Source organism: Rana temporaria, chromosome 6 (assembly GCF_905171775.1).
Source record: "Rana temporaria chromosome 6, aRanTem1.1, whole genome shotgun sequence".
Lineage (NCBI taxonomy): Eukaryota > Metazoa > Chordata > Amphibia > Anura > Ranidae > Rana > Rana temporaria.
In genome coordinates, this window is record NC_053494.1 from 139423111 (window position 1) to 139485485 (window position 62375).

At 43.6% G+C, this 62375-nt stretch overlaps 2 protein-coding genes across 2 annotated transcripts; one reads left to right on the forward strand and one right to left on the reverse strand.

Moving 5' to 3' along the window:
• Window positions 1–3258: 3258 nt before the first annotated feature.
• LOC120943861 (bromodomain adjacent to zinc finger domain protein 2B-like) lies at window positions 3259–7993 on the forward strand. Its single transcript, XM_040357457.1, has 5 exons — window positions 3259–4403; window positions 6335–6397; window positions 6519–6663; window positions 6868–7065; window positions 7549–7993. The coding sequence occupies exons 3-5, from the start codon at window positions 6573–6575 to the stop codon at window positions 7707–7709; spliced, it is 450 nt and encodes a 149-aa protein (XP_040213391.1). The 5' UTR covers window positions 3259–4403; window positions 6335–6397; window positions 6519–6572; the 3' UTR covers window positions 7710–7993.
• Window positions 7994–11805: 3812 nt separating this feature from the next.
• LOC120943858 (KAT8 regulatory NSL complex subunit 1-like protein) lies at window positions 11806–60453 on the reverse strand (the record flags this gene model as incomplete). The annotated part of the gene is given in 11 exon segments (XM_040357452.1): window positions 11806–16904; window positions 20843–21042; window positions 23733–23895; window positions 33331–33440; window positions 34576–34624; window positions 38482–38630; window positions 45426–45518; window positions 50029–50117; window positions 54373–54465; window positions 57031–57117; window positions 60288–60453. Coding segments are annotated over 10 exon segments (1152 nt in total), but the record flags the coding sequence as incomplete, so codon positions are not given.
• Window positions 60454–62375: the final 1922 nt, after the last annotated feature.

A 62375-nucleotide genomic window follows, 5' to 3' on the forward strand; every position in this document is an offset into this window, starting at 1 on the left:
ATTCTCCTCCGACTCCACAGCACTGGTTTGATCTCTTATAATTTAGAGATCTATTCCCTCTGGTAAGAGTCAGTGTGTTATTGTGGTGGAGGTGTTCTGTCATCACTATTTCCGGACTGTTTGTGGATCAATTCCTCACTGGGGACAATACTTAATGTCAACACTCGATTCTGTTTGACTCTTTCCCTATATCATTGTGGTCTCCCACAACTGTATTACTCATTTAATTTATTTTGTTGATCACAGCTATTGCAATTGATTAGTGGTCTGTTTATGTGTGTTTCCACTTATTCTAATATCAACCACTATAGCGCGACTCCCCATTTTATGTTTGTTGCTGTTTATGTTGTATAACATTTTTGAGTCGCAGCTTTCACTTTATTTTATTTTTAGAGTATGCGCAGTATTTTTTCTATTTCTGTTTTGTAGGGTAGCATCATAGATTTCTCAATAATGTTGGTTTCATTTGCTGTTCTATTTCTTTTATTGTATTTTCTATAGTTTTGCTGCTTGGCACTCTTTACTGTTTTTTTTACCTAATTTAGTATTATGCTGCATTGATCTGTTCAGTTGACATTTTTATTGTCTGCTCACATCCTATTTTTATAATACTTTACAGCCTACTGTACAGCCTCTACCTTTAATGTGCATTTTGGACTTTTCTACAGAAGTGCTATTACCGTATTTATCGGCGTATACCGCACACTTTTTTGCCCTAAAAAAAACCAGGGCAAAATCGTGGGTGCACGATATACGCCGATACCCGCTTTCCCGCGCCGAGTTTGAATACTGCGCCGGCATATACCGAGCGCAGTACACTCGTGTATAGTCAGGCAGTCTCCGCTCCTCTCGCGCTCACGTCCTGGACGTACAGGACGTGAGTGCGAGAGTAGCCGAGCCTGCCCGACTATACACGAGTGTACTGCGCTCGGTATATGCCGGCGCAGTATTCAAACTCGGCGTTGGAAAGCGGGAAACGAGCGGGGAGGTCGCTGCAGAAGGACGCCGGACCCGACAAAGAGGACACCTGAAGCCGCAGACGGACCCGACGAGGCCGTCGATGGACGCGCTATACGCCGGAGCGCGCAATACCCCGATAAATACAGTATTTTTTTTTTTCTAGGAGTAGGTATGATGGACAATTACGTTCTGGGGTAGATAGCTGTAAATAAAAACCTACATTTTGTATCCCTGTCTTTAAAGTATTTATGAACCCTTACTTTGTAAAACAAATTTAGGGCTGTTACTGATTAAAATTTTCGTGTTCGATTAATCGATTTTTTTAAAACGATTATTCGACTAATTTTGATTAATTCTAACACACATACATTTTTCGGATCACCACCATATATATATAGTCCCCACTGTAATATCCACAGACATCTCCCCCACTGTAAAATCCACAGACATCTTCACAGACATCTCCCCCACTGTAATATTAACAGACATCTCCCCCACTGTAATATTCACAGACATCTCCCCCACTGTAATATCCACAGACATCTCCCCCACTGTAATATCCACAGACATCTCCCCCACTGTAATATTCAGACACAGGGATGGACTGGCCATTGGGACTAAAGGGAGTTTCCCGTTTCCCGGCGGGCCGATGGCTCAGTGGGCCGGCTTCAGTGACAGCGGACCGCCACCCCCCCCCTCCGCTCCTCTGTCTCTCCCTCCCCGCAGCGCTCATCTGGGGGGAACAAAGGAGCAGGGGGGATAGCAGAGGAGCATGGGGGAGGGGACAGACTGCTAACTCAACAGCTATGGCCTGGGAGTTTCTCACTTCTGCCTAATCTTGTCCTATAAGGGGGAGCACCGAACTGATTCTTTGCCCCGGGTGAAATAATGTCTAACTTCCCCACTGGTATTGCCTATAAGAGTACCAGTGCTAGCCGTTCTACTCTAATAAAGTAGAACGGCTAGTGAAGGGGGAAAGGGGGCTTGGGTGGCTGGGGGGGTGGGGTGGTAGTTGTCCGGCCGCCATGGGAGAGACCTGTCAAAGTGGGCCAGTCTGGATGAAGTCCAGGGCCAAATCTTTGTCCCAGTCCAGCCCTGCACAGACATCTCCTCCACTGTAATATTCACAGACATCTCCCCCACTGTAATATGGTCTACATCTCCCCCACTGTATAGGAAGATTAGTGCTTGCTTAGTCTTACCAGAGAAGCCGGGCAAACATGAGCAGTTGAGGCCGGGTAATGATGTCAGCGCGCCGCTCTAGGCTCACCTAGGCTGCAGCCGGGTGGACCAAGATGGCCGCCACTCCGGGAGCTAGGTAGAAGCCGCGGCCTTTCCTATGGCCGAGGCAGCAGCGGAACTCTGTGGATCACATAGTGTGCCGATCCGCATATGGTGACCCGTTTGGATCACGGATCATTTACGATCTGTTGAACCACTAATACTGATCAAAAGAATTGTGATCGATTTTGTTTTGCTCGATTTATAAGATTGAGATGCCTATGTTCTTCTCACACTGACCCGATATCATCCCTAAATTTGGTAATATCTGATATGTTGGGGGTGATTGTGGGCCTTTAAGACTGTATTCTTAGTTGTCCATTTTTGTAAGTGATAACACAAAAGGTGTTTATTAGATGATATTTAAAGTGCCTTGAATTTAGATTGAATTGACATAAAATGTAATCAAAGTCACTTAGTTGGTTGGATATGTAAACGAGTCTCCTGAATGGTGACGCATTTGTAGAGATTTGTATAGCACGTAAAGATTACCATCTTGTATATTACCGACTGTTGAAGAAACATTTTGCTTGTCTGTTATCAGATTTTTAACCCTGATATTGTGTATTTTCTGCTGCTTTTATCCATATAAGCCGTTTGTACATCTTTATTTGTACCTATTTGTCATATGGTAATTATAAAACTTTTATTAAACATATTGAAACAAAAAAAATTACGATTAATCGAGGAATTAATCTTTAATTTCCACAGCCCTAAAAACAATCCATTCAGTTTAAAATAAAAATGATAGGCAAAACATTTGGGTAAATATATAAACATATTTAACCACTTAAGGACCGCCTCCTGCACATATACGTCGGCAGAATGGCACGGCTGGGCACAAGCACGTACCTGTATGTCCTCTTCAAGTGCCCAGCCGTGGGTCGCGGGCGCGGACCCGCGACCCATTCCGAAGCTCCGTGACCACGGGACCCGATCGCCGCTGGAGTCCCGCGATCGGTCCCCGGAGCTGAAGAATGAGGAGAGCTGTGTGTAAACCTTAAGGGACCTGGTGGCAAGGAATATACCAGATCCTCCAACTAAATCCAATACGTTAACTTTTTATCAGGGAAAAGGCTTTTTTCTATGCAGGCGTTGTTTAGCTTGCAGGAAAACAAACTTTGGAGGACAAAAATTTTCAAAATTTGTCTCCAATGTTATACATAAGGAATACGAAATTAAAGACCTAATTACCTGTAGAACCGAAGGAGTAGTTTATGCCCTTCAGTGTTCATGTTCCTTTCAATATATTGGACGTAACGAAGAGACCGATGGAAACGTACAAAATATCGAAAAAGGCTTCCCCAAACATAATGTATCGCGACATTTCGCTCTATGTCACCAAAAGAACCCCAATGAATTAAAGTTTTGGGCTATTGCCAAATATACACCTCATTGGAGGTGTAGCCATAAGGTGAGGGAATTGAGTAAAAACGAATCGAGATGGATACACGAAATGAGATCTTTATCGCCTAATGGCTTGAACATTGAATTTGATCTTAATTGCTTCATCTCAGATTATTAATCAGGGTTTTTTTTCTCAGTTTTAACCAATTAATCTATTAGTACATATTTCTAGTATACATTTATTTTGTAATATAGATATTGTATTTATATTGATTCTGATTAATTTTTAAAAATTTTAAGGACATAATATCATAATATTGCAAGTAGTTGCTATTTTTAGGATGCAGATCATAATAAGTCATATTTATATCTATGAAGAATTTATTTTGGTTCTAGTAGTGGCTTGTCCCGTTATATAAACTTTGGCCACTGGGGGCTGCTATGCTGTTTGCATATCCTTAAAAGTGTCCGGTTTATACGTTTGTATTTAAGTTCTATTGATTTTTATCTTATTGTATTAAAAATTATTGTTTAATGTGGTTCTTTGTATATGCCATTTATAAACATTCTCAATAGCCAGCAATGATGTAAGGTGTTCAACTTCTTGTGCTGCATTCCCCGTTGGTCTGGTCATCTCACTGGCTATAAATAACGTCAGCTGAGATGTGACCTGCAGTTACCCATGACTAAGTCACGTGTTCAGTGACGTAACGCGTGGTGGAGGAGCTACGAACGGGAATGACGGATTGCACATCCGAATGAAGAGAACATCCATCCTGAGCAGCTTGTTTTTGCCTGTTGTGTCCGGGTGATTCGTAAGTGTGCCCATATCAGAAGCCTGTCATATATTTGCCAATGGTGGTTACTGTATTGCGCAATAAGGTTTTTCTGCTTGCTTTGCATGAGCTGTGTCAGCGTGGATGATCTTATACCTGCCAGTGAGACAGCTAACTGAAAACAGGGAGGCGCATCCCACTCAAGTCATTACAATCAGCCTTTTTTCCCTACATAGGGAGTGTAGTGGTTTTTGCACTTACCTAATCACTATTGGGACTGTTGTTTATGGTTTTGTTTCATTTTCACTGCAATACCATTGTACTGTTGTTTAAGGTTCACACCAACAGAGTTAATTTTCTGCGCATTAATTATTCACGTAACGTGTGTAAACACAGCTTCCCCGTTCTTCACTGTGGCGCTGTCATTGATCGTGTGTTCCCTGATATAGGGAAGCACGATCAATGACGTCACACGTCCAGCCCCGCCCCCCTATAGTTAGAAACACATATGAGGTCACACTTAACCCCTTCAGTGCCCCCTAGTGGTTAACTCCTAAACTGCAATTGTCATTTTCACGGTAAACAATGTATTTTTATAGCATTTTTTTGCTGTGAAAATTACAATTGTCCCAAAAAAAATTCAAAATTGTCCGATGTGTCCACCATAATGTCGTGGTCACGAAAAAAATCGCCGCCATTAGTAGTAAAAAAAATTATTAATAAAAATGCAATAAAACTATCCCCTATTTTGTAAACACTATAAATTTTGCGCAAACCAATCGATAAACGCTTATTTTTTACCAAAAATAGGTAGAAGAATACGTATCGACCTAAACTGAGGGAAAAAAAAAGTTTTTTTTTTATATATTTTTGGGGGATATTTATTATAGCAAAAAGGAAAAAATATTGAATTTTTTTTCAAAATTGTCGCTCTATTTTTGTTTATAGCGCAAAAAATAAAAACCGCAGAGGTGATCAAATACCACCAAAAGAAAGCTCTATTTGTGGGAAAAAAAGGACGCTAATTTTGTTTAGGAGCCACGTCGCACGACCGAGCAATTGGCTTTTGGGATCCGCGCTGTAGCCGCCAATTGACGGCAGGCGGATCCCAAGTGGTTAAGTGGTTAAAAAGCAAAACTTTATAAATACAATTCACGTAATTTTCGCTTTTTTTTTTAAGAAGTGATTGCATAATCTCTGCTGTCATCTGCATAAGGGGTTTAGAGAGGTCAGGGTGGAGAAACAACAGTACACTGTCCCAGTGAAAGGTTGTGCAGGGTGACAAGTCAACACAAGACTTGACTATTGGAGGACAGGCAGGCTGTTCTCCCAGCACAGCTATAAAACTGACCATGCTGATATGGATATGCTTTTCTTACCTAGTGTGGTCAGTTTGAAAAAGGAGAGCAGGGGAACTGGCAGAATCACCAGGTATCTCACACAAAGGAAGCAAATGTGTACCAAAGTTATTATTTTAAGATACAGATGTTCCTTGCATTCTCCTGTGACGTAGTAGATTTTGAAACAGACATATTGGTGTAGTTGACAGTAAACCTTGGAATACACTAATCAATGCTCAGTTACAGGAACAGTGTTGGAAGCATGAGGGTACGAACATTGAGGGCTTGCCTCAAATCCTTGCACAAAACATGAGGCCTCCATCACTCTGCTGACTACATAGAACATAGAAAAGTGTCAGCAGAAAAAGACTGAGTAGTCCATCGAGTCTGCCAATTTTTTTTTTTTTCCTAGGGTTTCGTTTTTTTCCCCCATGTTTTCTGTGAATTTTTATGAAAGCCTCTTAGTATAAAGAATAAGCATAGAATTATAGTACCATCATCCTGAAGATCAATTTTAGATAGAAGGGTCTTTTTGGGCCTTGGGGTCCCATTAACCTTTATTCTATTTAAAAATGTTTTCTGTGAAGTTAAAAGCCCATAAAATGTACATATTGCTTATCTTGCCCATAGGATGATGAAGACCAGACTGCTACAGTGGAGGAATTGGAGAAGCCGATCGAAGAGCTAGCGAAGGTAATTTGTCCATTTTCTTGTTATTTTATATACAACATTATGTGTATTAACATTTTGCCGAAAGCCATTGAATGTACCGTTGCTGTAGATGTCTATACTATTAAAGATATTCTTTCCACAGCAACACAACCAATACAGGAAGAAGCTGTTAGAATCCTCCCATTCCTTGCGGTCCATGATGTTTGGGCAGAATCAGTATCGGAGGCGGTACTGGATTCTTCCACAGTGTGGCGGCATATTTGTGGAAGGAATGGAGAGCGGTGAAGGTAAGTCATGTAAAACAAGTCTTGTTTTCAATTCCTTGACGTCAGAAACATATAAACTGTAATAATACTATTTGCTTGGTTCCCTAGCAGATATTAGCAATAGCAGACTTGAGGAGAATTATTATATACCATGCCTAGAGTTCATCTTTAAATACTCAAAAAATTATTTATTATGTGTAAATTGCTGTATTTATTGTTATGTAGGACCAGAGGAAATGGCAAAAGAAAGAGAAAGACATCGACAGGCTGAAAATGTTGAGATAAAAGAAGAGAAGCTTGTTGGTCTTGATGAGAAGCCAAACTGCCTGAGTCCCGGGGAGCAGAAATGTCTGAAGGATAAAGACAGCACCAACTTGTTCGTCCAAGAACCTGGATCCTTCTCCAAACTGAGCAAACTGTTAGGCCCCATACACACGAGAGGATTTATCCGCGGATACGGTCCAGCGGACCGTTTCCGCGGATAAATCCTCTCGAGGATTTCCATGCGATGGAGTGTACTCACCATCGCATTGAAATCCGCGCCGAAATCCTCTGGCGATGACGTGTCGCGCCGTCGCCGCGATTATGACGCGGCGACGTGCGCGACGCTGTCATATAAGGAATTCCACGCATGCGTCGAATCATTACGACGCATGCGGGGGATCCCTTCGGACGGATGGATCCGGTGAGTCTATACAGACCAGCGGATCCATCCGTTGGGATGGATTCCAGCGGATAGATTTGTTTAGCATGTCAGCAAATATTTATCTGCTGGAATCCATCCCAGGGGATAAATATCCGCGGAAAAAGATCCGCTGGAGTGTACACACCATAGGATCTATCCACTGAAACCCATTCGCTGGGATTTTTCAGCGGATGGATTCTATCGTGTGTATGGGGCCTTAGAAGTAGAGAAAATTCCCCCAGAAATGGACTTTGTGCCCCCAAAGCCAAGTATTTCAACAAATGGCTGTTCTATCCCTTTTCAAAATAAAACCCAGAGCACTCCCATCTCTTTGCAGGCCAGCACATCCCAATGCAATCCTGAAAAGACAGACTTTTCCTAGCAGCAACAGTGTAGAACCATGAAAAAAGTTATTTGATGCAGTAAAACCTGTACATTATCAAGGGGAGTGCCAGTCTCTTAACTGAGGATTTTAGGGACGGTTTTCCATTACCAGTTTTCTCTGGCTTTGGCTGCCAGCCCGTGAAGAATTTAAAGTCGGTGGATAGTCACATGCATTGCTGAGGTGCAATTATGGCCCATTCTTCTATACATACAGGAGGTGTCCCGAAGCTGTCATTACCAACAAAGTGTATGAATTATAAAATGTTCAGTTGGCGTGTTTAATACGTTTTCCCTGTGTCATTCCATTTTATTACACATAACCTTATTTCTGAGCTTATTTGTTTTGTTTTGTATGTGTGGATAGCATGGGTTGTTACCGACATGTGGTGACAATTTCACGTCAATAGCATCTTTAGAAATATATTTACCTAGAAAAATGGCGCTATGTTCAATACTTTTTTCTCCCCGCTTTATATATTTCCATGGGTATGTTAGCTTTTAGACACACCATAACTGTTGATGCATTTTGATTGCACTACAATGTGACTAAAGCTGGCTATAAATGGCTGTTGTTTTTTTTTTTTTTTCGTTCAGCCAGTGGGTTGAACAAAATAAACAAATTAACCCATCCACACATTCAATGTAGTTTTGGCTGTGTCATTGTATTCTGACAATGGAGGACTACTTTGAACTCCTGCTTTCAGAATATACTGATCAACACTGATTAAACTAAAGTTTTCCAGCACATCCGTTTGAGCAGGCAATCCAGTAGAACAGGACTGACTATAGATGGATTAAAATTTGTCCAGTCCCTGCCGAACCAGCTGAATTTTGATCCATCTATGGCCAGATTAAATCTTCCTGTGAAGCTTGGGTTTAATGAGGCACATGCCCTTCAATAAAATGGCAGCAGTGAACAAGTCTTCTATTAAACCTGTCTGCATGGCAGCTATTCTGTTACTGGAAAGGCTCCCATCCAGGGCTGGAGGCAACCACTTTCTAACTCTGAAAGGGGTGCCAGTTTTGAGGAATTTAGCATGATGTAACTTCGTCCCATCTGCAGCAGAACTTGGACAGTTGTTTTAACTACTAGCCGACCAGCCACCGCCATTATACGGCGGCAGGTCGGCTCTTCTGGGCGAGAGCCCGTAGCTATACGTCCGCTCCTCGAGCGGCCACTAGGGGCGCGTGCGCGCCGCCCGCGCGCCCCCGGCTCCCGTGCGTGTGCCCGGCGGGCTCGATCGCCGCCGGGCACCCGCGATTGCTCGTTACAGAGCGGGAACCGGGAGCTGTGTGTGTAAACACACAGCTCTCGGTCCTGTTAGCAGGGGAAATGCTGATCTTCTGTTCATACAATGTATGAACAGAGGATCAGTGTTTCCCCTAGTGAGGCCACTCCCCCCCCCACAGTAAGAACACACCCAGGCATACTTAACCCCTTCCCCGCCCCCTAGTGTTAACCCCTTCACTGCCAGTGGCATTTTTATAGTAATCCAATGCATTTTTATAGCACTGATCGCTATAAAAATGCCAATGGTCCCAAAAATGTGTCAAAAGTGTCCGAAGTGTCCGCCATAATGTCGCAGTACCGAAAAAAATTGCTGATCGCCGCCATTACTAGTAAAAAAAATATATTAATAAAAATGCCATAAAAATACCCCCTATTTTGTAACTGCTATAACTTTTGCGCAAACCAATCAATAAACGCTTATTGCGATTTTTTTTTACGAAAAATAGGTAGAAGAATACGTATCGGCCTAAACTGAGGGAAAAAAATGTTTTTTTATATATTTTTGGGGGATATTTATTACAGCAAAAAGTAAAAAATATTATTTTTTTTCAAAATTGTCGCTCTATTTTTGTTTATAGCGCAAAAAAAACAAAACGCAGAGGTGATAAAATACCACCAAAAGAAAGCTCTATTTGTGGGAAAAAAAGGACGCCAATTTTGTTTGGGAGCCACGTCGCACGACCGCGCAATTGTCAGTTAAAGCGGCGCAGTCCCGAATCGCAAAAAGTGCTCTGGTCTTTGACCAGCAATATGGTCCGGGGGTTAAGAGACTCAAGGGTCCTGACAGGTGCCCTTTTATTATTGTCTGTAAATCGCATTTGCATTGCCATCTACCTTTATGGAAATTATTACATCTATGCTGGCGTGATTTCCTTTCCAAAACAATGGGCTTTAGTTCTATTTAAGTGATTATGCTGTAAATGTTTAGGGCTCGTAAAACCTATTTTTCCATGCAGAGCTGTAATATTTATACCATGTACACTCTACAAGAATCCAAATGAAGCTCTTGTGGGAAAGGAAGAAAGTGATGGTGTGGGTTTGTGTATTTTCTGATAACATCACCAGAAACGGATTGTGAACTCAAGATAACTTTCTGCTCAAAAATTGGAAGTGTGTTGTGATGAGTTCAGCCCACGCTCTAACTACAAAGGGAACTTTAATGCAGAAGAGAATCAATGAAAAAGTCTTGTTAATGGTCTGGGTAAGTTACAACAGTCCCGTCAACATCTGTTTCACTGTTTAAGTGCTGGAACAGATTTATGACCAATAGCTGCTGTGTGCCATAATACAAGTCCGATCATGCTTTTTTTGCCAATTTAATTAAACTCTGTATTTTACTGTAATACAGTCAAGCTGCATATACAGTAATAAATACACTTATATATATATATATATATGTTTTTTTTTAATAGCTCTCAAGGTGTATCTAAAACCAAAAGCAAAACATTTAACACACTGCAGCCTACCAGTGATTAAATGTGGTGGTGGGTGCATTTTCCCCCCCTTTATTTTCACCTGGTGATCAGGCCATTGACTTGTTTCTTTCAACCTATTTTAAAGCAGAACTACACCCTCCTTTTCACCCTTTTCTTCCCTCCTTCTTCCCCCCCCCCTTCCCAATCCACCTTTCTTTCCTCCCCCCCCCCCCCTCTCATACCCCCCTTTTTTTCCTCCTTCCCCTCCCCTTCCTTTTTTCCCCTTCTTTCCCCCCCCTTTCCTCTCCCCTTCCCGTCTCTTCCCTGTACCCCCTTTCCCACCCCCTTTTTTTCCCTGTCCCCCCCCCTTTCCTTCCCCCCCCTTCCATTTTAGTGTTACTTCCTTACCCTTCCCTGCGTCTTTGTCCTTCTTCTCACCCATTATCCCCCTTTCCCCTTTCTTTTTCCTCTCCTTCCCTCTAATTCTTTCTCTCCCCCCCCCCTCCTCCTCACTCTCCTCCCTTGTTTCCTCCTTTTCCCCCTCCCCCCTTCCCTACCTTGCCAGGATATGATGCTCTGGGGTCTTACATGTATAGCCTTATTGGCATGACTATACATATACATTCTTCTTTACATCTAGAATTCCACGATTTATTATCCCCCTGTTCGCCGCGGGGGGAACCCCCCTGAACCGTTCGGTTCCGTGCACTTACAATTGACCAATTGGGTAAGCCTATATTATTTATTATGTTGATTTGTACTTTTCTTGCTGATGTTTATTACATGTTTTTTACTGTACTATTCATTGTATAGATTGGCTGTCCAGACGAAGCGGCATCCCCGCGAAACTAGTCGACCTTGACCAATCATGGATTTGTACAATTGTTTTGTTTTACATTTTTATATTTCAATAAATCTTTTACATTTATGTTTATTGTATTTTATGAGTACCGAGATTGCCCACTCAATTGGTTTTGAGGGGACTATGTTGGGTTTAGCTTCAGCTACTATTCCCTTGTTCCCACTCTCCCCTCTTCTCTACACCCTCCTTTTCTTTACAGCCAATGAAACTGCTATTCTAACCTCTGCTTGATCAGCAGTTGCAATGGTGCTGCACAACTGATCAGTTATGGCACCAGCCATTTGATGGCTTGACAGCTGAGTTGAGAGCATAAAGCCACTGTGCATTCATGGCATGCCTTGGCTGTAACTGTTTTGGTAAACAGGTAAAATTGATGGATTTAGTTCCACGTTACGATCCAGCTGTCCATCAAAAGTAGCACCTAAAGGGTTAAGATTAACCATTGGCAGGAGAGCTTACAATTATTGCCTTTTATTCATGTAAAACCCTTATCCTAAAAAGGAGAAAAACACTTGCTGTAAAGATGTGCCTGGGGTTCTGCTTTAATTTGTTAGAAGTTCATCTAAATTTCCTAACACTATCCTCTCCACAGATTGAAAATGTTGCTGTCCAAGGCTGGCTCTATTGCTCCTCCACAGGGTGGAGGAGCAACTAAAGCACAGTGTTTATTTAAATAAAATGATTTAGCTTCATCCTTTGTTGCATCTTGGTGCTGATGATCTCCTGCACCCACTTCCCTACCTGTACTTCAGTGATTGTTGTATATTTTCATTTATCAGCTAGAGATTCCTGACGGTCATACGCTGCCTTGTGGTTTCTGTTGGAAGCACGTGTTGTAGCATAACAACGCATTAGCTGAATCGGGAAAGAGGAACCAAATGTCATGCTGTAAAATGTAGTGCCTGAACAAGGACCTTTATGGAAGGATCGCCAGGTATTTTGGAGAAAGGTGCATATTTTAAGTACTGAAAATTACTTTTGAAATTACATTATTAGCATGTTAAAGCTTACATGAGATTTTAGTTTTTGGGTATACACATATTCTAACTTTGACCTACCACTAAAATTCCCTGAGCCCTTTGCATCATTAGGATGATTATCTAGTTTGTTACACTGTTTTAAAGAAGCTGTTTAAATCGCAGTAGACAATGCTGTTTGGAATATTTTCATAAGCATGACATCATGCCAGGACTTAGTTTGGTGTGAATGTAAGTAGTATACTCCTGGAAGGCCTTGCGAAAACACATTTAGTGTACGCTTTGGTGTCAAAAGATGAGCAATGAGGTTCTGCTAGATAAAGCTTTATTTGATTTATTTATTTATTTTTTATTAAAAACAAGTTTCTCCTCGGGGGAGTTGTGCTTTGAAATGAGAAGCTGCAATTCCATGGCGATTCATTACAGAATTGTATTTGTAAGCTGGAGCCTTCTAGTTTGTGAGATTTAATGAACCTTACTGTCTGCTATCTTTCAAGATCTATAATTTAGTTTGTTTCCACAATCTAACTCTTCTCAGTAGCTTAATTAACAGCTGGAAGAAGGTTTTTTATTTTCTCAATTAAAATAGAAACAAATTTTAAACCCAAAATGTTTGCAGTATTTTATTTCCAATAAAATGCTGCAAAATAACACAACGTGACTGTCAGAGCTTGTGCATGTATATTTGGTATAAACTTTTCAGGTTTGATTTTCATCTAGAGCAGATGATTATTTTGGACATTATATATTACTATTTAAAGGTTACAACCACGTTAAATATTTTAGTTATGAATGATGCTTGGGCAATAAATCGGCCAACAGCTGCAGGCTATGCCCCCAAGTCCACAGAATTCTTTGCCATGTAACGAAAAAATAAACACTGAACCGCTTAGCTGCAGATGGGATCCTAGGTTTACAAATTGTCACTGACAATGCCCGAAGCTTACAGTTACATGGGAGATTTAGAGTAACTTAGTCATGCTAGGATAGCCAGTAATTGTTATGAGTAGTGCTATAACCCTAAACATCTGGAGCAAATTACTTTCATGATGTAAGTTACATAAGTAGCATATACTAGTGCTTAATTTCGTATGAATACAGGTTCCAGTTATGGGTAGTTGACCACTACTACATGCTACTAGTGATCTACTGCACCTGTTTAGCAATCAATCAATATTGGCAGTAATTATTTTCTGGCTATCTTAGTGCTTTTGAGCTAGTAAAAATATAAGCAGTACCAACAGTATGATCATAAACACTGAGGGGTAGGGACCTGTGTACATCAATGATCTCGGAAAAAAAGGATTTTAAAGTGAGTACAAAAACCCTACAGTAATTCTTTCCTGTCCATTGAGACAAAGTCATATACTGTTGGGATGGCCAGTACACCTGAGTGGTGGGTAAACCGCAACAACTGCTAACAGGCTGAACAAAAAACAGAAATTGAGACTCCCTGCAGCCAAAAAGCCACCTGAAAGAACAATACCCTAACCTGACAATAAGGCAAAACACTGCCTGATAGGGCAACCTGCCAACATGACCAGAGGGAGGAAAAGCTGAAGCTCAGTTATCCTGATGCCCAAACGCTAAGGAAAAAAGGTTCACCAATCAGAAAGCATTTTATCAAATGGAAAGGATCACCAAACCAAGGACCAGGAACATAAACCTCAACACTTGATATAAACACGAAATGGGATCAAGCCTCGATTAGGTACTAGACAAGGAACATAGAAGAAATGTCCTTGTGAAAAGAAGACCCACAGGTCTAAGTAGGAACACCCTAAGCCTCTACTCGCCTGACTCAATATAAGGGTCACAGAGTGAGAAAATACGTCGAGAGATTTATGGAACAGATCACAACCTCACCAAGCAATATGTTTAAGGGAGGAACTTTGCGTTTGACCAGAAACAACCTCTGAAGGATGTGAAGGTGCCACTTGAGAACCCAGGATTCAATCCCACAAAATCAGCATGACTGAAGGGGTGCATTGATTTCAACCCTGAAAAAGCTATGGATGAAGCTAGGGTACATTCATCATTGCACTGTAGGCACTTCTAGGACAAGTTCCCTAACAGGCATCCTGCCCTAACTTTCAAGAAGCAAAGGGTTTTTGACTCCCCAGGGCCATCAAAGCTGCAACAAATGTGGAACAAAAGACAGGAGACTTATCAATAAAGGAAAGATGGGCAATCTGCATGAGTCTGTGAAACTGTCAAGGAAAAGGGACCTAACCCCAAGTGGATGGGTCCTCTGAAGTCTACAAGGCATTCCTTTTCCCTGTCAGAGGATACCTGCAACAGAAGACTATTTTTTGTTTTTGCCTGCAGACAGGCCAGGGAGACCCTGGGGCCTCCTCAGGTGTCCTTCATGTGCATTGTAGAGTCTAAGACAAACCGCAGGTGCTAACAGTTAAGGAACTAGACCAGCAGTGGGGTAAGGAGTTAGTAAAATGAAAAAAGAAAGGAGAAAGGTCCCTCAACACCTAACGCTTATGCAAAATATGAACTGGTAACTCTGCCTGATGGTGAGGGGATTGAGGGCAAACATGCTGGCTGACATCACCTCCAGCTGGATCTTGCAGGTGTTTTTCCCCTTGAGGAGATGACTGTGTCTTGACAGTAGGACATTGAAGTTTCCCACAATGGAGGAGGACAGAGGAGCCAGGGCTCTAGCCATCTGTTCCACATGCTCTGACAGGAAGAGGTCTGCATTTAATCCATTCTGCCACAGATTGTCAGACAGAATGGGGTGAAGGGCTTGCCAAGAAATACTGGATGAAGGATTCCAACTTCTGGCATGTCCCCTACTGACATGGTTATTTACCTGTTAAGGTGAATCACCATGGGTATAGACCACCATCTAACCAATTCATTCCCAAAGGAGAACAGTACAATTTCAACCCCCTCAGGTGGGACCCAGGCTCCTTTTTCAGTGTTATTTTTTTTCCAGATGCACTGGGCTTTGTATATACAAGGGCGCTGAAGGACATAAGGCCAGAGATGGCAGGCTATTCCTCTAAAGGCTCTTGTACATCTGAGGTTGTGGCAAGAGACACTGTATCCTCTATCATGAGCGAGGAATTGTGGGAAGTCTGAGATGGTCATTGTGACCTGGTCTCTTCTAAGGCTGCACAAAGACAAAAAACTGACTCTACAGGGGAAGACGTGGGATTGTGCTTGGACCCTTTGTAATGAGCACCCACGAGAATTTTGGTGAATTTGGCCTTAAAGTCTTGTGTGACTGCAGTAAAGGCCACTGACAAAAAAAGCAGAGAATTTGGCCAACCTGAAGGAGCTAAGCGGTGACTCTAATCAGCCAGGAACTTTAACCATTAGGTAGCTGAATAACAGACATCAGGCACACAGTAGAGGCCACTGGAATCATTAGGGGCGTTTGAACTGAGGTTACTGGTTGCTGTAGGACCGCCCCTCTTTATCTAGCTACAGACTTGTTGTGGTGATGCAGTTAAACTCAGGGTACATTGTAAAGCATCAGTTACAAACCCAGGCTGGGGGTAACCAAGATCACTGTAGAAAGGCAGTAGTAACATGCCTGAGATTCACATGGCCCTTGTGCAAACCAGGGGCAGCAATGGGGCAATGCTGAATGGCAGGAAATGCGCACAAGACATTCCACCCAGTGAATGTTGTCAGAGCCCAGTATCTCATCATTAAATCCTTCCTGTAGTAAAACCAGTGGTGTAAATGAGGTAGCTCCTGGTGGTCAGCCCTCTACTCACTGATTGTCTCTTTGGAGTCAGGGCAGGGACTGATAAATTGCTGATTGCACTGGACATACTGTATTAAGCACTTTGCAGCTATTTTGTTACCAGAACAGTGGAAAGCAAAGGCCTTTAAGGGATAAAGTCACCTTGCTCATGCAGGGCAAAGTGAACCCGTGTGTCTTCAAGCCCCCCCTATACGTATCTTGCCATATCTCTCTGCTGCTTTCTTCTTTGCAGCTGGCCCTGAAATAAAGGTGTCCTTGACTCTGAAGAGCAGCGGTATTACTCTTTCAGTCAGGTGACAGTGCTTGTCATGTTTTTCTATACCCTGAAGTGCAGGGTGTAATGTGGACTGCAGCAGAGAAGGAAGGAACAGCAAATAATCACTAGTAAGATGATTATGATGAGATTGGGGCAGAGACATTGTTACTTTGCCCCGCACACTAATAAGTAATGTTATACAATAAACCATAGCAACCAACAAGAAAGATACATAGTAATCTGACTACAGCAAGCTAGGGAATTGCATGGTCTGGCTTCCCAGAGGTTACTGTATTTTAGTTCTCTAAGCATCATGCTGTGAGACTCAGGGTTGTTCCTAAAGTAACTATTTATGTAGTTATAAAAAGCAGGAGGGCCTAAAAACATCAACATTTACAACAATGTATGACCCACTTGAAACAGCAAATGTATACAGGTACATTAAATAAATACGGTAAGTAGCCTCATATCTGGGCGTCTCCACCTGAGCACCCATTAACACAGCTTAAGTGCTTGAGTTGTCAGTCTTTGAATGCTTTTCTGGACCGCATTGAAAGTCCTTGTTTCTAGTGTAAGACAAACCATGGCAGCAGAAACAGGTCTAGACTGGCCACTTGGTCCTTTGCAGGTTTTCACCTTTTGTTATTCATCTTCAGCTGCACCTGTAGAAAGAGATGCAAAGGACCTAAGTGCAACTCCACTTTGAGTACAAACATACTATTTAAAGATAGTTAATTACGTTATAAAATATCCTCTGGGTCAAGTTTCCTGCCAGCTGAAAAAGTAACTTTAAAAAGGAAAAGTAATGCCCCCCATAGATGGCTCTACCTTTGGTCAAGTTCTGCTGAAGCAGCCAAACTCTGAGCTGTGGGTAGCCCTAAAAAGCACCACCTGCCTTGTCAACTGTCAAAATACTATACTATAAATATATATAAAAATACACACAGTTGTTGATTTACCAAAGGGAAATCCACTTTGCACTACAAGTGCACTTTGAAGTGCAGTCACTGTAGATCTGAGGGGGACATGCAAGGAAAATAAAAAACAGCATTTTAGCTTGCACATGATTGGATGATAAAATCAGCAGAGCTTCCCCTCAGATCTACAGCGACTGCATTTACAGTGCACTTGTAGTGCAGAGTGGATTTCCCTTTGGTAAATCAACCCCACAGTGTCTCACAAAAGTGAGTACACCCCTCACATTTTTGTAAATAATTTATTATATCTTTTCATGTGACAACACTGAAGAAATTACACTTTTCTACAATGCAAATTAGTGAGTGTACAGCTTGTATAGCAGGGTACATTTGCTGTCCCCTCAAAATAACTCAACACACAGCCATTAATGTCTAAACCACTGGCAACAAAAGTGAGTACACCCTATAAGTGAAAATGTCCAAATTGGACCCAAAGTGTCAATATTTTGCGTGGCCATCATTATTTTCCAATACTGCCTTAACCCTCTTGGGCATGGAGTTCACCAGAGCTTCACAGGTTGCCACTTGAGTCCTCTTCCACTCCTCCATGATGACATCAAGGAGCTGGTGGATGTTGGAGACCTTGCACTCCTCCACCTTCTGTTTGATGATGCCCCACAGACACACAATAGGGTTTAGGTCTGGAGACATGCTTGGCCAGTCCATCACCTTCACCCTCAGCTTCTTTAGCAAGGCAGTGGTCATCTTGGAGGTATTTTCGGGGTCGTTATGTTGGAATACTGCCCTGCGTCCAGGTCTCTGAAGGGAGGGGATCATGCTCTGCTTCAGTATATTACAGTACATGTTGGCATTCATGGTTCCCTCAATCAACTGTAGCTCCCCAGTGGCGGCATCACTTGCACAACCCCAGACCATGACACTCCCACCACCATGCTTGACTGTAGGCAAGACACATTTGTCTTTGTACTCCTCACCTGGTTGCCGCCACACACACTTGACATCATCTGAACCAAATAAGTTTATCTTGGTCTCATCATACAGGACCTGGTTCCAGTAACCAATGTCCTTAGTACACTTGTCTTCAGCAAACTGTTTGCAGGCTTTCTTGTGCATCATCTTTAGAATAGGCTTCCTTCTGGTACAACAGCCATGCAGACCAATTTGATGCAGCGTGCGGCATTTGGTCTAAGCACGGACAGGCTGGGACATCAATTTTGTTTGAGTACAGTGTCGCACAACCGGTCAATTGTCATTTAAAGCGACGCAGTGCCGTATCGCAAAAAAAATGGCCTGGTCATTGAGCAGCCAAATATTCCAAGTGGTTAAAGTGTCACTAAACCCATATCATAAAAAAAAAAATATCAATAAATGTTGTATTACATGCTTCTCATACTCAATCTGTCACTGAAAAATTTGTTTCCTGTATTCTGCAAAGAAAAACTGGTTGATCCTGCTGCTCTCTATCCCCATCATCTATGTCCCCAGTTCAGCTTGAGATTTTGAAAGTGTGGTGGCAACTCTGCACATGCTTTGTTTTCAGTGAGTGTCTATGCTGAGTACTTCCTCTCTACCATATCTGAGCAGCCCCTGTGACTATAGAGTCACACATGTGGGTGTATACACAGTGGTAAATGACAGCCCACTCATCCCTCCTCCTTCATGCCCACTGACACAAGGGCAAAATATTACATGTAGATTGCAGGAGGCTTCACCTCCCACTTATTCTAAGACACAGGCTGGAGGGGCATGACACACCCTGTGACTGGCAGAAATCCACCCACACCATGTTATTGACTCAAAATAATAAAGGTTTAATTTAAAATATATATATTTATATGACAATTTAAAACAGGTTATTGATATTTATTTATTTTTACTCAGTATTCCAAAAGGCATTTTTTTCATTTATTTTGAACATGTGACCAGCAGCAGAGCACTAGAAGCTCCACCTGCATATGTTTCTCTGCAGACAGGCTGGGAAAGAGCTGGGTCACGTGACAGCTGTATATCGAATAGGAAAAAGGTACTTACATTTTTTTTGTTAATTAAAATGATTACAGTGTCACCATCCACATAGTGGGACAATGTAAATTAAACTGTACGTATTTAGTATCACTTTATGAGAGGAGAGCTGCTGAGTCCCTCCCACAGCTCTACAATCTGCACAGTCTAGGTGGAGCACAGTGATGATGTCACTGCTATGTTCACAAGGTAATAACTGTGTTTTCAAAGGCATTTTGTGCACACACAGCTGATTTATATTTATTAGTTTTTGTGACTGGAGTTCAGCTTTAATTAAAATGAATTATTTCTCTCATGTACTTTTAGTGAGATAGCAAAATCTTCCATTTACAGAACACTGTTGGATTGTGTGCAATTATATACTGTAGATCAGTGGTCCCCAACCTTTTTGGCACCAAGGACTGGTTTGTGGAAGAATATTTTTCCAAGGCCCGGTAGGAGGAATCGCGATGTGTTGCGTTAGCGGTTAGTGCGGGGACCCTGCAAATTCATTGCGGGTTCCCGCATCACATGATTTGCGGCAGTTCACATTGCCCTATGCGAACTGCTGGGAGTGTCATTTAAAAGTTAACAACACCCCCAAATCAGTTCGCATATCGCAGTGCGATCTGCAAACTCGGACAGGAATCGGATCGCATGGGTGTGAATACCCATGCGATCCGTTTCTGCTACGAAAAAAAAGGGTCCTGTGCGAGTTTGATGTGAATTCAGCCATACAATTTTTATGGCTGAAATCGCATCGCACAGAGATCGCATGTGATGTGCACTGCAGTGTGGTGCAAATCACATGCGAACTCTGACATTGGTGCAGTGTGAACCGGCCCTAAAGGTCCCAGTGTAAAAATATTATTAAATGTCCCAGTATAAAAAAAGATTAAATGTCCCAGTATAAAAAAAAAGATTAAATGTCCCAGTATAAAAAAATTATTTCATCGTTTTTTTTTATACTGGGACATTTTAATAATTTTTTTTATACTGGAACATTTAATGTCCCATAATAAAAAAATTATTAAATGTCCCAGTATAAAAAAAAATTAATAAATGTCCCAGTATAAAACAATATGCATGTCCCTCCGCAGTGCCCACTGTACTTAGTCTCAGGGCGGGAATGTGAGGGGAGCCGTTCGCTTGCGGGAATGCATAGAGGGGGAGGGCGGAGAGATGACGTAATTCTCTCTCTGCTCTCATCGGGCGGCTGCGACGCTGTGTAGCGTAGCCTTGCAGCCCTGTATGTTAGGGCGGGATAGCGGCGCGCCTCTGCGTAGCGCAGAGAGATGACGCCAGCTTGTATTATGTCCGATCCCTGATTGGCCAGGAGGATCAGTGTAACAATAGAGAATTTTAATTCGCTATTGTCACACAATGGGCGGGCTTGGGAGGGCAATGCTCTGCGCCTCGGCCGCCACAGTGAAATTATTTAAAGTTCCTCATGCGGCCCGGTACCATTTGATCCACGGACCGGTACCGGTCCGCGGCCTGGGGGTTGGGGAACACTGCTGTAGATTACTACTGAGCTGTGAGACACCATTGCTACATGAAGGAATCCAGAGCAGACTATACATTTTCATTTAAACTCACATTTTACAGGACAGTCATCTGACAAATGCAAACATTTGTGAGGGGGGGGGGTTGGGGTGTACCTTAATCAAGCTATGGATTGGTTCCATGATTGTAAGTGATGACTGCATCATGACTGGTTGTTCACGCTGGTCTGAGAATGTTGCCGCTCATTTTCCACATGCGTTAGTTGACTAGTGTGCAGCACCGATCTGTGCATATTCACCAAGGCCAGAGAAGCCACCTCTGGTAAAGGAAATACTCTTTGCTCCCACTGCTCAACCTGCCAGATTAATACATTTAATGCACATTAAGCTCTTCAACCATTAAACAACCCTAAACAAAAAATAAACCATTTGACTTTTAAAGTGTCATTAAGGCCCCTGCGACTTGGGACTGCAAAGTCGGCATGACAAGTCGTACCCCATAATTTCCAATAAGTACCATTCATATCTGGGCGACTTCAAAGTAATCCCTGCACTACTTTGGTCCAACTTTGATGCGAATTGAGGTCCATAGACCTCAACATTACACAGGCATTGCTTCAAGTCGTGTCAGTCGTGGCAAATTTGCGCAACTTTCAGGTCACACAAATGTGAAATTGGCCTTAACCCAAATCATCAAAAACTGTCAATACATGCTATATTACATTGTGTTTTTATTAATACAGTAGCACATTTATTTTCTGTAGAATGCAAAAATCCTGGTTGATCCACATTCTCTCCCTCGTCTGTGTCCCTGCTGTAGCCTGAGATTGTGTAGACCAGCCGGACCATCTACGGAGCATGCTGCAGTTTCATTTCCTTCCTAATCTGTTCATTTGCTCAATTTTAAAGAGTCATACATGTGGGGGGTATACACAGTGGTAAAGGACAGTTCCCTCCTTTCACCTCCTACATATCCTCACATTGCTAAACACTATGAGGGTATGATATAAAGTGATTGATGGAGGCTTCACCTCCCTGTTAGTCCCAGCACATACAACATCATAGCCACAGGTTGAAGGGGTGTGTCTCAGCTTGTAATTGGCCTAGAAGGAGGACACCATCCTGCCCAGAAGACTCATACAGCGCCAAATGGAGGGTTGCCTGCTGCCCCTTACCCTACGGATCTGATACCTTTGCCTGGACTGTATCCAGGGTCAGACCTAGATATTTGAGACTCTGAGCTGGCCTCAAGGCCGACTTTTCTGTATTTTTGACCCAGTCTAGGTTTTCTAAATACTGCACTGTGCAGGCTACACTGTGTTCCAGGGCCTGTAGTGAGTGATCTCTGAGCGGCCCGATACAGTGATCAGTCATCAGCTGTTTCCCCCTGGACTAAACCTGTGACAGATTGCGCCGCAATCCGGGAGGACATCATATATCGTCCATCTGAATCAACCTTGTTATGGTTTCTGAGATATCTAATAAACAAGTAAATGGCTGATCACTGACTAATATGTCAACTACTGTACAGTATGTAGCCCTCAAAATTTCTAATCACCTGTTCGCATTAGGTGAGTGGAAGTAAGCTGAGGGCGAGTGTGAGAGGTCCCCAAAGGGGAGCATCTCACTACTGTTGCTTGTGTGGGCAGGATCTGTGTAATGCTCCAATTCATGGGATGAATAGGAAAGTCGGGCCGAGAGGGATCGGAGCAGAACACATCCGTCCACACAAGCAGCAGTTGTAAGATCATGGCCAGATATAGGGGGCTGGACACCCTCAGATGTCAGTTGCACCTCTCAAAGCCCTCCACCACCCCTGACACTGCACCGGCAGTCTCCCATACCTGCACAGTACACAGCTGAGCTTGAGCACAGGCACTGAGAGCTTCTCCACCCCCATCCGACAGCTACGATATTCACAGTGTATAGCAGGCTACTGCAAATTGAGATGATGTTCCGAGTACAACTAGGGAATTGCACAGGTAAGAATTGTAACATAGTAGTAGCCAGCTATACATGTTGGACATCCTGTCTGTATGAGGGAATCGCACAGCCAGGGCACTATTAGGAATTTACCAATAAATTTGGCCATTTGGTAATGAAGCCTGCTGCATGTGCGTGCAAGCATTTCTTGACACCTACATTTTTATATCCACTGATTTTTTTATTCCCCCCACCCAACACTGGAGCCCATATGTTTCCTTTTAGTTTTCGTCTGAGTAAGGAATTGTTAGAAACCTGTCTTAATCGCTGTCCCCCCTCAGGAGATTTACCCTCTCTATTTGTCCTGGGAACCATTTTCACTGGAAAAGAAAATATTGAAAAATGCTAAATGTTATAGTTGTTAATAGAACATGAAGTGGGAGGAAATCTTGCAGTGAGGACAACTATTCCAGCGACACCTGTCTAAGAGGATTTTTCCCCACTTTGGAGAAATGTACTCCCTGTTGTGTCTCTAGGACAGGCAGGGCAATTCCTTCACGAGGAAAGCTGTTAAAAAGTTTGAGGTTTGCCCATGTCTTTTTGCCCAGGTTCACAATGGGCTGCGGGAATGAAGCCATGCGAGTTCAGCTGAACTTGCATGATTTCACTCCCGCTTGTCAGTCCCGATTTCGGCCGCAATTACAGAGACATCAGTGCAGTTTCTGCACAGAAGTCAATGTAAATCGTGGGCCGAAATCACAAAAAGTAGTACAGAAACTTTTTAAAATTGGTGTAGCGCCACAAATGCTGCGTCACACCAATTAGGACGGTGCATTGGCCGGCAAAAGCCGCCGAATTGACATGTCAAATCGTATGTCAAATGACACCAGTGTGAACCAGGGCTTTGGAGCCTGATTTAACAAATCAAACATCACCAGCAGATCTCTAGTCCAAATCATTATCTTTTGTATTGTCACGGAAGTGAAAATCTGTTATATTCTGGGATCAAATGTCCACTAGCACTTGATGCCTTAATAAAGGGGTGTGATACAAGTCACACCGAGCAGCAGAAAATGCAATATGTGTGGTCAATTTAAAGGGTAATTACTTGTGATGACATTACCTTCTCATGCTGCAGTTTATCTGATGGCTGTTGGTTTGGAGGTTCCTTGGTATAAGGAGACAGCGTGTGGAAAGAAACCGGTGACATAGAACCTGGACTGTAAATCTCTCCATTACATGGAAACACCTGTCCTGACCATACAGCAAAACCATGACTTGAATATCTAGAAATACAAAAAAAAAAAAAACATTCACGAATATGCCCAGTGAGAAGACGGTTCTTCCGAGTTTATAAAGGGAATGGGATGGGATGTGGAGCAGTGTATTAAGTGGACATTTGGCTCTGGATATATATTTTTTTTTATCTGTTATTGTCGTGTATTGTATTTGATGTCTATTTATCCACTGTTCCAGTCCATCTCTCTATCTGTCCATTTACCTGATAGCTTATATATTCATCCAAGTATTATTCTGGGTTATGCATTGCTTTGCATTACATTGGCTTACCTTTGGCACTAATTAAATTTAATTGAATAGGTCCCCGGCCATTCACATATTTGCATGTATACCAACTTGATTTGGTTGTGTGTGTCTTATAACGGTTATTACACGTAGACATATACACGTTACCTTATGATTCTGTATTTTAATAATTTACAGACTTTTGGTTTGTTGCTGGGGTCTCCACTCGCTCTATCTGCATATCGTCTGACCAAGTGGATCTGACTACCACTGGTCAGTGCCTTGGCATTTTTGCTCCCCTCGCTATTGGGGCTCCTTGGGCTGCGTTCTGGCACATATAACTCAGTTATTAGCAGAATTGGTGAGCACACAGTAATTTTTTCTTTACTGATATGAATTTGTAATGTGCTATATTATATCATTTGATGTGTATTAATGGCGCATTTTTTATGTCACACACAGAGCAAAAAAAAAAAAAAAAAAGAAAGGCCCTGACGAAGCACCGTTATGCAAAACTTGTTGGCTACCTGCATACTGTCATTTATCCTGCTTTCGTAACTACTGTGGTCCATATTAATCCTTGGAATTGTTTTTAATAAGTATTATTACATTTTTATACATTTTCATCAAATCATCTGTATTTAGCGTGCTTGCCTTTTTTTTTTTTTTTTTTTTCTTTTTTTCCCTTCTTCTATCTTTTCTTCCAATTTTCCTTTATTTGATTTTAAACAGCAAGGCAAGAAATTTTACAATAACCTAAGAGGCATTCCTCTGGTTTCATCCCTTCAGTTCATATATAACAAACTGATTATCATTCTATCATTCCAACAAAAAAGAAAAGAAAAACAGAAAAAAGAAAACACAACAAGAAAAGAAAAGGAGGAAAAAAAAAGAAAGGGAGAGAGCAAGACCTTTTCTCATCATATCCTTCCCCGTATATGACCGGAAGAGGACATTACAACCAAAATATGATTCAATTATTCTATATTGTTCTGTCTTATCCCTCTTCCTTTACCCTCTCTTGATCCCCCAAGATCCGCTCAATTAACTAATGTCATCCTTGCCTCAATGCCACTTTTATCCCCAACCCGCCGGGAACACATGTCCCGCCGTAGTTGGGGCATTTAATCTAGCTCCGCTTTGCCTCCCCTAAACCCCCCCCCTCCATAACTTAACCCCCAAAAAAAAAAAAAAAAAAAAAAAAAAAACATATCTCCCCCCGGGGCCCACCACGTTCCCCCTTCCTCAATCTACATCTATCAGGGCCTTTCCCTCCTCCGAATATTTAAATACGTTCCACTCCGCCCACGTTTCTAAATATACCTTCCGTTTCTGCCTTGAGGTCCATACCAAGTCTTCCATTCTGTTTAGATCTTCCACTCTATTAAGCCACATCCCTATGGTTGGGGGCCGTGTCTGCTTCCAGTTCCCCGGGATACATGCCCGGGCCGCATTTAAAAGATGACACACTACTGTTTTCCTGTATCGCCTCACTGACATCTCCATATCCTGCAATATATAGAAAGACCACTCGTCTGGGAGTGGCTCCCCACTGAATCTTTGTATTATTTCCCGGACCTTGCCCCAATAGCCCAAGATCTTGGGGCAAGTCCAGAAAATATGCATTAAGGATCCTCCTCTCTTCCCGCACCTCCAGCATCTGTCTATCATATCCGGATAGCACTTACTCAGTACCTCCGGGGTCCGATACCACTGAGACAGAATTTTATAATTCATCTCTTGTGTATTTACACACATGGATGATTCAAAAATATTCCGGATTATTTTGTTCTTTTGCTCATCTGTAAAAGGTCTTCCTAATTCGCGCTCCCACTTATGAAAAAAGGGTAACTGAGACGTCTCTCCTGGACTATTCAATAGTTCACTAATCCTCGATAGGGAGTGTCGTAGACTCCCCCCCTCACTACAGAACCTCTCGAACCTAGTCAGTCTTCGACCGTATTTATCTGGTGAACTCAAAGTATCCAAAAAATGTCGCAATTGTGTAGATCGCCAGCTATCCAGTTGATAGGGCGACTCTCCCCTTGCCATCTCTTGCCTAGTTATCCAGGAACCCTCCTTCAAGAAATGCGATGCCTGGAACCGCCCCTGTTCTACTAGTTTACTAAATGGTCCTTTCGTCCATTCTATTTTAAACTGCGGGTTTCCCAAGATTGGAAAGAGCGGTGAGTCCTCTGTTGACAGTCTACCCCTAACAAATAACTTATGTGCAACCAGAAGTGTAGGGCCTATCAACGGATGCTTCTTAACATTTTTTGGGAGCCCCCGATAGCACCATGCCGCCCGCTGCAGCATACTACCGCATTGATCTTGTTCTAGTCCTATCCACATCTTTTCTTCGGAGTGTCTGCTCCAGTCAATCAGTCGACACAATAACGTCGCTTGATAATATCTGTAGATGTCTGGAGCTGACATTCCTCCGTCCCGCTTGGCCAGAGATATTATACTAGCCTTGATTCTTGGACGTTTGTTTGCCCAAATGAACCTATTAATAAGAGATTGTGCTTGCCTAAAAAAGAATTTCGGTATTGAGATCGGTAGGGTCTGGAAGAGGTAGAGAAATTTAGGTAGTATACTCATTTTAATGATGCTGGATCTCCCAAACCACGAATGGAACCCCTTCTGCCATCCGTCCAGGAGGGCCCGTGTTTTAGATAGTAAGGGTAGGAAATTTAGTTTAAAGACTTGTGTTAAATCCGACGGGATGGAGGTGCCCAGATACGTAAGAGAGGTATCTGTCCATCTAAATCCAAACCTGGATTTCAATATCCTCAGTTCTCTTCCCGGGATCGCCACTCCCATCGCCTCCGATTTGTCATAGTTAATCTTAAAATTTGACAGTTCTCCATACACCATTAATTCTTGTATCAAATTAGGAAGGGATTCCATCGGGCTGGTCAAGCTAAACATCATGTCATCTGCATAGGCAGATATTTTATATTCTGCCCCTCCCAGAGACACTCCCTTAACACCGGGATTCAACCGTATCCTGCTCAGCAGGGGTTCCACAGTCAGAGCAAACAAAAGCGGTGACAGCGGGCATCCCTGCCTTGTCCCATTAGAAAGTTTAAAAGGGGGTGAGAGTATTCCATTTACTCTGACCTGAGCCACTGGGTGGGTGTAATTACTTGCAATCCATTGCAACATCCTCCTACCGAACCCCATGTGTCTCAGAGCTGCAAACATAAATTGCCAGTTTATCCGGTCAAATGCTTTCTCTGCATCCGTCCCTAAGAAGACACATGGGGTTCGGGAGGTACGCACCAGGTGGATCAAGTTCATAGTCTTAACCGTGTTGTCTCGGGCCTCCCGCATCTGCACAAATCCCACCTGATCTTTATGAACAAGCCTTGGTATGTGCTGTTGTATCCGCCCTGACACAATCTTAGCAAAGAGCTTCAGATCTTCGTTCAGCAGCGAGATTGGTCTGTAGCTCCCGCATTGGGAGGGGTCCTTTCCTTCTTTGGGGATAACCGTTATCACCGCCTTTAGTGAATCCCTATGAAATGTACCTGAATCCCCTAGTCCATTGAACATTTTTACCATAAATACGCCAAGCTCTGGCAAGAAAGTTTTGTAGTATTGGGTAGTATATCCATCCGGCCCAGGAGCTTTCCCCGCTTTCCCCTTCTTCACTGCATCCTGTAGTTCTTTTATCGTGATAGGTTTTTCCATCTCCTGACTTATTTCTGGTGTAAGACTCGGGGTGCCCGAGGCTATTATATAATTCTCCATTTCCACCTGGTCCTGCGGGCTTGTTTGTAAATTATATAAAGAGTCGTAAAAGTCTCCAAATCTCCCTGCTATCTCTCTGGGTAGCACAATTTTCCCGCCGTCCGTACCCTGAATCATTGGGATATAAGTCTTAGTCTGCTGTTCCTTTAACAAGCCAGCTAGTTGTTTCCCACTTTTATTCCCAAATTCATAGTTCTGCCTTCTACCATTCTGGATTGCTCTTTTTGCTTTATATAATAGAATTTCTGTGATCTGTCTACGAGCCGCCCGTAGGTCCCGTTCTATCTCTGGGTTAGGGTTCTGTTTATGTCTTGCTTCCAGACTTGCGATCTCGGTCGTTAAATTTGTTACCTTTAACTCCCTTTCCCTTTTTATCCTTGCCCCGTGCTTCATCAGAACCCCCCTTATCACCGCCTTGTGAGCCTCCCAAACCACTCCTACGTCACAATCTGGGGTCTCGTTTGTCTCAAAATACCACTTTAATTCCCTCCGCACCTCCTCCACTACCCTCTCCTCCTGTAGTAAGCTTTCATTCAGTCTCCATAGCCCGGACCCCGGGGGCCGGGAGTCTCCCAATGCATATCTCAGAAAAATTGGAGCGTGATCTGTCCATGTAATCTCTCCTATTCCGACCTCTTTTACAGAATGTAGCTGATTATGTGGGATAAAGTAATAATCTATCCGGGAATAGCTCTTGTGCGGGATGGAATAAAAGGAGTAATCTCGTTCCCCAGGATGCATCAGCCTCCATACATCTATTAGCCTCGCTTGCTGTAACATATGCTGAGTTCTCCTCCGGGTACCCCCCAAGACTGAGGATCCCCCAGTCGATGTATCTACCTGTGGATCCAGTGGCATGTTCAGGTCCCCTCCCATTATTAGCTGGCCCTCCTGGAAATCTGCAAGTTTATCCAGAAACTTCCTTAGAAATTGATCTTGTTGTGTATTGGGGGAGTAGAAGGTGGCCACTGTTATTGTCGTGCCAGCTATAGTCCCTTTCAACGCTAAGAACTGTCCCCCTGGGTCCACTAGTGATTCTGAAAATGACCATGGGGTGTTATTTGAAATTAAAATTGAAACTCCTCCCTTTTTGGCCTCTGGGTTCGTCGCGTGGTACACCCACGGGAACAGTCTACTTGTAAGAAAGGGCGGTCCCCCCGTCCTAAAGTGGGTCTCCTGTATCAGGGCAATGTTACTCCCCCTCTTCTTCAGGTCCTGTGATAAAACCCTCCTTTTCCCTGGTATATTTAGACCCTTAGCATTGATTGATATCACCACTAGAGGGTCCATCACCAAGCTGCTGTGAAGCCCTAGATAGTGTATCTCGTTATCCTTAACCAATGAGTCGGGTGGGTCCGCGAGGGGAAGAAAAAAAAAAAAAAAAAAAAAAAAAAAACCCCACAACCACCCCCCGCCCAAAAAAAAACCCCACAACCACCCCCCGCCCAAAAAAATAAAAAAAAATAAAAAAATAAATAAAAAGGTAAATATATAAACCCCCCCCCCCTAGTCTAACCAGATATCAATGTCCGGTGGGGAGGCAACGTAGGCCCCCTCCCCTCCTTCCAAAGATATCACTAAGCAATTGCTTTGACACTCTTAACCCCTATGAGTGTTGGCCTAACAGGGGGAGTTTTACCTGCGCATCCCCCAGCGAGAGTACCTCCTCGTCCCCCTCCCCAGCTCCTTCCATCCCCCATTCATAATACTTTAGAATACTTAGGAAATTAATCCCATCCTACAAGCATAATCTTCCCGTAGAACCCCTAGGCCTAAAAAAAAAAAAAAAAGAGAAAAGGAAAAAAACAATAAAAAAAAAATTGTTCCTCCTCTTCTCTCTCTTCCCTCCCCTCTCCCCTCTCCCTTCCTTTCCTATCTTCTCCACTGACTCTCCGCCGACTCTATAATACTCTATATTCATATCTTATGCCCCTTTCCCCCTTTTTACTTTCCTAAAAAAAAAAAAAAAAAAATTCTTTCTCATCCCCCCCTCCTCCCTCCCTCCCCCCTGAGGGAAGAGGGAAGAGAGAGAAGTAGAGAAAGAAAAAAAAAAAAAAAAAACAACACCCCTTTCGTGTCAGATCACCTTCCAGTATTTAAGGTGATAATAGTTGAAAATAGTTAAAAACATCTAGAATCTCCCCCTTCCAAAAAAAATAAAAAATTACCAAAACATAAGCATGCTCTCTTCCAGCAGTAAAATTGACATATTGACATTACATCTCATAGCATAACATTGTTAACATTATTAACTTATCAAGCAATATTAGGAGGGGGGTTAGGGGAGTTAAAGCAAAATACCTTCTAACAGTCTAATATGTCTCTCCCCTTCCCTCCTTCCCTCTTCCTTAACTACTCGTCCTTAACCCCCCGGTCGTTCTCATTCTCCTGGAACCCACCCATATCCCTCCCCTTTATCTACCCCCCCCCCATATATACCTGTGCCCTTCTTGTGTACTTCCTGGTGACCCGTTCAATCACTTGAACTGGAAAATCGGTATCTGAGAAAAAGAAACAAAAAACCCACAACCCAAAAAAAAAAAAAAAAAAAAAAAACCCCCCCCTACCCCCAAAAAAATAAAGGGGGGAAGGAAAGAGCCATAGAGCCTCCCTCTCTTCCCCCTATATACCCCTATACTAAATCTAACCCCTCAGGTGCCCTCCTCCTCCCTGTTGACTGGGTGGGTAACTTCACTATGATACCCCCCTCCCCCCCCCTTCCCTTCCCCTTTCTGTGTCCACCGTGATATCTCTGGAAAAAAAAAAAACAAACAACCCTCCCTCCCCCCCCTTCCTGGGTCCAGGACCTAAGTACAATTAACCTAAACAAAAAAAAAAAAAAACCCCCATGGGGTGCAAAAGAAAACCAGTATCCTACATCATACATCATATGTCATACTTCATGCAATATAAAAAAAAAAAAAAAGGGGGATATAGCATTCTTCAAAAAAAAAGAACTATCTTCTATTAACATTTGTTAGCATGTGCTATATATTAGATCTAGAGCCATTTCATATTCTACCCCTAGTGCCCCCCCCCCCAAACCCCCCCCCCCTCCCTCCCAATACCCCCCAAAAAAAAAAGAATAATAATAAAAAAAAAAAAAAAAAAAAAAAAAAAACACTTTGCTTTATAACCTCAAATGTAAACCCCCCCTCCCCAGACCCAAATTTTTACCCCACACTTTTAGGGTATAAACTCAAACCCCCCCCCCAAAGGGCCCTCTCCCAAAGAAAAAAAAAAAAAAAAAAAAAAGGGGGAACCGAAAAACTTTCCTGTATAATTCAATCCGGGCCAAATTCACACAGACTATTTATACGGATTGTCTAGTCCCAGTCCCTTTTCCATCTAACTACAATCAAGCTTAAATTTACTTATATTTACCCCTCCCCATCCCCCCGAGGGGGGGGGGGAGCGGACCACATTATCCAGAAATATTCAAAAAAAAAAAAAAAAATCCGGCAGGGAAAAAAAAAATAAGAAAAGAGAAGGGGTCCCGGAAAAGAGAGAAAGCCTTCCCTAGACTATTATGGTCCAATCCTGGATTCCTAGTCTCTTTGAAGGGCTGCTGTTCTGGGGTTCAGCTGCAGCCAGTCAGGTACCACAAATGGATCTGATTCCAAAAATATGAAGAGGGCCGGGAGATCATTTCTTGAACGTAGCCAGAACGATAACTGCCCTTTCCTAATTAGCACTGATATGGGGAATCTCCACCTATATGACCCCCCCCAGGCTTTCACTCGATCCAATATTGGGCGCAATAACCCTCTTCGATGTAGGGTAGCATTGGATAAATCCGGTAAAATTTTCACCGCCGCCCCCTGAAAGTCAACTGAGCCAACCTCCCACGCCTGTCGTAGGATCGCCTCTCTATGTGTAAAATAGTGCAATCGACAGATAATGTCTCTAGGGCGACTATTATCTTTTGATTTGGGGCCCAGTGCTCTGTGCATTCTGTCCATCTCGTATTTTAGTGGAGAAGGCTCTTTCATTAAATTCTGTAAAATTTGTTCAACCATGTCCTGCAATACCTCCTGGTCTACCGGTTCTGGAACCCCCCGTATTCGAATATTGTTACGGCGATTCCTGTCCTGGAGCTCTTCTAATTGTAATTGCAGGGAGACTGAGATATCCCTCTGTATACTCTTTTCATTTTCTAGTAGCCCTACACGTTCTTCCAGGTCCTTCAACCCACTCTCCCCTATTGATGCCCGGGCCTCCAGACTTTGTAATTCATTCCGGACCCCCTCAAAGTCCCTGGCATGTGCTTCCTCTACCTTTGAGATCAAATCGGTAATATCAGCCCTGGTAGGGAGAGCTTGAATTAAAGTTTTCAAAATATCCATCTCATTTTTCAGCTCTCCAGTCTGCTGCAGAGGGGGGGATATTGTAGCCTCAGACATGGCAGGCAATGCTGTGGATCTACGGGAACCTTGCGGTGCAATTTGTAAGACCTCTACGTCTGTTCTAGCAGTCATTGCATGTTGGGGTACAGTCATCTTAAGGCCACCACTAGCCTGCACCTTCCCGGTCTGCGTTTCACTCTTACCTTCGGAGAGGCGACCCCCCCCCCGTTTTATAGGGAAATACCGCTGGATCTCCTGTTGTTCCGTGGGTCTGGATATGTTGGTTGATGTATATATCTGCGCTGCAGAGGCTGCGTTGCGAGATGTCCGGCTCTCCCGCTGTTTACCAGAGTGCATCCCTTGCTTGTCTCGTCGCGGTCCTCTCACCATTCAATGGGCCTCTAGGCGTCCTATGTGACCCTCTCCCTGCCTCTCCTTCTTATATCTCTTCGGTATATAGGGCTCATACACTCGTGTGCTGATGTGTGCAGGCGCCTGCTCGGTATGGGGAGTCCCCCCTGGACCCCTCAGCGCCCCGCTCCTCCAAGCTATGGAGCGGCGTGCGCTCCACTCGTTCTACGTCCTCTCCTCTCCTCTCACTGCGTCCACGTGACTCACGCCTGCATCACCATCAACGGGAGCCCACGGGTTCCAAACCCAAGTCCAGCACAGCCCGCGCTGTCGTCCTTAGTCGCGGTCCTCCGTTGTGCGGCTGTACAGTGGTAAGGCAATGCTTCCTCGTCAGCGTAGGGGGGCAGTCATAAAAACGCCGTTCTATGCCGCTACATCAGGAGCTACAGACTACTCCAGGAGCTGTGGAGGAGGACGGGAGCTCACCTAACTTGCACCCTCACACGGCCATGCGCAGGCCACACCCCCAGTAATGGGGTGCTTGCCTTTTTACAGCATTTGACACTTCTCACTTTAAAATTCCTTAATTTGGGAGAGTGGTCATCTCTCCCAAATTGTCTCTTTTTTCTTTTTAATGTTTCTAATCATGGGACTGTGAGAGAATGTCATCTGGATCTGGAAACAATCCCACTATTTTTCTTTTTTATGCTACCAGTTTATAAAGGCCTAAATTGGACTGCTAACCTGCTCTTCTTGGGACATTTGTTCTCTTGCCAAAATGACCAGCGGGCCTTTTCTTTCTGCTCATACTTCTCATGTCGACGAGAATATACATCATCTGATAAATCTTCCAACTGAAACAAAAATACAAAAAACAATCACTATAAGAATAACAAGTGTCTGCCAATGATGAAACATAACTGCACAGCAAATATTAGTTTGTTATAAAGTGCAAACAATGCTATGACCAGCTAAACCAGTTTTACTGTAGAAAACAATGTTTATAAAATGGCAAAAGTGAAAACATACTGGGCAATTAAACATACTAGGCAATTAAACATACTGTGAAAACATACTGGGCAATTAAAAATGGGCATATGATGAACAATTGTATATGTAAAAAGGAAATTTCCAGTTAAAACTGCATGCCAAAAAATAGCAGATCCAAAAATATAGGCATCTGAAGTTATATGCAAATTTTGATTTACCTGGTAATCAAATTGCAATTTGGTTATTTCCCTTCAAGAGCCTTTATTTTTGGTCCTTTATGGCGATAAGAGCACAGTGGTGTAATGGGTAGCACTCTCGCCTAGCAGTAAAAAGGGTCGCTGGTTCGAATCCCAGCCACGAAACTACCTGCCTGGAGTTTGCATGTTCTCCCTGTGCCTGCGTGGGTTTGCCTCCGGATACTCCGGTTTCCTCCCACACTCCAAAGACATGCCGGTAGGTTAATTAGCTTCTGCCTAAATTGGCCCTAGTATATCAATGCGAGTTAGGGACCTTAGATGGTAAGCTCCTTGAGGGTAGGGATTGATGTGATTGTACATTGTATATGTAAAGCGATGCGTAAATTGACGCCACTATATAAGTACCTAAATAATAATAATAATAATAATAATAATAATAATAAGAGGCTTCACTGAAAGGGCTAGGACCATGGTAATGTTTTATTGGACAATTTGAGAATTGCACAAAAGTTTCAGCTAGTAACTGTGAATCTACCGCTTTCTTTAACATGAGATTTTAATGAACCTTCCTCCTGGAACGGGGCAAACTGGACACTATTAGGTAGCACTTTTACGATCAAGATTGAGATTCTTTGGGAAAAGCAAATGTGTGCTTTAAATCTGTTCGCAAATGTGTGCATTTCTGTCCTGTTAAACAAATACACAATAGCTGAGCACCTATCTTACTTTGGCATGAGACCGAGAAGCTAAAATGTGCTTTAGTAACATGGTCTATATTGTAAACTTAATAATAAACACTTACCTCTATATCAGGAGGAGCTTCCAAAGGTTCATAGACCATCTCTTTAAAACTACAAGTAAAAAAATAAAAAAAAATAAACAGGCTACTTTGACTTGTTAACTGGCAGCAGTTGATTTTCTAAAAGCAAAGACAATACTTTGGTATATGTGTAGTCAGAATGGGTACACATACTAGTCTAGCTAAGGTAGCTATGAATAAATGAACCAAATACTTAATATATCTAAAGCCTGAAGATTTTGTTTTACGTATCACAGCTTACCAGGCCAAAGCTGAACTTTACCCATAACAACTTGATAAAAAATAATGTTCTGTAGCAAGGAACATACATTCTAGATTAATCATTATGCTACAAAAATAGTGTGTTCTGCAAGAAGAAACAGGAGCAATGCTGGAGGCTGCCATTTTTCTGAAGCCCAAAGCCTCAGCAGTAATTCATAAAGCAAGACTAAACCCCCTTGATTTACCGGTTTCAAAAACACTTTGATATGGATGTGTCTAAACTAAACTGTCAAACCATCAAATGGCTGGTGTAATAACTAGTCACACGTGCAAGCACCACAGTAGCAGATCAAACAGAAGCAGATTCCTTGGCTGTAATAGATAGAAGGGGTTAATTCCGCTTTAATCAGCCTCTACAAACTCAGCAGTGCCTAAAAAGAGAGAGCAACCGAGCATGTGCAGAACAGGGTGAGACAGTGTACTCTGTATATCAGGACTCTGATATAAAGGGGGGGCACTGATATCAGGGGGGAACTTTGCGGTAATACGAGGCACTGATGTAAGGAAGGACACTGATGTAAAGAGGGTATACCAATGTAAGGTGGGGTATTGCTATAAGGGGGACACTGATGTAAGGTGGGATTCTGATGTTAGGGGAATTCTAAAGTAATGGGGTACTCTGAAGCAAGGGGGGGGGGCATTGATATAAGGGGGAAACTGGTCTAATGGGGGCATTAATGCAATGTAATAATATTTTTTTTAAATAATACAATTGTAAAAAATAATAAACTACTGACACCATCCTCTCCTGAAGAGGGGGGGGGGGGGGGGGTTGCCGAACTGAGTCTTTGCCCCAGGTGAAATAATTTCTAGCTTGGACCCGAGAAACACCACAGTGAAGATTCTCAAATATCTGATAGGCAAGAGGGTAGGATTGCAGGCTTTAAACAGTAGCTTCTTATGGTACTTCGGGATAAGATGGTAAAATTTGGGTAAGTATTATAGTGCAGCGTTTGAAACAACTTAAAGTGGTTGTAAACCCCCCCCCCCAAAAAAAAATCCTGAAAAGACAAAAGGCATACTAGCTCATTATGAAATATTCACCTAAGATCGAAGCCCCCGCAGTTATTTTCAGGTATCACGGCCTCCGGCGCTGTGATTGGCCAGAGCCTTGATGACATCACTCCCGCGCATGCATGGAGGAGCCGCCGGTAACGGCACGTCAGCTGAAGCAACGGCACAAACGCGACGTTGCTTCAGTGTGCATGTGCCGATGATGATGTGCAGGTTTAGGAGATATCCGCGGTAGCTACAGGTAAGGTTTACACACACAGCTCCCGGTTCTCGCTCTGTAACGAGCGATCGCGGTTGCCCGGCGGTGGTCGCGCCCGCTGGGCATGCACGTCGGCATCAGGGGCAAGCGGGGGGCCTATTGGCTGAACTGCGAGATGACGTATAAATATGGAATCACCACGTACTTTGCAGTTCTAAAACAAACATCTGCATCAGTTTACATCCTGAAAAATTATGTCATTATCACCAAACATCCTTTCAATTGATGGAATAAGAAAAGTGTCCAAAATCTCAATATAAACTTGTGCAATTATTGAAGATAATACCATACCTTTACCTGACATAGAACCCCATATCATCAATGATTGTGGACATTTTCATGTTTTCATCAGGCACTCATCTTCATACATTTCATTGGAACGGCAACAAAAGTTCCAGCATCATCATCAAGCCCAATGCAGACTGGTGACTTTGTTAAGCTTTAAAGCAGCGGTCATTAAATGGCTGTCCGAACATGGACCGAGCCGAGGGATGACGTCACGTCTGGAGATCGAAGAACCAATAGGTGATGCATTTACAGAGCATGCGCTACTTCTTCAAGCCTAACCCTGGGTTCTCTATCCGGAAGTGACGTCAGCCCTCGGCTCCCTGTGTATGTTCCAGATCCCGGAAGTGTCGGCGACCACCGGCGCAGTCTGCTCTAAAGTCACCAGCAAGCAGCTCCATGGATGCATTCCCTTCATGGACGTTCAGCAATTTGTGCCTAAATGCATGTTACTGCCTTACTCTTGTGAGTACTTCTATCAGTTTGTGAAATTAAAATCTACTGTTTTATTGCACTTAAAGGGTTAATAAATGAAAAAAATGTCCTTTAAAATAACAAACATGTTATACTTACCTCCACTGTGCAGTTTATTTTGCACAGAGTGGCCCCGATCCACGTCTTCTGGGGTCCCTCGGCGGCTGTCTCTGGTCCTCCCCGCAAGAACTCACCACATTCATGCGACATAGTCCTTGTGGGCGCGCTCCCGTGATACAGCGAGCGGCCACAGCCACTCGGCCCCGCCCCTCGGCGCGCCGCGTCACTCGATGTGATTGACAGCAGCGACAGCCAATGGCTGCGCTGCTCTCAATCCATCTGCTCTAGCCAATCAGCGGCCAGGCTGAGCGGCGAAGAGGATCTCGGGACCCAGCGCGGGACTTTCGACGGGTCAGGTAAGTTTCGACGGGGGGGGGGGGGCCGGCAACATCAGATGTTTTTTCACCTTAATGCATAGATTGCATTAAGGTGAATTTTTTTTTCCTTTACAACTGCTTTAAGAGTGGCGCCTGTGTTTTAACCTCAACCTTTAGTGATGCAGTCTCTGGCAGGTACAGTGCAGCGACAGCCACTGATGAGCACAGCAATTTTACTCCTGGCGGCCATCACTTCCAGACAATAATGGCAGCTCTCAGTTCTCATTCCAGGCAACATATAGCAGATGGGGCAACACAGGTCTCATTACTTACCGTTTCCCCTCTCTGGGTCTTGTAGCAGCTCAGTCCACACTAGCAGATTTGCAGCCTGGAGCCCTATGCCTGGGTTTCCTGTTTTTGTCCCAATCTACAGCACACTTCACAACCATTGCCTGCAATACCTGTCTCTCCACATGATTTTCTCCCCTTCTAGGCTCTCAGTTTTCCTTTTTTTCCCATTCTTGCTCTGCCCCCTCACCTTTGGCACCCTGGGAAATACATTTTTCTGATCCCTTGTGGTGTCACAGTGTGGAGACTACATCTCCTATCAGCCCCAGTTCCTCCCAGTTGGCTTTTGTCATTGCCAAGAGGCACAGCAATCCAAATCCTCTTCACCTGTCCCCCCCCCGTTGGTGGGTGGGGCTTAATCAGGCTGCCCACAGCCCCAGTGACAGTGAGGCCCGGTTCACACTGGTACGACATACGCTCGAACTTTGCTAACACATGTCGCATGACGTATACAACATGAGAGCCGTCTTAACTGGTCAGACACAAGTCGGTCCGACTTTAAAAACGGTTCCTGCACTACTTTGGTCCGACTTTGGTCTATTTTCAGCCCATTCAATATCATTGAAGTCGGATTAGAGTCAGATCCTCGTCCTAACCATCCGACATGGTGATTGCAGGAAAAGGAATTTATGTCACACTTGTTTTGATTGGTCAAAGGACAAGTCGTACTATCTCAAAGTCAGAGCAAAATTGTATCCTGTTTATTCAAGTCGGATGGAAGTAGGACCGAAGTAGAACCGATGGCGCAGGGCAAAGTAGGATCGATAGTCGTACATAAGTCGTGTAATACCAGTGGGAATCCGGCCTTATTGAAGGAAAAAGAGACAATGTAATCTAGGCTACAAACATATTGTGTATTAATGTATGTACCTGGGAGTGAGGATTTCTTTGTACTGAAGTTTCTCCAGTTTAATAGGTGCCACCAGATTCATGGGAATAACAATATTATCAATGTCATATGAACTTTCGCTCCTCAGACTTCGTCTTGTCGTGCTGACCACAATACTTGGGTCCTGGGTCTGCAATATAAAATGCAAAAACAAAAACTAGGTTTGTGTTTGTAGCTAAAAAGAGATTTTCCAACAAAATTATTGCTGTGTTTTGAATCATGTGCCATACCTCCCAACAGTCTCATATTGTGCGGGACAGTCCTGCTTCTATCCCCAAATCCTGCAGTCCCATGTACAGAAGTTGTGTCCTGCATCAAGCAACTTTTCTGTTTTTTTCATCACATAGGGGACAAAAGTGCCCTATTTGATGATATTTAGGCGACAGGTTCTCTTTAATGAGACATGCAAAGTTTACAAGACCCTGCATGTCTCCTCTGGACTTCACTGGATGTATTGCAATGCTCAAAATGTACTGAATTTTTATTGCAGAAGAGACATGCTTTGCAAAATTACTCATTCGGGTGTTAGTGCAGATGAACTGTGATTGGCCCTGTCTGTACCATGTGACTAATCACAGGGCTCCTCACAATATTACACAATGAAAGCCATGTAAGGCCTTTTATTATGTACAGCGGTCATGTGATCTGCAGTGATTAGGTGACAGATTGTGCCAGAGCATGGCCGGTGTAGCACGCGTGAGGTGTGATCCTAGGAGGACGTTATATGAAGTCCTGCCAAAATAACAGGGCTCCCGCACGGCTGTCATTTAAAAATAGGCAGTGCAGAAAGGGGTTAAATATCCAAGGCAGGGTGTTTTACAGAAAGGCTAGAACAAGGGGATATACAAAAAATTAGCATATTGTGATAGAGTTCATTATTTTCTGTAATGTACTGATAAACATTAGACTTTCATATATTTTAGATTCATTACACACAACTGAAGTAGTTCAAGCCTTTTTATTGTTTTAATATTGATGATTTTGGCATACAGCTCATGAAAACCAACAATTCCTATCTCAAAAAATTAGCATATCATGAAAAGGTTCGCTAAACGAGCTCTTAACCTAATCATCTGAATCAACTAATTAACTCTAAACACCTACAAAAGATTCCTGAGGCTTTTAAAAACTCCCAGCCTGGTTCATTACTCCAAACCGCAATCATGGGTAAGACTGCCGACCTGACTGCTGTCCAGAAGGCCATCATTGACACCCTCAAGCAAGAGGGTAAGACACAGAAAGAAATTTCTGAACGAATAGGCTGTTCCCAGAGTGCTGTATCAAGGCACCTCAGTGGGAAGTCTGTGGGAAGGAAAAAGTGTGGCAGAAAACGCTGCACAACGAGAAGAGGTGACCGAACCCTGAGGAAGATTGTGGAGAAGGACCGATTCCAGACCTTGGGGGACCTGCGGAAGCAGCGGACTGAGTCTGGAGTAGAAACATCCAGAGCCACCGTGTACAGGCGTGTGCAGGAAATGGGCTACAGGTGCCGCATTCCCCAGGTCAAGCCACTTTTGAACCAGAAACAGCGGCAGAAGCGCCTGACCTGGGCTACAGAGAAGCAACAATGGACTGTTGCTCAGTGGTCCAAAGTACTTTTTTCGGATGAAAGCAAATTTTGCATGTCATTCGGTAATCAAGGTGCCAGAGTCTGGAGGAAGACTGGGGAGAGGGAAATGCCAAAATGCCTGAAGTCCAGTGTCAAGTACCCACAGTCAGTGATGGTCTGGGGTGCCATGTCAGCTGCTGGTGTTGGTCCACTGTGTTTTATCAAGGGCAGGGTGAATGCAGCTAGCTATCAGGAGATTTTGGAGCACTTCATGCTTCCATCTGCTGAAAAGCTTTATGGAGATGAAGATTTCATTTTTCAGCACGACCTGGCACCTGCTCACAGTGCCAAAACCACTGGTAAATGGTTTACTGACCATGGTATTACTGTGCTCAATTGGCCTGCCAACTCTCCTGACCTGAACCCCATAGAGAATCTGTGGGATATTGGGAAGAGAAAGTTGAGAGACGCAAGACCCAACACTCTGGATGAGCTTAAGGCCGCTACCGAAGCATCCTGGGCCTCCATAACACCTCAGCAGTGCCACAGGCTGATTGCCTCCATGCCACGCCGCATTGAAGCAGTCATTTCTGCAAAAGGATTCCCGACCAAGTATTGAGTGCACAACTGAACATAATTATTTGAAGGTTGACTTTTTTTTTTATTAAAAACACTTTTCTTTTATTGGTCGGATGAAATATGCTAATTTTTTGAGATAGGAATTTGGGGTTTTCATGAGCTGTATGCCAAAATCATCAATATTAAAACAATAAAAAGGCTTGAACTACTTCAGTTGTGTGTAATGAATCTAAAATATATGAACGTCTAATGTTTATCAGTACATTACAGAAAATAATGAACTTTATCACAATATGCTAATTTTTTGAGAACCACCTGTATATTTTGGCTGTGTTGGTCAGCATGGGCACCTTAACCGGTCTGCAGTTACGCCTCCACTTATACAACAAACTGAAATGCCCATTTTTTCTGCTTTCAACACATTATCTTTAGGGACAACTTTACTTGCTTCCGAATATATCCCACTGATTTTCAGATGCCATTGTAACAAGATAATCAATGTTATTTACTTTACCTGACAGTGGTAATAAAGTTAAGGCTGAGTGTTAGTGTGAAAGTAAATGCTGTAAATTAGGAATGCTTTCAGGAATAGAAGTGCTAATAGTTTATTTTTCTCAATTAACAAAATGGAAAAAAAAAAACAGAAGGGAAATCCAATGGACTGGCGAGTCAAAATATGAATTATTTGGCTGTAGCAAAAGGCAGCTTGTTCACCAAGAGCTGGAGAGTGGTACAATAATGAGTATCTGCAGGCAACCGTGAAGCATGGTGGAGGTTCCTTGCAAGTTAGGAAAATGGAGTTGGAGATTTGGTCAGGATCAATTGTGTCTTCAAACACTCAAAAATCCTCCTGCTCTTGAAAGTGGTACTCAGATGCTCCTGGCTCTTAATTTCTTGCTCTCCTCTTGAAACTTATGGAAATTCCATGCTTTGCTTCCCTCTTAAGACTAGGGTAGTCCAGATAAACTGCAACCATAAAACAAACAGAGGGCACACCTACCTAGTGCATTATCCTCAGATATCCTTTATATACACAGTATGTGACCATCAGGTTTCTGTGTGTTTTTACAGCACGTCACATTATGTGTAGGACCCGTGAAAGTCTTAAGACTTATTTGAACTACTTCTAATGAGCTTGTACACATTTTGGTGAGTGAGTAGTACATTTTTTGACTACTAACAAAGGATATCTGAGGATAATGTACTAGGCCGGTGTGTCCTCTGTTTTTTTTTTTTTAATGGTGTCCTCAATGTTGAGAAGTACAAGCAGATACTTATCCATCATTCCATACCATTAGCGAGACCTGTGATTTGCCCCAAATGTATCCTGAATCAGGATCCCAAACATGCAACCAATGACATTAACCACTCGCTGACCGCCCTATAGCAGTTTCATTGCTACAGGGCGGCACCTGTGCGCCGGATCACACATATATATTACATTAACACACACACGATCCGGCTCTTCCAGGTAGTGTAACAGCACTGGTGAACGGAGTGAACCACAACTACGGTTAGCAAGGATTTCAATGCGCTTCTTTATGTGAGAACTCAGTATTGGACCCCAGGCGTCACTCCACACAAACAGGAGTTTGGGGGTTCTCTACATCATCTCTCTCTCTCACATAAAGAAAGGCGTTGAGCTACTAAGCATGGACGCATTACAACATGCGGCCAGAGCTTAGCGTTTAAAATTATAATATATACTTTGGAGATTCCAATACACCTCTCTATGCAAGTGATTATCAGTACAGGACCCCAGGCGTCACTCCACACACAAACAGGAGTTTGGGGGTTCTCTACATCATATCACTTTAACATATAGGAATGTATTAGGCCACTAAGGGAGTTGGTAAGAAATACCATCAACCTTTAGCATAGGAAAGTTAGAGCGAACATGTTCAATAATTTAGGACAAGGCCTATAAGCAATTAGTACTTATGTCAAACTCGTAGTAAATTGGAGTTGTAGGAACAACTAATAGTTACACATGAGAGGTAATTATAGCTTAAGTACTTGGAGAGTACACGTAGTAAATAGGAGTTATAGAAACAACTAATAGTTGTATATGAGAGGCGAATATAACTCAGGTACTTTGAAAGTATACGTAATAAATAGAAGTTGTAGTGACAACTAATGGTTGCTTATGGGAGGCAAATATAGCTCAGGTAATTTGAGGGTAGATGTCCCTTTAAGATATTCCTTAGCAAACAGTCCTTAGCACAACAGTAAATCCCAAATAGTATGTTGATAAGCACAAGGCATGATAAATGACAGCAATTGTTTTAGATGGAACATAAGCAGCAGTTCTTCCTATAGCACTACAAGTGACAGAGTAGCTACTTATCCATTTGCAGGCTTCAGTGTAGGAGATATGGATTCTGTGGTGTAGGATGTTCAGCAAGGAAGGCCTCAAGGGTGTCCCCAGCAATGGCTCTCTGTTGCAGTAGATGCAACAGCACTAAAGGAGTAAGTGTAGGCTGGAGCGGTGTTGCAGCATGGGGAGCGATGGCACCAATATCAGTAGCGTGGCCGAGCTGCGGCTGACAATAATAGAACGGTGTGCAGGAGGCACACCGCTCTGTTTAAAGGATAGGGGCCAGCTATAGTGCATAAGCACTAATTCAAAAGAAGCGCCGCGAATAGCGGCGCACTTCCGCGTTCCACATGCTGCTAGGGGCTCACTCCCACTGTGATTATACACAGCGGGGGCCGATCAGCCGGAACCGCAGACTCAGTGTCTGCTGGCACTCGCTGATCATTCTGCAGAGACACAAAACAGCGGTCTGCCTACGTAAACAAGGCTGATCGCTGTTCTGACAGGAGGGAAGGCATGGATCCTGTGTTTCTGCAAAGCAGGGACTAGGATACATGTGTCTTTCCCCTAGAAAAAGCACCACCCACACTGTAGTAAAACACAGGCTAGGCACACAGGCAACCCTTTGATCGCCCCTGATGTTAACCCCTTCTCAGTCAGTGCCTTAGTACAGTAACAGTGCATATATTTTTTAGCACTGATCACTGTATTAGTGTCACTGGTCCTCCTAAAGTGTCAGTTAGTGTCCAAATGTCTGCCGCAATATTGCAGACCTGCTTATAAGTCGCTGATCGCTGCCATTACTAGTAAAAAATAAATATAAAAATAAAAGTTAATAAAATATCCCACAGTTTGTAGACGCTATAACTTTTGTGCAAACCAATCAATATACACTTATTGGGATTTTTTTTATTTAAAAATATGTAGCAGAATACATTTTGGCTTAAATTCATGAAGAAATTCGATTTTTTTTATTATTCTTTTATTGGATATGTTTTATAGACGAAAGTAAAAAATATTATTCTTTAAAAATTGTCTGTCATTTTTTGTGCAAAAAATTAAAATCAAATACCACGAAAAGAAAGCTCTATTTGTTGGAAAAAAGGACGTACATTTTATTTGGGTATTTGGGTACAGTGTCGCACAATTGTCTGTTAAAGTAATGCAGTGCCGTATCGCAAAATATGGCCTGGTTATGAAGGGGGGGGTAAATATTCCGGAGCAGAAATGGTCAAGAACTATTTTCAGCGTAAAGAAAAACAAGGAGTCCTGGAAGTGATGGTTTGTTCCCCACAGAGCCCTGATCTCAACATCACTGAGTCGGTCTGGGATTACATGAACAGACAGAAGGATTTGAGGCAGCCTACATCCACAGGAGATACTGTATGTGGTTAGTTCTCCAAGATGTTTGGAACAACCTATCTCCTGGGTGCCTTTAAAAACTGTGTGCAAGTACCTAGAATTGAGGCTATTTTGAAGGCAAAGGGTGTTCACACCAAATATTGATTTAAATTTGATTTATCTTCTGTTCATTTACTTTTCATTTTGGTAATAAACTATTAACACTTATTTTTCTGAAAGCATTCTTAATTTACAGCATTTTAGCAGTACACATATTATATATATATATATATATATATATATATATATATAGATAGAGAGAGAGAGAGAGAGAGAGAGAGAGAGAGAGAGAGCGCAGACAAAATGACTGACTCTATAGCAGGGGTGCCCAACCTTTTGAAGAGTGAGGGCCACTTAAGCAACTTGGTAACCAGTCGCGGGCCACAATGAGTGGAGCGGGCAGATGACAGGTCACGGCTACTCTACAGGCTCTCTGATCCACCCTGATAGAAGGGGACGAATTACCTTCTGTTTTTCAGACTGAAGGTAGGTGGGCGTAAACAGACATCTGTCACTCCATAGAGGTGAACTGAGGGTCCCATTTGGTCGGGCCCGTTTGTGTAAAAGGGCCCAAGACTGCATACATACTGATGTGCTGCGGTTTACCCACACTGTGGGTGCAGCGTAGTGCACCTGTGTCTATCCTGCGGATTAGCTGAACTTTGCCATAGACTCCGCCTGTGGCAAAAGCCAGTGTTGTAGAGGAAGCACACTGATGCTGTGGTATGGCGGGTCAGCAACCTGCAATCTGGGCTTGCCAATCCGCCATTCCAAAGAAGGAGGTCGTGGGCCACATCAGAAGGCTCCGTGGGCCACATGTGGCCCCCGGGCCACTGGTTGGCCACCCCTGCCGTATAGGATAAAATAAAGACTGTACATGCGTAGGTCGCAGTAAAAGGTGGTCCCCACTGGGTATAAATTCAAGTCCCACAAACACTATAATACAAGCCATGCCTGAGAGGGGTTGTATCAGCTTGTGGACTCTGCATGACCCATGTATTTAACCCTTTACCACCTGCAATGAAACGCTGGTGGTGGCGTTTCTAAAACTCACATTCAGTAGTTGTCAAGAGAATTACCTGTGAGGAGGATTTCTGATACGTTGGTGTCCTCATACCGATATCTTCAGAGGAGGAAAGACTTGTGAAGTCATTAAACTGGCTAGAAAACCCCTGAAAATAGATCGATATTTTATTTTCTTTATACATGCGGAAGTGTCTTACATCAAACTAGAATTCTTCTTTAACCTTTTAATTGCCACAAACATAATATATGTGTCCACAGCAGTGGGCATTTACACGTACTACATGTACATTTTACAAACTGACTGCTGGCTCTACAGCCAAAGGATTCTTTCTACGTACCCACAAAATGGGCATTGTGTTCCATTTTCTACAAGAAAATACATCAGGGGTATAATAGACCCCGATATCTCAGTTAAAAGTAATTCTAGGAACATCCTTTATTTTTAAAGAATAACTAAAAGGTAGTTATACCTTTATGCCAGTGACAGGCATCCCTGTACACACACTATAGAACTGAATGGAGAAAGCATACTCTTTGCATGCGTGGGCCCCATTGAAAGGTGCTTCCCCTCACTAGGTATTAATTATAATTATTCAAATAATAGAATACAAACATTGCCTTAAAGTGCCTGTAAAGGCAGGAGGTTTTTTATCTTAATGCATTCTATGCATTAAAGCGGAGTCCCACTTTAAAGACGCCTAACCCCCTGACATGCCACATTTGGTATGTCATTTATTGGGGGGGGAGTGGGTACCTAGTTTTGAAAAAGGTACCCAGCTCCCACTTACACTCGCGCCTCCTAGGCGACTCCTCCTCTCCCCCCCCCTGCAATCTTCTGGGACACATCACAGGTCCCAGAAGACTGCTCGGCTATTCAGGACACGAGTGTGCACCCGACTGTGAAGCCGCAGGCTGTGACAGCCCGGTGCCCACACTAGTGATGCTGGCACTGAGGAGAGGCAGGGGCTTTGAGCGGCTGCGGCTTCAAGCGGCTGCATCGCTGGACCATGGGGCAGGTGAGTGTGTGTTTTGTAACAGTCAGTTAAATAAATAGGAGTGCCTTACAAAGGCATTGTTAAATACCATGAGTGAATTATGCACAGGGTTCAGAAGTACACATACAGAGTGTAGTGTTCAGGAATGTGATACAAACAGGGTGCAGAACTCAGGAATGTGCTGGGTGTACAGGGTGCAAGGTTCAGAAGTATACTATGTACAGGGTGCAAAGTTAAAGAGGAGTTCCACCCTAAAGTGGAACTTCCGTTCATCTGATTCCTCCCCCCTTCCGGAGCCACAATTGGCCCCTTTGACAGGTATCCTTTCCCACTTCCGGGAGTCCAGGCCGTGAAGTCGCCGCAGGGCTCCCTTCTCCTCCCCTGGCCACTGAGCCAATAGGAGAAAGAGGAGTGGGGCCTCGTGCATGCGCAGTAGGGTTCCCAGCGTGAAGCTGAAAGGCTTCCCTTACCCGCAATGGCGGTGGCAGCACCCAACAGCTGATGGAATCATCAGCTGCGGTGCCGACATCGAGGGACTCCAGGACAGGTAAGTGTCCTATTATTAAAAGCCAGCAGCTGCAGTATGTGTAGCTGCTGGCTTTTAATTGTTTCTTTTGGCTGGAACACTGCTTTAAGTACTGCATGCTTCACAGGCCAGAAGAAAGGACAGAGGGGCTGCTTGAAAGAGCAGGTACAACTTACAGAGGGTATGCAGTCTGCACACATGGACTTTAGGAGCTGCCGCCATGATAGTGGAGCCGACGCCGGGATAGTGGAGCCGACGCCGGGATAGTGGAGTACATAGTAGAGCTGCCATGCACATCCCCCGCCCCCTCCCTCTCTCATATAGTTACTGCTGGGCAGGGAGGACTGTGCACACCACCAGGAGAGGGGCGCTGTCACTTGTTCTGAGTGGAAGTGAAAGCAGTGGTCGCCTGCCGAAAAAAAGCTCTGGTGTCTGAAGGGTGTCACCCAGGTGCAGTCCACACCCCCCACAATAAACATGCAAAGGCGTTGCTATTTACTTTTTTTTTTATACTTTTTACTCTATGGTGATTTCAGTTTTATACCCTGTATGAACAATGTACAGTAGGTGTTTGTGATATTGTGCTTTTAGCACGACAGCGTCGCGCTGATACTCGGCGACAGGGTGCCGAGATCTCCCCGACACCTCGCACTCACTGGAATAGTGACAGCACATCCCAGCAAGCGCGTCATAGAAGCGACGGGAGATCCGACTTGGATTCCCGCCAATTCTACACGTGTGCGGCGTTTGTTATGAATCCTGAGGGGGAAGTCCCCGCCGGATTTTAAATAAAAATCCGGCATGGGTCCCCCCCTCAGGAGCATACCGGGCCCTTAGGTCTGTTATGGGTTGTAAGGAGAGCCCCCCTACGCCGAAAAAAACGGCGTAGGGGGTCCCCCTACAATCCATACCAGACCCGTATCCAAAGCACGCTACCCCGGCCAGCCAGGAAGGGAGTGGGGACGAGCGAGCGCCCCCCCCCCCCCCTCCTGAGCCGTACCAGGCTGCATGCCCTCAACATGGGGGGGTTGGGTGCTCTGGGGCAGGGGGGCGCACTGCGGCCCCCCCACCTCAGAGCACCCTGTCCCCATGTTGATGAGGACAGGGCCCCTTCCCGACAACCCTGGCCGTTGGTTGTCGGGGTATGCGGGCGGGAGGCTTATCGGAATCTGGGAGCCCCCTTTAATAAGGGGGCCCCCAGATACCGGCCCCCCACCCAAAGTGAATGAGTATGGGGTACATCGTACCCCTACCCATTCACCTGCAAGAAAAGTGGTAAAAACACAAATAAACCACACAGGGTATTAAAATATTTTATTTTTCTGCTCCGGAGGCCTCCCCTGTCTTCTTTATTAGCTCTTTTACCAGGGGAGGCTTCTTCTTTGACGTCTTCGGGTGGGTGGGGGCCGCCGTCTGGTTCTCTTCCACCGCCGGGGGGGGTCGCTTTTAAAAAAGCCCCCACCCCCCGGCGGGTTTCCTCCGGCGTCTTCGGCGGGGCTCTTCTTCTTCCGCTATCCCGACGGGTCTTCTCAACTCTCCGGGGGTCTCCTTCTGTCTTCGCCGCTCTCCGCTCTTGACTCGGCGCACCCCGGTTCTTCGTCTCGCTGTCCGGTGTCTTCTTCCGTGATGTACGTCTTCTCCTTCCGTGCTGTGATGAGTTCTTCTTCCGCGCTGTGACGTCATGTTCTTCACTTCTCTCCTTCTCCCGGTGTTGACACGTCGCCGGCTCCTCTCTGCAATGACGGGTGCGCGGGTGCATCGGACCTATATAGGCCTCACAGTCCCATCATGCTCTGTACCTACCCATGTGATACCTACCACGTGGGTAGGTATCACATGGGTAGGTACAGAGCATGATGGGACTGTGAGGCCTATATAGGTCCGATGCAAGGCGCGCATCCGTCATTTCAGCGAGGAGGACCGGCGAGTCAACATCGGGAGAAGAAGAGAAGTGAAGAACATGACGTCACAGCACGGAAGAAGAACTCATCACAGCACGGAAGGAGAAGACGTACATCACGGAAGAAGACACCGGACAGCGAGACGAAGAACCGGGGTGCGCCGAGTCAAGAGCGGCGAAGACAGAAGGAGACCCCCGGAGAGTTGAGAAGACCCGTCGGGATAGCGGAAGAAGAAGAGCCCCGCCGAAGACGCCGGAGGAAACCCGCCGGGGGGTGGGGGCTTTTTAAAAGCGACCCCCCCCGGCGGTGGAAGAGAACCAGACGGCGGCCCCCACCCACCCGAAGACGTCAAAGAAGAAGCCTCCCCTGGTAAAAGAGCTAATAAAGAAGACAGGGGAGGCCTCCGGAGCAGAAAAATAAAATATTTTAATACCCTGTGTGGTTTATTTGTGTTTTTACCACTTTTCTTGCAGGTGAATGGGTAGGGGTACGATGTACCCCATACTCATTCACTTAGGGTGGGGGGCCGGTATCTGGGGGCCCCCTTATTAAAGGGGGCTCCCAGATTCCGATAAGCCTCCCGCCCGCATACCCCGACAACCAACGGCCAGGGTTGTCGGGAAGGGGCCCTGTCCTCATCAACATGGGGACAGGGTGCTCTGAGGTGGGGGGGCCGCAGTGCGCCCCCCTGCCCCAGAGCACCCAACCCCCCCATGTTGAGGGCATGCAGCCTGGTACGGCTCAGGAGGGGGGGGGGCGCTCGCTCGTCCCCACTCCCTTCCTGGCTGGCCGGGTAGCGTGCTTTGGATACGGGTCTGGTATGGATTGTAGGGGGACCCCCTACGCCGTTTTTTTCGGCGTAGGGGGGCTCTCCTTACAACCCATAACAGACCTAAGGGCCCGGTATGCTCCTGAGGGGGGGACCCATGCCGGATTTTTATTTAAAATCCGGCGGGGACTTCCCCCTCAGGATTCATAACAAACGCCGCACACGTGTAGAATTGGCGGGAATCCAAGTCGGATCTCCCGTCGCTTCTATGACGGCTCTGTCTCCATCGCGGCAAGCCAGCTCGGCGCTGGCTCCCGCGATGGGGCTCGTAGGTGCTCAATCTCGCCGAGAAAGAGAGCGAGATTGACACAAAATCGGGTTCACCTACTGTATTACATTTTTTACAGTGAAACACTGGTGGTGTTGCTGATAATACTCGCATTCAATGACTGTCAAGGGGATTACCTGCAAGGAAGATTTCTGAGAAATTGGTGTTGTCGCACTGGTATGATTATCTTCAGCTTGTGCATCATTGTGAAAGGTGTTTAAAGTCACTGTGTAATACAAAATAAAATAATATGAAAAGTTATTATATATTCTATAATCAGACTAGACTTTTTGTGCTCCTATAATACGGCACTCCCCACATATTTTTTTCTTTTAACTTTTTCACCTCTCACACTTGTTTACAACCTATAGACCAGGGCAATTTTTACATTACTGCTATGGACCTGTTTTTTAGGCAGAAAAAGTTGTCATTATTTAAGATAACAAGGTGATACACAGAAACGATATTGCCAAGCCTTTACAGCTATAACATCTTCAACTCTTCTGGGAAGGCTTTCCAAAAGGATTAGGAGTGTCTATGGAAATGTTTATACATTCTTACAGAAGCACATTTGTGAGGTCAAGCACTGATATTGGACGAGAAAGCCTGACTCGCAGTCTCCACTCTAATTTATCCCAAAGGTGTTCTATTGGGTTGAGGTCAAAACTCTGTGCAGGCCAGTCAAGTTTCTCCACCCCAAACTCTCTCATCCATGTCTTTATGGACCTTGCTTTGTGCACTGGTGTACAGTCATGTCGGAAAAGGAAGGGGCCATCCCCAAACTGTTCCCACAAAGCTGAGAGAATGAAATTGTCTAAAATGTCTTGGTATGCTGATACCTTAAGGAGTTCCCTACACTGGAATTAAAGGGGCCAAGTCTAACCCCTGAAAAACAACCCCACACCATAATCCCCCCTCCACCGAATTATTTGGAGGGGTGGCCAAATACTTTTGGCAATATAGTGTGGATGAGCAATTTTGGGGTGGAGGAACTTGACTAGTCTTAGCAGAAGATAAAGGACTTGTGAAATCACCAGCCTGCCCATAAAAAAAAAATTGAAATTTTTTTTTTTAGAGTGCAGAGATGTTTTACAAAAAGATTAGAGTTCTACTTTAAAGTGTAACTGCACCTTTGTGGCCATTGTCCCATTGTCCAATATTATAGATACAATCTAGTGGTTCCCAGTTCCAGAATGTTTACGGGGAGGACTCCTGTAGGGACCATGTCCCCTTAACAGTCAGGAAGTTGTAAACTCTGCCCCAGCATGCAAGACATGCAACTGTCCTGTGAAGGAATGCTTTTGCCAAATCCAGGGCATTACTGGAGATCTGCCATGCCAGGGATATCTTCACTTACCTAGACGGAAGCTTTGGGTGATCTAAAAAATGTGTATGTCTGTTCCATGTCTTGAGGGCGTTGTCATGAAGGCATTCTAGTGTAAAACTAGGTAAAGGGAACTACCTCGAAGGTGGTCATCATGAGGCCCAGAACCCTCATGCAGAAGAAAATTGAGGAGTGTTGTGACCTGAGGGTCCAAAAGTTGGACCTTAGGAAGGCAATCTTCTCCTGAGGGGAAGATTCTGGCTTGGGCTGTGTCTAAGACTATGCCCAGGTAATCCAGACAATGTGACTGTTACTTATCCAGTCAATGGTTTGATGGAACTGAATAGTCTTCTGGACATTGGCAAAGTTGCAACTGAGGATTCCTTCAGTGGGAGGTACTTGATCTGCTTCTGGCTTTTCTATGACCTCAGAGTATTTGTGAACACTTTGGGTGCAGAGGAGAGCCTGAATGGCCATGCCACAGACAGGAAGTGCAGGTCTCCTACAGTAAAACACAGAAAGCATTGGTGTGATGGGAAAATAGGAGAATGGAGATGGACATCTTCCATGTGTATTGATGCAAGAAACCCGCCTTGCTTGAGAGAAACAATGACAAATATTGTAGATTGCATTCAGAATATTGGAACAGAAAGAAATTAGTTTATGGATTTTAAGTCCAGTATTGGGCAGATGCCTCTATTTGGTTTTGGGACTGTAAAGATGTTTGATCAGAAACCTTGAAACCATTCCTTGTGCCTGAAGATAGTGCAAGGCAGCTATCAAATCTGCTTTGCTTGATCTGAAGTTGGCAAATTGGGTGGTAAAAACTGGGAAGATAGAAACTCTATTTTGTACCCAAAACGCCAAAAGACATCCCATTCCGAGGAGTGGGGAAGCCCCTTCATTGTGAGGAGGGTTTCTTAGAAGGCTTTGTGGGCCAGGGCTTGTGACAAAAGGAAGTCTTAAACCTTGTTTTTTTGGCTTGACAGCTGGGGTAGGAGTACTTTTTCCCCAGTAACTTCTTTGATGAATTGGCCAACAAATTCCCCAAAGAAGTTTTAACCATCAAATGTCATGCGTGGAGATGATGTTCCTTTCTATGATGTTCAACAGACCAAGCTTTTAGCCACAAACTCCTGTGGCTGTGCACAGGGATAAGAAAGATTCTTGAAACTTCTTGAATGACATTCTCAAGAGCATCAACATAAAACTATAGGGTTGGAGGCATCAACTGAAATTGTTTTAAGAGAGCAGGTCCTCAAAGATGAGTTCCTCATCACTGTTCATGTGAACCAGTTAGCAATAGTTTGGCAAATAAACATGGCAGCAATTGCCAACTGTAGGGCTGGTCCTGCATGAGCAAATTAGGCTTTTAAGAGAGATTCAAAAGGCCTGTCAATAGAATCCTTAAAGGAGGGAAATTGTAAGGTGTTCATTGAGAACTGAAATGGCAGGATCCACTAGGACATGTAGTGTTTTAGGCTTGGTTCACACCTATGCGTTTCTTATTGCATTTTGCAGAAACTTACTACAGTACATTTAACATAGTTTCCTATGGGAAATGTTCACATCTATGCTTTTTTCAGCTGCTGCGTTTTTGTAAAAGGTCAGGAACTTTTTTAAATGCCAAACAGTACGTTTCTGGTTCAATAGACGCCAATGAAGAAGCTGCAGAAAAGCAACATTTTGCCACAATTTGCATCTTCTAGAAATGCCAAATGTTTTCCCCCAAAAAATTACTCACAGGGTACTCACAGTTCAGGAGCAGAGAATGGGTGGGATTTTTCATATTCAGAGGAGAAGCTGCTATAACCTAGGTGTTGACCAAGTTCCTCTGGCTGTGTTTCTGTAGAAGATGGCCATAGGAATGCAGCAACATACTGCATGTATTCACGACGGAACAGGTGAGAAACACATCAACTAGGAGGAGTGAGACAGTTAGTTACCTCTTCCTTCTGAGACCAAGTTCAGGTAGGAGGGAAAAGAATGCCAATTTTAAAAGTGCTCCCTGAGAAAAATGTTAGCGACAAAATGTCAGTGGTTGTCACAATAAATTTAATGACACTGAAAACCTCTGCCAAAACCCTTTCTTAGTTTATCCCTGATGACTCTATTAAAGTCCAGGCTTAGCTCATCACAGTGGGTATACCCCGAAGGAGTCTTCAGGGTCTGGGAATCATACAAATGAATCGTGGTCAAGGACCAGTATAGCACCCTGCAGGTAACTTCAAACACTGCACTTTGTGCCAAGGTGAGGGACATTCATAATGCCTGAAGCAAATATTAGAGGATGTCCTCACAGAATGGGGTTCAGGTATGGTTCCCGAAGTACACACCAAGGGCGACTGTTCTGGAGATGACTAGGTAGCACAAGGCAAATAAGCAGTTGGATTGCTGATAAAAAATTCAGATGAAAAAAACTTTAATAGTTCTCTGAAGAACAGATCCATCACTCAAGGACATTAGCAAAACAGTGGAGCCTCACGGAGTTGGAGTGGTTATATAGGTACACTCTAGGGGTGGTCCCAGCAAAAGTTTTTTCCAGTGTCCAATAACCTGAAAGTAGCAGCATATAATCCATGGTCTATGAACACCAGTCCTGTACTGTAAAATTAGGATAAAAGTTTGTCATTGGCTCTACTTTAAGAATGAATTGTTCCAAAATGCCTGAAGCTACATTAATTCTACCTTAATTAGAGAGAGCTTGTTTTTACTTGTTGGTGCAGTGCTAAGTAAATCCCCTGTAAACAAAAAATATGAACTGTAAAACCACAGCAGATATAAAAGTGTAAAGTATATAGAAATGGCCAAACGTCCAAATAGAAATGGCCTCTGACCCGGAACCTCCCCGGGGCACAAGGCTCCTGACAAGGTCGTCAATGGTCTACCTAGGCCAAAGCCAGGTAGACCCTACTCCTTAGGGACCAGCCAAAGCTGGTCTTCCAAGTAAGAGAAGCGAAACCCCTTGGTTGGGGAGAGGTAAATGACCCAAAGGCCACAGAACCTACCTCTAACATTAGGACAAGCTCTGATAACCTGCAATCTCTGTAGCATAAAAAATAACAACACTCAGTACAAAGTGCTTGCGATAAATAGTGAAAATTTGCCTTTACTAACAAATGCAACTCAATGACAATACAGTAATAGAAATATTTACCCAAATTATTCACCCTTGCGCTGCTCCTTCCATCCTTACGTGGGTCATATAAAGACTCTGGAGTAGCACTAGCTGGAAAGGAACTGTTTGTATCTAGAGGCAAAAATCAAATAAACAGTTGGCAACGGAAAACAAAAAGTCTGGTACAGGCATGCAGCAGGCACATTCTGTATACCGGTATTCCATTGTACACTGGGAGAATTCAAATATGCCCTGCAGAAACCAATTAAATGCATCATGTGTAACCTATTGCTTTGTGTTTGTCTTTTAACACCATTACACTAAGAAAATATACTCCCTTTAATGTTCAGTGAACCCAGAATCATAACCTAGTTTGGTTTACTCTGCATTAACTAAAACCCATAACACACGTATATATAGATATTCTGAAATAATTCAAAGAACTGGTTCCAAAATAAAAATGTATTATCCTATTGAATACATTAGTCTTAAACACTAGTAAAATGGTTGAACCAGCAGAAGAGAGTACCGATTGGTCCCAAGCAAACCAAATCAAGAGTGTATGAGGCAGCTTTGATTAGAAGGACCTCATGAAAGATTCATGGAGGCTGCCATTGATCAACTCTCTTTTTGAGAATGCTAAATCCCTGGCAGTTATGGTGTTACTTTGACTTTGTGGCTGTTTGAGGTTCTGACCCAGAACAAGAATAGAGATTACGATTTTTTTAACATTTTTCTGACACTTAATCACAGCATGCTTGCTCTGGGTCTAATGCAAAATTACTTAAATTGGTATTACACTCAAAACCCAAAATTTTATATATCTACCAACCATTAGACCCCTTTCACACTGAGGGCGTATTGTAGGCGCTATAGCGTTAAAAATATCGCCTGCAATCTGCCCTAAAAGTGCCGCTTTATTGTCTCCAGTGTGAAAGCCCGAGGGCTTTCACACTGGATCGTTGCGCTAGCAGGATGGTAAAAAAAGCCCCGCTAGCCGCATCTTTGGAGCAGTGAAGGAGCGGTGTGTATACCACTCCTCCTCCACCGCTGCTGCCCATTGAAATCAATGGGACAGCACGGCTATACCACCCGCAATGCGTTGCTTTTGCAGATGAAATATCCTTTTGAGCTAATCATGTCAGAGCAACTGTTTTCTCTATGGCATTCCTTATATTATTATGGCATGTAGTCTTCATAGTTTACACTTGTAAAATTAAATCTGTTAAAATTCATTTTAATGTAGAAAACTCCTTTTTTAATGAAGAAGTGTAGTACAGGGGGTCATTCACACTATATTCCCAGCAATCAGCTGAATGACACTTGCTCAAAGACCAAAGGTTACTCATTGCGATTTACCTTTCTCTTGTTAAACAAAAACCCAACACAGTGCATGCATTGTTTTCTAAGTGGCACAGCGGAGTGCTGGGGAGTTTTCTTGCGTTGTGCACTTACGGTCAAATGGTCCTCACATGACGTTTCTTGGTTATATATTGACAGTCATATGCCAGCATTTCTATTTGTAGTGTTTGGTCTTAGCTGTCCTGAATGAACTTGTACAGAGGACAAGGTTAACATCCAGCCAAGCTTTTTCTAAATGTAGTCATTTGTTCATAGGTACTAGTGTGCCCACTTCTACGGTTTAGATCTGGAACCACACTTACCTAGGTATAGGATAACTGTGTATGTGTATATATATATATATATATATATATATATAATATGTGTGTGTGTGTGTGTGTGTGTGTGTGTAATATTGTGACTGTGCCATGCTTAATAACCCTAAAGAACAGTTCTTACATGATTCATTAAATAAATTCATATGCTACCTATGTGCCATTTCATCCAAAAACACAAAATTCATAACACGCATCAATATTAAATATTCCCAAAGAATTTAATAATATAAAGTTCACTTGTTAAAGTGTTCATTGTTATCAAAATTTCATAAAATGTCCAATGCTGCAAAAGTTCACTCACAGAGTGCCTTGTTCTTCAAACAAAAGTGTATAACCCCTTTACGCCGACCTATCCGATTTATGGCTTGAAGGGGTTATACCGGGGTGATAAAAGGGATAATCTAATTTACTTTATATTATTTATTTCTTTGGGAATATTGAGTATTGGTATTTGTTATGAATTCTTGTGTTTTTGAATGAATTAGCACATATTAAGCATATGCATTTATTTAATGGTTTATGTAGGAACTGTTCTTTGGGGGCTATTAAAGCACAGCGCGGTCACAATTTTTATTTATTTTTTCCACGTGGCACAGACTTAATTTGTGAATATATGATGACTTTATGTGACTTCTAACTACACTCATCCACGCAAGTGTCTGAATTTAATGTTTCACATAGAAGCAGGATTTAAATTCTCTAGCTATATGGTGTAGGCACCAACATATACCTGCAGCACTTTTAAGAACCCTACAGATACACCCAAATGGGAATTTGCGGAAGTGGAACTTAGAGGCAAACTTCGAAACTACCCGGAAGTGTTGGAGTTTTGACTGTGCCTCCGTATCTACAAGCATTTTGAAGTTGGTAGAGGTGCCTGAACTTTTTAGCTATTTCTAGAGACAATTTCTTAGTAACCAAGAAAAGTTGTGAGAGGTTTTAAAAAGTTAAATCATTTTAAAATGGGAAGAAAAATAAGGAGCTGTGCAAATAAAATTAAACATTTGAGCAGGCGTACAGTAAGGGTGGCGAGTGTTGTCCACAGCATCTCCTCTAACTTCTCTGTTCTTTAACAAAGCCCCAAGGTATAAGTGAAGAGGAAGGTCTGAAAGACAAATGATAATACTTAAAAAAAAAAAAAAAAAATACACTATTCATCTTTCACATCACAAAGCATAAAAGCAGAAACTATGGCCTCTCATTAAAAATTGCAACTTACAGTCCCCTGCAAAGTCCCACAAACACCTGTTAAGCTCTGCCAATGAAGTCTACTTAATGCAGCTTCCTGTGATGGTGTGGCAACAATGCTGCACTGCTCCTGAATTCAGAGCAGAGTTGTCACTTTTATGTAGGCTGTGTGTGTGGTTACTACAGTGTGATAAAAAAAACGTTACAGGGGGTGTGGCCATCAGCAATGGCAATGGTGACTTGTCAATCAGTACCTGGCCACACCTAGTCCTGTCCACTGCTTTCTGGATATTTTGTCACTAAACTTATTCCTGAATTCTCCCTTTCCCCTTAACTTCCATTTGTTTGGAACAAGCAGTCCATGTTAGCTGTGGTTATGTGTACTGCTCCATGCACACTATAAATCCCATAGTTCATAGTCTCTAGTCCATCTCAGGAGTAAGCAAAAGAGGGTGGCTACACTTCTACATACATTGGGCCTGTGGACAACAAATGTAGCCACCCTCTTACTTGAAGTATAATCACACCAGCAAAACAGAGGAATTTGGAGAAGGCAGAGTGCAATAGAAGGAACTTTTTTGAGTACAGACATGAATACATTTTTTTTTCACTTTAGAGATGCTTGTGCATCACATAGTAACTGGATTTGTGTTAGTAGTATATAGACTGTCAGGAGCCTGTAGTTTCACTTTAGGCTGGGCATATCCCGTACATTAGTGAATCGTCAGACAAACACATATTATCCAACCACCTCGCAACCGTGTTTAGAGAAAGTGGGTTGAATGATCCTGGCAATCAGACTGAGGACATCTAGTGGCATGAAATACGTACTCCTGGGACATCACTGGATTGCAGGTGAATACTATACATAGGTGTTTATATGTTATCCTTATATGGGCCACACTTTTTCATCTTGTTATGCTTGGCTGGAGTTCTGCTTTAAGTGGGTACCTGAGGAGCACACACTAAAAAGTGAGTTTAGAATTATCCTAATTGGTTTTAATGTAGGTAAGAAGCCATGTGCACTGCCCACACATGACTAGACCTCTCCCCCCCCCCCCCCCAAGTTGAGACCTAAGCCTCATCTACAAAGTAGCTGTGCCAACCCTCTGCCATTCAGAAATTCAATTCTGAAGCCTCAGCAGTCAGTACAAGTTCTGGCATCAGATTCTCAAATTGCACGGGGTGGGTCTGCAATAGCCAGACATGTAATGATAATGCCAGGTATTGATCTTTGTGACTGGAATATTTGTTAATAAGATGTCTGTGGGGAACTCTGATGCCGCGTACACGCAACCGTTTTTAATGTTCTAGAAAAAACAACTTTTTTCTCCATGTGATTCTTGTCAAGCCTGTCTTGCATACACACGATTGTGAAAAAAAATGCTCGAGCAAAGTGCGGTGACGTACAACGGCACTATAAAGGGGACGTTCCATTCGGATGGCACCACCCTTTGGGCTGCTTTTGCTAATTTAGTGTTAGTAAAAGTTTGCGACAATTTGCGATTTTCAGTCTGTTACAGCGTGATGAATGTGCCATCTCCATTACAAACGCTAGTTTTACCAGAACGAGCGCTCCCATCTCATAACTTGCTTATGAGCATGCCCGGTTATTTCACGCCGTTAAAGCCTACACACGACAGTTTTCCACAACATGAAAAACGACGCAAAAAAATTAGAGCATGTTCTAAATTTTTAATGGCCATTTTTCACGTCAGAAAAAATACTCTGGAGCCCACACACAATCGTTTTTAATAACCATTTAAAAAAATGTCATGTCGTGTGTACGCGGCATAAGACCCCTTTCACACTGGAGTGTATTGCAGGCGCTATAGCGTTAAAAATAGCGCCTGCAATACGCCCTTAAAAATCTGTCCCCATTCACACCAGTGTGAAAGCCCCTTGGGTTTTCACACTGGAGCGGTGCACTAGCAGGATGGTAAAAAAAAAGCCCTGCTAGCCGCATCTTTGGAGCGGAGACGGAGCGGTGTGTTTACCGATCCTCCTCCTTCGCTGCTGCCCATTGAAATCTACGGGACAGCGTGGCTATACTGCCCGCAATGCGCTGCGGTTTTTAACCCTTCTCTCGGCTGCTAGCGGGGGGTAAATGCGCCCCACTAGCGGCCTAAATGCGCCGCAAATACACCCATAGCAGCGTTTTACCGCTGATGCTATGGGTGGCACAGTGTAAAGGGCTCTAAACGCTAACTTCCTTTTGTGTGCTCTGCATTAGGGGTCCCTTTGACACACTAAAAATAATTTGGAATGTACGCAGTTTTGAAGCTTCTTTGTGCTGCCTCTCCTTTGATGCAGCAAGTCCCAATGAGATATATTTGCAATCCAGGGAAAGCAGGTCAAAGGCAATCTTTTACTGTAGACCACGTGAAACAGCTATAAAAAAACGAGTTTCGGCCGTAATCACTAAAATAAATAAAGCTTACCTAAATTTGTGGTCACATAATATGACAGGTCCTGAGTCTTATATCTTTTCACTGTAATGGTCCTTCTTCGGGTTTCTATGTTACTGATGTAACGAGTATTCGCTGCTCAGCGGCTGGGCCCTCTTGGGCACCAGAAGACTGCGTAGAGAAATTAGGTCACAAAGAGGTGACCTGGAAGCAGCGTTGCCTAGGGACATGATTGACTTAAGCTGGCCATACACTGGAAGGACAAGAGGAACCCATCAATTCCACTATCCATGCTAAACACTGTGGATGGAGGAATCTCCCTTACCAACTATGGTCTTCAGACAGCTGGCACCCATGACCCAAACAGTGGCTACATCTGAAGGGACAAGGCCATTCACAGCTTAAATTTTGGCTGCTTCTTATGGAACTGGCTGAAGTTTGCTCAGTATACGGCTAACTTCAGATTAATTTAATAAAAAAACTGCCAAGGAATTTAAAAAAACTGTAAATGAGGGAAGGGGAAATTGTGCATGCTTGGAATGCAGAGTGAATTGAAACTGAGCGGTTTGCCTTTGTTCTGTTATTTGTACACCTCTGTAGTAGATCTGACATATACAGTAGATCCATTTTCTCCACTAACGGGAACAACCTGCAATAGAAAATATGTAAGTGTTCTTACCAGATGGCAATGACAAGACAGGATGGAAATGTGGTTCTATCTCACACACATTGCTTTTCACTAATACAGCTTTCTGCAGCTTGTCACAACAGGTCCAGGTGGAGCCATGGTTTGAGGTTTGCAGTGACTCATTACAACAATAAACAGCTTTGTGGGAGAGCATAGCCTGCAGCAATCAGATCGTAACCATGTAAGCTTCAGGGAAAACATGCAACCAACATAATCTAAAACAGTCAAAACCACTTAATGTTTAAACTAAATGGAACATTTTAAAGTATATTCAGAAGTTAGAAGCAGATAAACAGTATTATAGGATATATTCAGCACCACACTCCAAATCTGAGTAGTTAAGCATACACTATATTACCAAAAGTATTGGGACACCTGCCTTTACACGCACATGAACTTTAATAGAATCCCAGTCTTAGTCCGTAGGGTTCAGTATTGAGTTGGCTCACCCTTTGGAGCTATAATAGCTTCAACTCTTCTGGGAAGGCTGTTCACAAGGAGTGTGTCTTAGGGAATGTTTGACCATTCTTCCAGAAGCGCATTTGTGAGGTCAGGCACTGATGTTGGAGAGAAGGCCTGGCTCGCAGTCTGCACGCTAATTCACCCTCTATCAGGTTGAGGTCAGGACAGTGAAGTTCCTTCACCCTAAACTCACTCATCCATGTCTTTATGGACCTTGCTTTGTGCAGTGGTGTGCAGTTATGTTGGAACAGAACGGGGCCATCCCCAAACTGTTCCCACATTATTGGGAGCATAAAATTATCCAAAATGGCTTGGTATGCTGACGCCTTAAGAGTTCCTTTCACTGGAACTAAGGGGCCAAGCCCAACTCCACACCATAATTATCCTTCCACCAAATTATTTGGACCAGTGCACAAAGCAGGGTCCATATATACATGGATGACAGAGTTTGGGGTGAAGAAACTGACCTCAACCCGATCGAACACCTTTGGGATGAACTAGAGCAGAAAATGCGAGCCAGGCCTTCTCGCCCACCTTCTAGAAGAATGGTCAAACATTCCCATAGACACACTCCTAAACCTTGTGGACAGCCTTCCCAGAAAAGTTGCTGTTTATAGCTGCAAAGGGTGTGCCAACTCAATATTGAACCCTACGGACTAAGGCTGGGATGCCATTAAAGTTCATGTGCGTGTAAAGGCCAATACTTTTGGTAATATAGTGTAAGTTTAAAAAAAAACATGTAATGTAAACCGGTCACAATTCTAACTAAGCATGTGATGAAAAAATGCATAAGCAGGGATACCTTCCCAATTATACGATGCAACAGGAGATTGTATTTTCACAACCGGCACCAGTAAGAATGCCCGAACAGCTGTTTCAACTGATTGGATGCAGCCGAAGTTCAGCTGAAATTGTTTTGTTCAGCTCCCTTGATTTTTTTTTCTTTCTTTTATTTCAAAGGATGCTGCATTGGAGAGTGGCAAATGGGCCACCCAAGGAGCAAACTTCAACTGGTTGATCAGGAACCATATATGACTAGCTCAAATGGCTTTTTTAGCACCGTTAAAATGGTCCACCATGGACCAATGCAAGTATGCATATACAATACCTCTGGGATCCTAGTGAAAGCTGGAAATCACTGAAGTAGGTGCTGCTAATAAAATGCACTTCTGCATAGTAACCACAGGGGGTTGCCTGGGTGCCATTCACAGAATTGCATTTTTCTCAATGAATGTAAGGCGTTCTCTGATTAAACAAGGTAGAGAGGGGTGGAGGTGACATCACAATCTCCCCTCGTCTATTCAGAGAATGCTTTGCAATCTTTATGAAAAATGAAAGGAGTATTGTGAATGGTTCCCTTGCCAAGTAAGTGACCCCCCTGTGTTCACTATGTAGCAGGGCAGGCACTCAGCAACGGGCCTAGAGATGGTGGCAGTCACTGCAGTAGCAGTTCCCCATTGATAACGTCTGTTGATGACGAAACGTGTCTGGGACGGCGCACACTGACGTCGCCGCGCTGAACGCATGGAGGAAGGGCTCCTGTAGTGCCGGCCGGCATTTGTATACATGCTTTTAAAAACGCTACATTTTGTAAGTACGTTTTCGTCCTTTTTTATT

Coding starts and splice junctions, on each gene's coding strand:
- LOC120943861 (XM_040357457.1), top strand. CDS start 6,573: ATGATGTTTGGGCAGAATCAGTATCGGAGGCGGTACTGGATTCTTCCA. Junction 6,664..6,867: donor AGGAATGGAGAGCGGTGAAG/GTAAGTCATGTA, acceptor ATTGTTATGTAG/GACCAGAGGAAATGGCAAAA. Junction 7,066..7,548: donor CAAACTGAGCAAACTGTTAG/GCCCCATACACA, acceptor ATGGGGCCTTAG/AAGTAGAGAAAATTCCCCCA.